The sequence below is a fragment of the Gnatocerus cornutus genome, unplaced genomic scaffold (assembly GCF_029298725.1).
Source record: "Gnatocerus cornutus isolate USDA-ARS CGAHR unplaced genomic scaffold, icGnaCorn1.1 ctg00000064.1, whole genome shotgun sequence".
Lineage (NCBI taxonomy): Eukaryota > Metazoa > Arthropoda > Insecta > Coleoptera > Tenebrionidae > Gnatocerus > Gnatocerus cornutus.
The window spans coordinates 865889-937977 of NW_028275409.1; positions in this window are offsets into that span (position 1 = coordinate 865889).

Sequence of the window (72089 nt, forward strand, 5' to 3'; positions counted from 1 at the left end):
TCGCCGATTTTCGTTGTTTTCTATCTTGAATTCGCCAAGAAGAGCACGAAATCTATAAAATCATGACTTTTTACCTAGATTCAACGGCTGAATTGCAAGAAAACAGCAGAATTCTGCACGAAATCATCAAAATTCTTACAGAAAACCGCATATTTCGATGCAAAACGACGATTTCTCGCCGATTTTCGTTGTTTTCTCGCTTGAATTCGCAAAGAAGAGCACGAAATCTACAAAATCATGACTTTTTTCCAAGATTCAACGGCTGAATTGCAAGAAAACAGCAGAATTCTGCACGAAATCATCAAAATTCTTACAGAAAACCGCATATTTCGATGCAAAACGACGATTTCTCGCCGATTTTCGTTGTTTTCTGGCTTGAATTCGCAAAGAAGAGCACGAAATCTACAAAATCATGACTTTTTACTAAGATTGAACAGCTGAATTGCAAGAAAACCGCAGAATTCTGCACGAAATCATCAAAATTCTTACAGAGAACCGCATTTTTCGATGCAAATCGACGATTTCTCACCGATTTTCGTTGTTTTCTGGCTTGAATTCGCAAAGAAGAGCACGAAATCTACAAAATCATAACTTTTTACCAAGATTCAACGGCTGAATTGCAAGAAAACAGCAGAATTCTGCACAAAATCATCAAAATTCTTACAGAAAACCGCATATTTCGATGCAAAACAACGATTTCTCGCCGATTTTCGTTGTTTTCTGGCTTGAATTTGCAAAGAAAAGCCCGAAATCTACAAAATCATGACTTTTTACCAAGATTCAACGGCTGAATTGCAAGAAAACAGCAGAATTCTGCACGAAATCATCAAAATTCTTACAGAAAACCGCATATTTCGATGCAAAACGACGATTTCTCGCCGATTTTCGTTGTTTTCTGGCTTGAATTCGCAAAGAAGAGTACGAAATCTACAAAATCATGACTTTTTACCAAGATTCAACCGCTGAATTGCAAGAAAACAGCAGAATTCTGCACGAAATCATCAAAATTCTTAGAGAAAACTGCATATTTCGATGCAAAACAACGATTTCTCGCCGATTTTCGTTGTTTTCTATCTTGAATTCGCCAAGAAGAGCACGAAATCTATAAAATCGTGACTTTTTACCTAGATTCAACGGCTGAATTGCAAGAAAACAGCAGAATTCTGCACGAAATCATCAAAATTCTTACAGAAAACCGCATATTTCGATGCAAAACGACGATTTCTCGCCGATTTTCGTTGTTTTCTCGCTTGAATTCGCAAAGAAGAGCACGAAATCTACAAAATCATGACTTTTTACCAAGATTCAACGGCTGAATTGCAAGTAAACAGCAGAATTCTGCACGAAATCGTCAAAATTCTTAGAGAAAACCGCATATTTCGATGCAAAACGACGATTTCTCGCCGATTTTCGTTGTTTTCTGGCTTGAATTCGCACAGAAGAGCACGAAATCTACAAAATCATCACTTTTTACCAAGATTCAACCGCTGAATTGCAAGAAAACAGCAGAATTCTGCACGAAATCATCAAAATTCTTAGAGAAAACCGCATATTTCGATGCAAAACGACGATTTCTTGCCGATTTTCGTTGTTTTCTGGCTTGAATTCGCAAAGAAGAGCACGAAATCTACAAAATCATCACTTTTTACCAAGATTCAACGGCTGAATTGCAAGAAAACAGCAGAATTCTGCACGAAATCATCAAAATTCTTAGAGAAAACCGCATATTTCGATGCAAAACGACGATTTCTCGCCGATTTTCGTTGTTTTTTGGCTTGAATTCGCAAAGAAGAGCACGAAATCTACAAAATCATGACTTTTTACCAAGATTCAACGGCTGAATTGCAAGAAAACAGCAGAATTCTGCACGAAATCATCAAAATTCTTACAGAAAACCTCATATTTCGATGCAAAACGACGATTTCTCGCCGATTTTCGTTGTTTTCTGCCTTGAATTCGCAAAGAAGAGCACGAAATCTACAAAATCATCACTTTTTACCAAGATTCTACGGCTGAATTGCAAGAAAACAGCAGAATTCTGCACGAAATCATCAAAATTCTTACAGAAAACCGCATTTTTCGATGCAAATCGACGATTTCTCACCGATTTTCGTTGTTTTCTGGCTTGAATTCGCAAAGAAGAGCACGAAATCTACAAAATCATGACTTTTTACCAAGATTCAACGGCTGAATTGCAAGAAAACAGCAGAATTCTGCACGAAATCATCAAAATTCTTACAGAAAACCGCATATTTCGATGCAAAACAACGATTTCTCGCCGATTTTCGTTGTTTTCTGGCTTGAATTCGCAAAGAAGAGCACGAAATGTACAAAATCATCACTTTTTACCAAGATTCTACGGCTGAATTGCGAGAAAACAGCAGAATTCTGCACGAAATCATCAAAATTCTTACAGAAAACCGCATATTTAGATGCAAAACGACGATTTCTCGCCGATTTTCGTTGTTTTCTGGCATGAATTTGCAAAGAAGAGCACGAAATCTACAAAATCATGACTTTTTACCAAGATTCAACGGCTGAATTGCAAGAAAACAGCAGAATTCTGCACGAAATCATCAAAATTCTTAGAGAAAACCGCATATTTCGATGCAAAACGACGATTTCTCGCTGATTTTCGTAGTTTTCTATCTTGAATTCGCAAAGAAGAGCACGAAATCTACAAAATCATGACTTTTTACCAAGATTCAACGGCTGAATTGCAAGTAAACAGCAGAATTCTGCACGAAATCGTCAAAATTCTCATCAAAATTCTTAGAGAAAACCGCATATTTCGATGCAAAACGACGATTTCTCGCTGATTTTCGTTGTTTTCTATCTTGAATTCGCAAAGAAGAGCACGAAATCTACAAAATCATGACTTTTTACCAAGATTCAACGGCTGAATTGCAAGTAAACAGCAGAATTCTGCACGAAATCGTCAAAATTCTTAGAGAAAACCGCATATTTCGATGCAAAACGACGATTTCTCGCCGATTTTCGTTGTTTTCTGGCTTGAATTTGCAAAGAAGAGCACGAAATCTACAAAATCATCACTTTTTACCAAGATTCAACGGCTGAATTGCAAGAAAACAGCAGAATTCTGCACGAAATCATCAAAATTCTTAGAGAAAACCGCATATTTCGATGCAAAACGACAATTTCTCGCTGATTTTCGTTGTTTTCTATCTTGAATTCGCAAAGAAGAGCACGGAATCTACAAAATCATGATTTTTACCAAGATTCAACGGCTGAATTGCAAGAAAACAGCAGAATTCTGCACGAAATCATCAAAATTCTTACAGAAAACCGCATATTTCGATGCAAAACGACGATTTCTCGCCGATTTTCGTTGTTTTCTGGCTTGAATTTGCAAAGAAGAGCACGAAATCTACAAAATCATGACTTTTTACCAAGATTCAACGGCTGAATTGCAAGAAAACAGCAGAATTCTGCACGAAATGATCAAAATTCTTACAGAAAACCGCATATTTCGATGCAAAACGACGATTTCTCGCCGATTTTCGTTGTTTTCTGGCTTGAATTCGCAAAGAAGAGCACGAAATCTACAAAATCATCACTTTTTACCAAGATTCAACGGCTGAATTGCAAGAAAACAGCAGAATTCTGCACGAAATCATCAAAATTCTTACAGAAAACCGCATATTTCGATGCAAAACGATTATTTCTCGCCGATTTTCGTTGTTTTCTGGCTTGAATTCGCAAAGAAGAGCACGAAATCTACAAAATCATGACATTTTACCAAGCTTCAACGGCTGAATTGCAAGATAACAGCAGAATTCTGCACGAAATCATCAAAATTCTTACAGAAAACCGCATATTTCGATGCAAAACGACGATTTCTCGCCGATTTTCGTTGTTTTCTGGCTTGAATTCGCAAAGAAGAGCACGAAATCTACAAAATCATGACTTTTTACCAAGATTCAACAGCTGAATTGCAAGAAAACAGCAGAATTCTGCACGAAATCATCAAAATTCTTAGAGAAAACTGCATATTTCGATGCAAAACAACGATTTCTCGACGATTTTCGTTGTTTTCTATCTTGAATTCGCCAAGAAGAACACGAAATCTACAAAATCATCACTTTTTACCAAGATTCTACGGCTGAATTGCAAGAAAACAGCAGAATTCTGCTCGAAATCATCAAAATTCTTACAGAAAACCGCATATTTCGATGCAAAACAACGATTTCTCGCCGATTTTCGTTGTTTTCTGGCTTGAATTCGCAAAGAAGAGCACGAAATGTACAAAATCATCACTTTTTACCAAGATTCTACGGCTGAATTGCAAGAAAACAGCAGAATTCTGCACGAAATCATCAAAATTCTTACAGAAAACCGCATATTTAGATGCAAAACGACGATTTCTCGCCGATTTTCGTTGTTTTCTGGCTTGAATTCGCAAAGAAGAGCACGAAATCTACAAAATCATGACTTTTTACCAAGATTCAACGGCTGAATTGCAAGAAAACAGCAGAATTCTGCACGAAATCATCAAAATTCTTAGAGAAAACTGCATATTTCGATGCAAAACAACGATTTCTCGCCGATTTTCGTTGTTTTCTATCTTGAATTCGCCAAGAAGAGCACGAAATCTACAAAATCATGACTTTTTACCAAGATTCAACGGCTGAATTGCAAGAAAACAGCAAAATTCTGCACGCAATCATCAAAATTCTTACAGAAAACCGCATATTTCGATGCAAAACAACGATTTCTTGCCGATTTTCGTTGTTTTCTGGCTTGAATTCGCAAAGAAGAGCACGAAATCTACAAAATCATCACTTTTTACCAAGATTCTACGGCTGAATTGCAAGAAAACAGCAGAATTCTGCTCGAAATCATCAAAATTCTTACAGAAAACCGCATATTTCGATGCAAAACGACGATTTTTCGCCGATTTTCGTTGTTTTCTGGCTTGAATTCGCAAAGAAGAGCACGAAATCTACAAAATCATCACTTTTTACCAAGATTCTACGGCTGAATTGCAAGAAAACAGCAGAATTCTGCACGAAATCATCAAAATTCTTACAGAAAACCGCATATTTCGATGCAAAACAACGATTTCTCGCCGATTTTCGTTGTTTTCTGGTTTGAATTCGCAAAGAAGAGCACGAAATCTACAAAATCATCACTTTTTACCAAGATTCTACGGCTGAATTGCAAGCAAAAACAGAATTCTGCACGAAATCATCAAAATTCTTACAGAAAACCGCATATTTCGATGCAAAACGATTATTTCTCGCCGATTTTCGTTGTTTTCTGGCTTGAATTCGCAAAGAAGAGCACGAAATCTACAAAATCATGACTTTTTACCAAGCTTCAACGGCTGAATTGCAAGATAACAGCAGAATTCTGCACGAAATCATCAAAATTCTTACAGAAAACCGCATATTTCGATGCAAAACGACGATTTCTCGCCGATTTTCGTTGTTTTCTGGCTTGAATTCGCAAAGAAGAGCACGAAATCTACAAAATCATGACTTTTTACCAAGATTCAACAGCTGAATTGCAAGAAAACAGCAGAATTCTGCACGAAATCATCAAAATTCTTAGAGAAAACTGCATATTTCGATGCAAAACAACGATTTCTCGACGATTTTCGTTGTTTTCTATCTTGAATTCGCCAAGAAGAACACGAAATCTACAAAATCATGACTTTTTACCAAGATTCAACGGCTGAATTGCAAGAAAACAGCAGAATTCTGCACGAAATCGTCAAAATTCTTAGAGAAAACCGCATATTTCGATGCAAAACGACGATTTCTCGCCGATTTTCGTTGTTTTCTGGCTTGAATTCGCAAAGAAGAGCACGAAATCTACAAAATCATGACTTTTTACCAAGATTCAACGGCTGAATTGCAAGAAAACAGCAAAATTCTGCAAGCAATCATCAAAATTCTTACAGAAAACCGCATATTTCGATGCAAAACAACGATTTCTTGCCGATTTTCGTTGTTTTCTGGCTTGAATTCGCAAAGAAGAGCACGAAATCTACAAAATCATCACTTTTTACCAAGATTCTACGGCTGAATTGCAAGAAAACAGCAGAATTCTGCTCGAAATCATCAAAATTCTTACAGAAAACCGCATATTTCGATGCAAAACGACGATTTCTCGCCGATTTTCGTTGTTTTCTGGCTTGAATTCGCAAAGAAGAGCACGAAATCTACAAAATCATCACTTTTTACCAAGATTCTACGGCTGAATTGCAAGAAAACAGCAGAATTCTGCACGAAATCATCAAAATTCTTACAGAAAACCGCATATTTCGATGCAAAACAACGATTTCTCGCCGATTTTCGTTGTTTTCTGGTTTGAATTCGCAAAGAAGAGCACGAAATCTACAAAATCATCACTTTTTACCAAGATTCTACGGCTGAATTGCAAGCAAACAGCAGAATTCTGCACGAAATCATCAAAATTCTTACAGAAAACCGCATATTTCGATGCAAAACGACGATTTCTCGCCGATTTTCGTTGTTTTCTGGCTTGAATTCGCAAAGAAGAGCACGAAATCTACAAAATCATGACTTTTTACCAAGATTCAACGGCTGAATTGCAAGAAAACAGCAGAATTCTGCACGAAATCATCAAAATTCTTAGAGAAAACTGCATATTTCGATGCAAAACAACGATTTCTCGCCGATTTTCGTTGTTTTCTATCTTGAATTCGCCAAGAAGAGCACGAAATCTACAAAATCATGACTTTTTACCAAGATTCAACGGCTGAATTGCAAGAAAACAGCAGAATTCTGCACGAAATCGTCAAAATTCTTAGAGAAAACCGCATATTTCGATGCAAAACGACGATTTCTCGCCGATTTTCGTTGTTTTCTGGCTTGAATTCGCAAAGAAGAGCACGAAATCTACAAAATCATCACTTTTTACCAAGATTCAACGGCTGAATTGCAAGAAAACAGCAGAATTCTGCACGAAATCATCAAAATTCTTACAGAAAACCGCATATTTCGATGCAAAACGATTATTTCTCGCCGATTTTCGTTGTTTTCTGGCTTGAATTCGCAAAGAAGAGCCCGAAATCTACAAAATCATGACTTTTTACCAAGCTTCAACGGCTGAATTGCAAGATAACAGCAGAATTCTGCACGAAATCATCAAAATTCTTACAGAAAACCGCATGTTTCGATGCAAAACGACGATTTCTCGCCAATTTTCGTTGTTTTCTGGCTTGAATTCCCAAAGAAGAGCACGAAATCTACAAAATCATGACTTTTTACCAAGATTCAACGGCTGAATTGCAAGAAAACAGCAGAATTCTGCACGAAATCATCAAAATTCTTACAGAAAACCGCATATTTCGATGCAAAACGATTATTTCTCGCCGATTTTCGTTGTTTTCTGGCTTGAATTCGCAAAGAAGAGCACGAAATCTACAAAATCATGACTTTTTACCAAGATTCAACAGCTGAATTGCAAGATAACAGCAGAATTCTGCACGAAATCATCAAAATTCTTACAGAAAACCGCATATTTCGATGCAAAACGACGATTTCTCGCCGATTTTCGTTGTTTTCTGGCTTGAATTCGCAAAGAGGAGCACGAAATCTACAAAATCATGACTCTTTACCAAGATTCAACGGCTGAATGCAAGAAAACAGCAGAATTCTGCACGAAATCATCAAAATTCTTACAGAAAACCGCATATTTCGATGCAAAACAACGATTTCTCGCCGATTTTCGTTGTTTTCTGGCTTGAATTCGCAAAGAAGAGCACGAAATCTACAAAATCATCACTTTTTACCAAGATTCTACGGCTGAATTGCAAGAAGACAGCAGAATTCTGCACGAAATCATCAAAATTCTTAGAGAAAACCGCATATTTCGATGCAAAACGACGATTTCTCGCCGATTTTCGTTGTTTTCTGGCTTGAATTCGCAAAGAAGAGCACGAAATCTACAAAATCATGACTTTTTACCAAGATTCAACGGCTGAATTGCAAGAAAACAGCAGAATTTTGCACGAAATCATAAAAATTCTTACAGAAAACCGCATTTTTCGATGCAAAACGACGATTTCTCGCCGATTTTCGTTGTTTTCTGGCTTGAATTCGCAAAGAAGAGCACGAAATCTACAAAATCATCACTTTTTACCAAGATTCTACGGCTGAATTGCAAGAAAACAGCAGAATTCTGCACGAAATCATCAAAATTCTTACAGAAAACCGCATATTTCGATGCAAAACAACGATTTCTCGCCGATTTTCGTTGTTTTCTGGTTTGAATTCGCAAAGAAGAGCACGAAATCTACAAAATCATCACTTTTTACCAAGATTCTACGGCTGAATTGCAAGCAAACAGCAGAATTCTGCACGAAATCATCAAAATTCTTACAGAAAACCGCATATTTCGATGCAAAACGACGATTTCTCGCCGATTTTCGTTGTTTTCTGGCTTGAATTCGCAAAGAAGAGCACGAAATCTACAAAATCATGACTTTTTACCAAGATTCAACGGCTGAATTGCAAGAAAACAGCAGAATTCTGCACGAAATCATCAAAATTCTTAGAGAAAACTGCATATTTCGATGCAAAACAACGATTTCTCGCCGATTTTCGTTGTTTTCTATCTTGAATTCGCCAAGAAGAGCACGAAATCTACAAAATCATGACTTTTTACCAAGATTCAACGGCTGAATTGCAAGAAAACAGCAGAATTCTGCACGAAATCGTCAAAATTCTTAGAGAAAACCGCATATTTCGATGCAAAACGACGATTTCTCGCCGATTTTCGTTGTTTTCTGGCTTGAATTCGCAAAGAAGAGCACGAAATCTACAAAATCATCACTTTTTACCAAGATTCAACGGCTGAATTGCAAGAAAACAGCAGAATTCTGCACGAAATCATCAAAATTCTTACAGAAAACCGCATATTTCGATGCAAAACGATTATTTCTCGCCGATTTTCGTTGTTTTCTGGCTTGAATTCGCAAAGAAGAGCCCGAAATCTACAAAATCATGACTTTTTACCAAGCTTCAACGGCTGAATTGCAAGATAACAGCAGAATTCTGCACGAAATCATCAAAATTCTTACAGAAAACCGCATATTTCGATGCAAAACGACGATTTCTCGCCAATTTTCGTTGTTTTCTGGCTTGAATTCCCAAAGAAGAGCACGAAATCTACAAAATCATGACTTTTTACCAAGATTCAACGGCTGAATTGCAAGAAAACAGCAGAATTCTGCACGAAATCATCAAAATTCTTACAGAAAACCGCATATTTCGATGCAAAACGATTATTTCTCGCCGATTTTCGTTGTTTTCTGGCTTGAATTCGCAAAGAAGAGCACGAAATCTACAAAATCATGACTTTTTACCAAGATTCAACAGCTGAATTGCAAGATAACAGCAGAATTCTGCACGAAATCATCAAAATTCTTACAGAAAACCGCATATTTCGATGCAAAACGACGATTTCTCGCCGATTTTCGTTGTTTTCTGGCTTGAATTCGCAAAGAGGAGCACGAAATCTACAAAATCATGACTCTTTACCAAGATTCAACGGCTGAATGCAAGAAAACAGCAGAATTCTGCACGAAATCATCAAAATTCTTACAGAAAACCGCATATTTCGATGCAAAACAACGATTTCTCGCCGATTTTCGTTGTTTTCTGGCTTGAATTCGCAAAGAAGAGCACGAAATCTACAAAATCATCACTTTTTACCAAGATTCTACGGCTGAATTGCAAGAAGACAGCAGAATTCTGCACGAAATCATCAAAATTCTTACAGAAAACCGCATATTTCGATGCAAAACGACGATTTCTCGCCGATTTTCGTTGTTTTCTGGCTTGAATTCGCAAAGAAGAGCACGAAATCTACAAAATCATAACTTTTTACCAAGATTCAACGGCTGAATTGCAAGAAAACAGCAGAATTTTGCACGAAATCATAAAAATTCTTACAGAAAACCGCATTTTTCGATGCAAAACGACGATTTCTCGCCGATTTTCGTTGTTTTCTGGCTTGAATTCGCAAAGAAGAGCACGAAATCTACAAAATCATGACTTTTTACCAAGATTCAACGGCTGAATTGCAAGAAAACAGCAAAATTCTGCCCGAAATCATCAAAATTCTTACAGAAAACCGCATATTTCGATGCAAAACAACGATTTCTTGCCGATTTTCGTTGTTTTCTGGCTAGAATTCGCAAAGAAGAGCACGAAATCTACAAAATCATCACATTTTACCAAGATTCTACGGCTGAATTGCAAGAAAACAGCAGAATTCTGCACGAAATCATCAAAATTCTTACAGAAAACCGCATATTTCGATGCAAAACGACGATTTCTCGCCGATTTTCGTTGTTTTCTGGCTTGAATTCGCAAAGAAGAGCACGAAATCTACAAAATCATGACATTTTACCATGATTCAACGGCTGAATTGCAAGAAAACAGCAGAATTCTGCACGAAATCATCAAAATTCTTACAGAAAACCGCATATTTCGATGCAAAACGACGATTTCTCGCCGATTTTCGTTGTTTTCAGGCTTTAATTCGCAAAGAAGAGCACGAAATCTACAAAATCATGACTTTTTACCAAGATTCAACGGCTGAATTGCAAGAAAACAGCAAAATTCTGCACGAAATCGTCAAAATTCTTAGAGAAAACCGCATATTTCGATGCAAAACGACGATTTCTCGCCGATTTTCGTTGTTTTCTGGCTTGAATTCGCAAAGAAGAGCACGAAATCTACAAAATCATGACTTTTTACCAAGCTTCAACGGCTGAATTGCAAGATAACAGCAGAATTCTGCACGAAATCATCAAAATTCTTACAGAAAACCGCATATTTCGATGCAAAACGACGATTTCTCGCCGATTTTCGTTGTTTTCTGGCTTGAATTCGCAAAGAAGAGCACGAAATCTACAAAATCATGACTTTTTATCAAGATTCAACAGCTGAATTGCAAGAAAACAGCAGAATTCTGCACGAAATCATCAAAATTCTTAGAGAAAACTGCATATTTCGATGCAAAACAACGATTTCTCGACGATTTTCGTTGTTTTCTATCTTGAATTCGCCAAGAAGAACACGAAATCTACAAAATCATGACTTCTTACCAAGATTCAACGGCTGAATTGCAAGAAAACAGCAGAATTCTGCACGAAATCGTCAAAATTCTTAGAGAAAACCGCATATTTCGATGCAAAACGACGATTTCTCGCCGATTTTCGTTGTTTTCTGGCTTGAATTCGCAAAGAAGAGCACGAAATCTACAAAATCATCACTTTTTACCAAGATTCTACAGCTGAATTGCAAGAAAACAGCAGAATTCTGCACGAAATCATCAAAATTCTTAGAGAAAACTGCATATTTCGATGCAAAACAACGATTTCTCGACGATTTTCGTTGTTTTCTATCTTGAATTCGCCAAGAAGAACACGAAATCTACAAAATCATGACTTTTTACCAAGATTCAACGGCTGAATTGCAAGAAAACAGCAGAATTCTGCTCGAAATCATCAAAATTCTTACAGAAAACCGCATATTTCGATGCAAAACGACGATTTCTCGCCGATTTTCGTTGTTTTCTGGCTTGAATTCGCAAAGAAGAGCACGAAATCTACAAAATCATCACTTTTTACCAAGATTCTACGGCTGAATTGCAAGAAAACAGCAGAATTCTGCACGAAATCATCAAAATTCTTACAGAAAACCGCATATTTCGATGCAAAACAACGATTTCTCGCCGATTTTCGTTGTTTTCTGGTTTGAATTCGCAAAGAAGAGCACGAAATCTACAAAATCATCACTTTTTACCAAGATTCTACAGCTGAATTGCAAGCAAACAGCAGAATTCTGCACGAAATCATCAAAATTCTTACAGAAAACCGCATATTTCGATGCAAAACGACGATTTCTCGCCGATTTTCGTTGTTTTCTGGCTTGAATTCGCAAAGAAGAGCACGAAATCTACAAAATCATGACTTTTTACCAAGATTCAACGGCTGAATTGCAAGAAAACAGCAGAATTCTGCACGAAATCATCAAAATTCTTAGAGAAAACTGCATATTTCGATGCAAAACAACGATTTCTCGCCGATTTTCGTTGTTTTCTATCTTGAATTCGCCAAGAAGAGCACGAAATCTACAAAATCATGACTTTTTACCAAGATTCAACGGCTGAATTGCAAGAAAACAGCAGAATTCTGCACGAAATCGTCAAAATTCTTAGAGAAAACCGCATATTTCGATGCAAAACGACGATTTCTCGCCGATTTTCGTTGTTTTCTGGCTTGAATTCGCAAAGAAGAGCACGAAATCTACAAAATCATCACTTTTTACCAAGATTCAACGGCTGAATTGCAAGAAAACAGCAGAATTCTGCACGAAATCATCAAAATTCTTACAGAAAACCGCATATTTCGATGCAAAACGATTATTTCTCGCCGATTTTCGTTGTTTTCTGGCTTGAATTCGCAAAGAAGAGCCCGAAATCTACAAAATCATGACTTTTTACCAAGCTTCAACGGCTGAATTGCAAGATAACAGCAGAATTCTGCACGAAATCATCAAAATTCTTACAGAAAACCGCATATTTCGATGCAAAACGACGATTTCTCGCCGATTTTCGTTGTTTTCTGGCTTGAAGTCCCAAAGAAGAGCACGAAATCTACAAAATCATGACTTTTTACCAAGATTCAACGGCTGAATTGCAAGAAAACAGCAGAATTCTGCACGAAATCATCAAAATTCTTACAGAAAACCGCATATTTCGATGCAAAACGATTATTTCTCGCCGATTTTCGTTGTTTTCTGGCTTGAATTCGCAAAGAAGAGCCCGAAATCTACAAAATCATGACTTTTTACCAAGCTTCAACGGCTGAATTGCAAGATAACAGCAGAATTCTGCACGAAATCATCAAAATTCTTACAGAAAACCGCATATTTCGATGCAAAACGACGATTTCTCGCCGATTTTCGTTGTTTTCTGGCTTGAATTTCCAAAGAAGAGCACGAAATCTACAAAATCATGACTTTTTACCAAGATTCAACGGCTGAATTGCAAGAAAACAGCAGAATTCTGCACGAAATCATCAAAATTCTTACAGAAAACCGCATATTTTGATGCAAAACGATTATTTCTCGCCGATTTTCGTTGTTTTCTGGCTTGAATTCGCAAAGAAGAGCACGAAATCTACAAAATCATGACTTTTTACCAAGATTCTACAGCTGAATTGCAAGAAAACAGCAGAATTCTGCACGAAATCATCAAAATTCTTAGAGAAAACTGCATATTTCGATGCAAAACAACGATTTCTCGACGATTTTCGTTGTTTTCTATCTTGAATTCGCCAAGAAGAACACGAAATCTACAAAATCATGACTTTTTACCAAGATTCAACGGCTGAATTGCAAGAAAACAGCAGAATTCTGCTCGAAATCATCAAAATTCTTACAGAAAACCGCATATTTCGATGCAAAACGACGATTTCTCGCCGATTTTCGTTGTTTTCTGGCTTGAATTCGCAAAGAAGAGCACGAAATCTACAAAATCATCACTTTTTACCAAGATTCTACGGCTGAATTGCAAGAAAACAGCAGAATTCTGCACGAAATCATCAAAATTCTTACAGAAAACCGCATATTTCGATGCAAAACAACGATTTCTCGCCGATTTTCGTTGTTTTCTGGTTTGAATTCGCAAAGAAGAGCACGAAATCTACAAAATCATCACTTTTTACCAAGATTCTACGGCTGAATTGCAAGCAAACAGCAGAATTCTGCACGAAATCATCAAAATTCTTACAGAAAACCGCATATTTCGATGCAAAACGACGATTTCTCGCCGATTTTCGTTGTTTTCTGGCTTGAATTCGCAAAGAAGAGCACGAAATCTACAAAATCATGACTTTTTACCAAGATTCAACGGCTGAATTGCAAGAAAACAGCAGAATTCTGCACGAAATCATCAAAATTCTTAGAGAAAACTGCATATTTCGATGCAAAACAACGATTTCTCGCCGATTTTCGTTGTTTTCTATCTTGAATTCGCCAAGAAGAGCACGAAATCTACAAAATCATGACTTTTTACCAAGATTCAACGGCTGAATTGCAAGAAAACAGCAGAATTCTGCACGAAATCGTCAAAATTCTTAGAGAAAACCGCATATTTCGATGCAAAACGACGATTTCTCGCCGATTTTCGTTGTTTTCTGGCTTGAATTCGCAAAGAAGAGCACGAAATCTACAAAATCATCACTTTTTACCAAGATTCAACGGCTGAATTGCAAGAAAACAGCAGAATTCTGCACGAAATCATCAAAATTCTTACAGAAAACCGCATATTTCGATGCAAAACGATTATTTCTCGCCGATTTTCGTTGTTTTCTGGCTTGAATTCGCAAAGAAGAGCCCGAAATCTACAAAATCATGACTTTTTACCAAGCTTCAACGGCTGAATTGCAAGATAACAGCAGAATTCTGCACGAAATCATCAAAATTCTTACAGAAAACCGCATATTTCGATGCAAAACGACGATTTCTCGCCGATTTTCGTTGTTTTCTGGTTTGAATTCCCAAAGAAGAGCACGAAATCTACAAAATCATGACTTTTTACCAAGATTCAACGGCTGAATTGCAAGAAAACAGCAGAATTCTGCACGAAATCATCAAAATTCTTACAGAAAACCGCATATTTCGATGCAAAACGATTATTTCTCGCCGATTTTCGTTGTTTTCTGGCTTGAATTCGCAAAGAAGAGCCCGAAATCTACAAAATCATGACTTTTTACCAAGCTTCAACGGCTGAATTGCAAGATAACAGCAGAATTCTGCACGAAATCATCAAAATTCTTACAGAAAACCGCATATTTCGATGCAAAACGACGATTTCTCGCCGATTTTCGTTGTTTTCTGGCTTGAATTCCCAAAGAAGAGCACGAAATCTACAAAATCATGACTTTTTACCAAGATTCAACGGCTGAATTGCAAGAAAACAGCAGAATTCTGCACGAAATCATCAAAATTCTTACAGAAAACCGCATATTTTGATGCAAAACGATTATTTCTCGCCGATTTTCGTTGTTTTCTGGCTTGAATTCGCAAAGAAGAGCACGAAATCTACAAAATCATGACTTTTTACCAAGATTCAACGGCTGAATTGCAAGAAAACAGCAGAATTTTGCACGAAATCATAAAAATTCTTACAGAAAACCGCATTTTTCGATGCAAAACGACGATTTCTCGCCGATTTTCTTTGTTTTCTGGCTTGAATTCGCAAAGAAGAGCACGAAATCTACAAAATCACGACTTTTTACCAAGATTCAACGGCTGAATTGCAAGAAAACAGCAAAATTCTGCACGAAATCATCAAAATTCTTACAGAAAACCGCATACTTCGATGCAAAACAACGATTTCTTGCCGATTTTCGTTGTTTTCTGGCTTGAATTCGCAAAGAAGAGCACGAAATCTACAAAATCATCACTTTTTACCAAGATTCTACGGCTGAATTGCAAGAAAACAGCAGAATTCTGCACGAAATCATCAAAATTCTTACAGAAAACCGCATTTTTCGATGCAAAACGACGATTTCTCGCCGATTTTCGTTGTTTTCTGGCTTGAATTCGCAAAGAAGAGCACGAAATCTACAAAATCATCACTTTTTACCAAGATTCTACAGCTGAATTGCAAGAAAACAGCAGAATTCTGCACGAAATCATCAAAATTCTTACAGAAAACCGCATATTTCGATGCAAAACAACGATTTCTCGCCGATTTTCGTTGTTTTCTGGCTTGAATTCGCAAAGAAGAGCACGAAATCTACAAAATCATTACTTTTTACCAAGATTCTACGGCTGAATTGCAAGAAAACAGCAGAATTCTGCACGAAATCATCAAAATTCTTACAGAAAACCGCATATTTCGATGCAAAACGACGATTTCTCGCCGATTTTCGTTGTTTTCTGGCTTGAATTCGCAAAGAAGAGCACGAAATCTACAAAATCATGACATTTTACCAAGATTCAACGGCTGAATTGCAAGAAAACAGCAGAATTCTGCACGAAATCATCAAAATTCTTACAGAAAACCGCATATTTCGATGCAAAACGACGATTTCTCGCCGATTTTCGTTGTTTTCAGGCTTTAATTCGCAAAGAAGAGCACGAAATCTACAAAATCATGACTTTTTACCAAGATTCAACGGCTGAATTGCAAGAAAACAGCAAAATTCTGCACGAAATCGTCAAAATTCTTAGAGAAAACCGCATATTTCGATGCAAAACGACGATTTCTCGCCGATTTTCGTTGTTTTCTGGCTTGAGTTCGCAAAGAAGAGCACGAAATCTACAAAATCATGACTTTTTACCAAGCTTCAACGGCTGAGTTGCAAGATAACAGCAGAATTCTGCACGAAATCATCAAAATTCTTACAGAAAACCGCATATTTCGATGCAAAACAACGATTTCTCGCCGATTTTCGTTGTTTTCTGGCTTGAATTCGCAAAGAAGAGCACGAAATCTACAAAATCATTACTTTTTACCAAGATTCTACGGCTGAATTGCAAGAAAACAGCAGAATTCTGCACGAAATCATCAAAATTCTTACAGAAAACCGCATATTTCGATGCAAAACGACGATTTCTCGCCGATTTTCGTTGTTTTCTGGCTTGAATTCGCAAAGAAGAGCACAAAATCTACAAAATCATGACTTTTTACCAAGATTCAACGGCTGAATTGCAAGAAAACAGCAAAATTCTGCACGAAATCGTCAAAATTCTTAGAGAAAACCGCATATTTCGATGCAAAACGTCGATTTCTCGCCGATTTTCGTTGTTTTCTGGCTTGAATTCGCAAAGAAGAGCACGAAATCTACAAAATCATGACTTTTTACCAAGATTCAACAGCTGAATTGCAAGAAAACAGCAGAATTCTGCACGAAATCATCAAAATTCTTAGAGAAAACTGCATATTTCGATGCAAAACAACGATTTCTCGACGATTTTCGTTGTTTTCTATCTTGAATTCGCCAAGAAGAACACGAAATCTACAAAATCATGACTTTTTACCAAGATTCAACGGCTGAATTGCAAGAAAACAGCAGAATTCTGCACGAAATCGTCAAAATTCTTAGAGAAAACCGCATATTTCGATGCAAAACGACGATTTCTCGCCGATTTTCGTTGTTTTCTGGCTTGAATTCGCAAAGAAGAGCACGAAATCTACAAAATCATGACTTTTTACCAAGATTCAACGGCTGAATTGCAAGAAAACAGCAGAATTCTGCACGAAATCATCAAAATTCTTACAGAAAACCGCATATTTCGATGCAAAACGATTATTTCTCGCCGATTTTCGTTGTTTTCTAGCTTGAATTCGCAAAGAAGAGCACGAAATCTACAAAATCATGACTTTTTACCAAGATTCAACGGCTGAATTGCAAGATTACAGCAGAATTCTGCACGAAATCATCAAAATTCTTACAGAAAACCGCATATTTCGATGCAAAACGACGATTTCTCGCCGATTTTCGTTGTTTTCTGGCTTGAAGTCGCAAAGAGGAGCACGAAATCTACAAAATCATGACTCTTTACCAAGATTCAACGGCTGAATTGCAAGAAAACAGCAGAATTCTGCACGAAATCATCAAAATTCTTACAGAAAACCGCATATTTCGATGCAAAACGACGATTTCTCGCCGATTTTCGTTGTTTTCTGGCTTGAATTCGCAAAGAAGAGCACGAAATCTACAAAATCATCACTTTTTACCAAGATTCTACAGCTGAATTGCAAGAAAACAGCAGAATTCTGCACGAAATCATCAAAATTCTTAGAGAAAACTGCATATTTCGATGCAAAACAACGATTTCTCCACGATTTTCGTTGTTTTCTATCTTGAATTCGCCAAGAAGAACACGAAATCTACAAAATCATGACTTTTTACCAAGATTCAACGGCTGAATTGCAAGAAAACAGCAGAATTCTGCACGAAATCGTCAAAATTCTTACAGAAAACCGCATATTTCGATGCAACCGCATATTTCGATGCAAAACGACGATTTCTCGCCGATTTTCGTTGTTTTCTGGCTTGAATTCGCAAAGAGGAGCACGAAATCTACAAAATCATGACTCTTTACCAAGATTCAACGGCTGAATTGCAAGAAAACAGCAGAATTCTGCACGAAATCATCAAAATTCTTACAGAAAACCGCATATTTCGATGCAAAACGACGATTTCTCGCCGATTTTCGTTGTTTTCTGGCTTGAATTCGCAAAGAAGAGCACGAAATCTACAAAATCATCACTTTTTACCAAGATTCTACAGCTGAACTGCAAGAAAACAGCAGAATTCTGCACGAAATCATCAAAATTCTTAGAGAAAACTGCATATTTCGATGCAAAACAACGATTTCTCGACGATTTTCGTTGTTTTCTATCTTGAATTCGCCAAGAAGAACACGAAATCTACAAAATCATGACTTTTTACCAAGATTCAACGGCTGAATTGCAAGAAAACAGCAGAATTCTGCACGAAATCGTCAAAATTCTTACAGAAAACCGCATATTTCGATGCAAAACAACGATTTCTCGCCGATTTTCGTTGTTTTCTGGCTTGAATTCGCAAAGAAGAGCACGAAATCTACAAAATCATTACTTTTTACCAAGATTCTACGGCTGAATTGCAAGAAAACAGCAGAATTCTGCACGAAATCATCAAAATTCTTACAGAAAACCGCATATTTCGATGCAAAACGACGATTTCTCGCCGATTTTCGTTGTTTTCTGGCTTGAATTCGCAAAGAAGAGCACGAAATCTACAAAATCATGACATTTTACCAAGATTCAACGGCTGAATTGCAAGAAAACAGCAGAATTCTGCACGAAATCATCAAAATTCTAACAGAAAACCGCATATTTCGATGCAAAACGACGATTTCTCGCCGATTTTCGTTGTTTTCAGGCTTTAATTCGCAAAGAAGAGCACGAAATCTACAAAATCATGACTTTTTACCAAGATTCAACGGCTGAATTGCAAGAAAACAGCAAAATTCTGCACGAAATCGTCAAAATTCTTAGAGAAAACCGCATATTTCGATGCAAAACGACGATTTCTCGCCGATTTTCGTTGTTTTCTGGCTTGAATTCGCAAAGAAGAGCACGAAATCTACAAAATCATGACTTTTTACCAAGATTCAACAGCTGAATTGCAAGAAAACAGCAGAATTCTGCACGAAATCATCAAAATTCTTAGAGAAAACTGCATATTTCGATGCAAAACAACGATTTCTCGACGATTTTCGTTGTTTTCTATCTTGAATTCGCCAAGAAGAACACGAAATCTACAAAATCATGACTTTTTACCAAGATTGAACGGCTGAATTGCAAGAAAACAGCAGAATTCTGCACGAAATCGTCAAAATTTTTAGAGAAAACCGCATATTTCGATGCAAAACGACGATTTCTCGCCGATTTTCGTTGTTTTCTGGCTTGAATTCGCAAAGAAGAGCACGAAATCTACAAAATCATGACTTTTTACCAAGATTCAACGGCTGAATTGCAAGAAAACAGCAGAATTCTGCACGAAATCATCAAAATTCTTACAGAAAACCGCATATTTCGATGCAAAACGATTATTTCTCGCCGATTTTCGTTGTTTTCTGGCTTGAATTCGCAAAGAAGAGCACGAAATCTACAAAATCATGACTTTTTACCAAGATTCAACGGCTGAATTGCAAGATAACAGCAGAATTCTGCACGAAATCATCAAAATTCTTACAGAAAACCGCATATTTCGATGCAAAACGACGATTTCTCGCCGATTTTCGTTGTTTTCTGGCTTGAATTCGCAAAGAGGAGCACGAAATCTACAAAATCATGACTCTTTTCCAAGATTCAACGGCTGAATTGCAAGAAAACAGCAGAATTCTGCACGAAATCATCAAAATTCTTACAGAAAACCGCATATTTCGATGCAAAACGACGATTTCTCGCCGATTTTCGTTGTTTTCTGGCTTGAATTCGCAAAGAAGAGCACGAAATCTACAAAATCATCACTTTTTACCAAGATTCTACAGCTGAATTGCAAGAAAACAGCAGAATTCTGCACGAAATCATCAAAATTCTTAGAGAAAACTGCATATTTCGATGCAAAACAACGATTTCTCGACGATTTTCGTTGTTTTCTATCTTGAATTCGCCAAGAAGAACACGAAATCTACAAAATCATGACTTTTTACCAAGATTCAACGGCTGAATTGCAAGAAAACAGCAGAATTCTGCACGAAATCGTCAAAATTCTTAGAGAAAACCGCATATTTCGATGCAAAACGACGATTTCTCGCCGATTTTCGTTGTTTTCTGGCTTGAATTCGCAAAGAAGAGCACGAAATCTACAAAATCATCACTTTTTACCAAGATTCTACAGCTGAATTGCAAGAAAACAGCAGAATTCTGCACGAAATCATCAAAATTCTTACAGAAAACCGCATATTTCGATGCAAAACAACGATTTCTCGCCGATTTTCGTTGTTTTCTGGCTTGAATTCGCAAAGAAGAGCACGAAATCTACAAAATCATTACTTTTTATGATTTTGATTTTGTAGATTTCGTGCTCTTCTTTGCGAATTCAAGCCAGAAAACAACGAAAATCGGCGAGAAATCGTTGTTTTGCATCGAAATATGCGGTTTTCTGTAAGAATTTTGATGATTTCGTGCAGAATTCTGCTGTTTTCTTGCAATTCAGCTGTAGAATCTTGGTAAAAAGTGATGATTTTGTAGATTTCGTGCTCTTCTTTGCGAATTCAAGCCAGAAAACAACGAAAATCGGCGAGAAATCGTCGTTTTGCATCGAAATATGCGGTTTTCTGTAAGAATTTTGATGATTTCGTGCAGAATTCTGCTGTTTTCTTGCAATTCAGCCGTTGAATCTTGGTAAAAAGTGATGATTTTGTAGATTTCGTGCTCTTCTTTGCGAATTCAAGCCAGAAAACAACGAAAATCGGCGAGAAATCGTCGTTTTGCATCGAAATATGCGGTTTTCTCTAAGAATTTTGTCGATTTCGTGCAGAATTCTGCTGTTTTCTTGCAATTCAGCCGTTGAATCTTGGTAAAAAGTCATGATTTTGTAGATTTCGTGTTCTTCTTGGCGAATTCAAGATAGAAAACAACGAAAATCGTCGAGAAATCGTTGTTTTGCATCGAAATATGCAGTTTTCTCTAAGAATTTTGATGATTTCGTGCAGAATTCTGCTGTTTTCTTGCAATTCAGCTGTAGAATCTTGGTAAAAAGTGATGATTTTGTAGATTTCGTGCTCTTTTTTGCGAATTCAAGCCAGAAAACAACGAAAATCGGCGAGAAATCGTCGTTTTGCATCGAAATATGCGGTTTTCTGTAAGAATTTTGATGATTTCGTGCAGAATTCTGCTGTTTTCTTGCAATTCAGCCGTTGAATCTTGGTAAAGAGTCATGATTTTGTAGATTTCGTGCTTCTCTTTGCGAATTCAAGCCAGAAAACAACGAAAATCGGCGAGAAATCGTCGTTTTGCATCGAAATATGCGGTTTTCTGTAAGAATTTTGATGATTTCGTGCAGAATTCTGCTGTTATCTTGCAATTCAGCCGTTGAATCTTGGTAAAAAGTCATGATTTTGTAGATTTCGTGCTCTTCTTTGCGAATTCAAGCCAGAAAACAACGAAAATCGGCGAGAAATAATCGTTTTGCATCGAAATATGCGGTTTTCTGTGAGAATTTTGATGATTTCGTGCAGAATTCTGCTGTTTTCTTGCAATTCAGCCGTTGAATCTTGGTAAAAAGTCATGATTTTGTAGATTTCGTGTTCTTCTTGGCGAATTCAAGATAGAAAACAACGAAAATCGTCGAGAAATCGTTGTTTTGCATCGAAATATGCAGTTTTCTCTAAGAATTTTGATGATTTCGTGCAGAATTCTGCTGTTTTCTTGCAATTCAGCTGTTGAATCTTGGTAAAAAGTCATGATTTTGTAGATTTCGTGCTCTTCTTTGCGAATTCAAGCCAGAAAACAACGAAAATCGGCGAGAAATCGTCGTTTTGCATCGAAATATGCGGTTTTCTGTAAGAATTTTGATGATTTCGTGCAGAATTCTGCTGTTATCTTGCAATTCAGCCGTTGAAGCTTGGTAAAAAGTCATGATTTTGTAGATTTCGTGCTCTTCTTTGCGAATTCAAGCCAGAAAACAACGAAAATCGGCGAGAAATCGTCGTTTTGCATCGAAATATGCGGTTTTCTCTAAGAATTTTGACGATTTCGTGCAGAAATTTGCTGTTTTCTTGCAATTCAGCCGTTGAATCTTGGTAAAAAGTCATGATTTTGTAGATTTCGTGCTCTTCTTTGCGAATTAAAGCCTGAAAACAACGAAAATCGGCGAGAAATCGTCGTTTTGCATCGAAATATGCAGTTTTCTCTAAGAGTTTTGATGATTTCGTGCAGAATTCTGCTGTTTTCTTGTAATTCAGCTGTAGAATCTTGGTAAAAAGTGATGATTTTGTAGATTTCGTGCTCTTCTTTGCGAATTCAAGCCAGAAAACAACGAAAATCGGCGAGAAATCGTCGTTTTGCATCGAAATATGCGGTTTTCTGTAAGAATTTTGATGATTTCGTGCAGAATTCTGCTGTTTTCTTGCAATTCAGCCGTTGAATCTTGGTAAAGAGTCATGATTTTGTAGATTTCGTGCTCCTCTTTGCGAATTCAAGCCAGAAAACAACGAAAATCGGCGAGAAATCGTCGTTTTGCATCGAAATATGTGGTTTTCTGTAAGAATTTTGATGATTTCGTGCAGAATTCTGCTGTTATCTTGCAATTCAGCCGTTGAATCTTGGTAAAAAGTCATGATTTTGTAGATTTCGTGCTCTTCTTTGCGAATTCAAGCCAGAAAACAACGAAAATCGGCGAGAAATAATCGTTTTGCATCGAAATATGCGGTTTTCTGTAAGAATTTTGATGATTTCGTGCAGAATTCTGCTGTTTTCTTGCAATTCAGCCGTTGAATCTTGGTAAAAAGTCATGATTTTGTAGATCTCGTGCTCTTCTTTGCAAATTCAAGCCAGAAAACAACGAAAATCGGCGAGAAATCGTCGTTTTGCATCGAAATATGCGGTTTTCTCTAAGAATTTTGACGATTTCGTGCAGAATTCTGCTGTTTTCTTGCAATTCAGCCGTTGAATCTTGGTAAAAAGTCATGATTTTGTAGATTTCGTGTTCTTCTTGGCGAATTCAAGATAGAAAACAACGAAAATCGTCGAGAAATCGTTGTTTTGCATCGAAATATGCAGTTTTCTCTAAGAATTTTGATGATTTCGTGCAGAATTCTGCGGTTTTCTTGCAATTCAGCCGTTGAATCTTAGTAAAAAGTCATGATTTTGTAGATTTCGTGCTCTTCTTTGCGAAATCAAGCCAGAAAACAACGAAAATCGGCGAGAAATCGTCGTTTTGCATCGAAATATACGGTTTTCTGTAAGAATTTTGATGATTTTGTGCAGAATTCTGCTGTTTTCTTGCAATTCAGCCGTTGAATCTTGGTAAAAAGTCATGATTTTGTAGATTTCGTGCTCTTCTTTGCGAATTCAAGCCAGAAAACAACGAAAATCAGTGAGAAATCGTCGATTTGCATCGAAAAATGCGGTTTTCTGTAAGAATTTTGATGATTTCGTGCAGAATTCTGCGGTTTTCTTGCAATTCAGCCGATGAATCTTAGTAAAAAGTCATGATTTTGTAGATTTCGTGCTCTTCTCTGCGAATTCAAGCCAGAAAACAACGAAAATCGGCGAGAAATCGTCGTTTTGCATCGAAATATGCGGTTTTCTGTAAGAATTTTGATGATTTCGTGCAGAATTCTGCTGTTTTCTTGCAATTCAGCCGTTGAATCTTGGTAAAATGTCATGATTTTGTAGATTTCGTGCTCTTCTTTGCGAATTAAAATCGGCGAGAAATCGTTGTTATGCATCGAAATATGCGGTTTTCTGTAAGAATTTTGATGATTTCGTGCAGAATTCTGCTGTTTTCTTGCAATTCAGCGGTTGAATCTTGGTAAAAAGTCATGATTTTGTAGATTTCGTGCTCTTCTTTGCGAATTCAAGCCAGAAAACAACGAAAATCGGTGAGAAATCGTCGATTTGCATCGAAAAATGCGGTTTTCTGTAAGAATTTTGATGATTTCGTGCAGAATTCTGCGGTTTTCTTGCAATTCAGCCGTTGAATCTTAGTAAAAAGTCATGATTTTGTAGATTTCGTGCTCTTCTTTGCGAAATCAAGCCAGAAAACAACGAAAATCGGCGAGAAATCGTCGTTTTGCATCGAAATATACGGTTTTCTGTAAGAATTTTGATGATTTTGTGCAGAATTCTGCTGTTTTCTTGCAATTCAGCCGTTGAATCTTGGTAAAAAGTCATGATTTTGTAGATTTCGTGCTCTTCTTTGCGAATTCAAGCCAGAAAACAACGAAAATCAGTGAGAAATCGTCGATTTGCATCGAAAAATGCGGTTTTCTGTAAGAATTTTGATGATTTCGTGCAGAATTCTGCGGTTTTCTTGCAATTCAGCCGATGAATCTTAGTAAAAAGTCATGATTTTGTAGATTTCGTGCTCTTCTCTGCGAATTCAAGCCAGAAAACAACGAAAATCGGCGAGAAATCGTCGTTTTGCATCGAAATATGCGGTTTTCTGTAAGAATTTTGATGATTTCGTGCAGAATTCTGCTGTTTTCTTGCAATTCAGCCGTTGAATCTTGGTAAAATGTCATGATTTTGTAGATTTCGTGCTCTTCTTTGCGAATTCAAGCCAGAAAACAACGAAAATCGGTGAGAAATCGTCGATTTGCATCGAAAAATGCGGTTTTCTGTAAGAATTTTGATGATTTCGTGCAGAATTCTGCGGTTTTCTTGCAATTCAGCCGTTGAATCTTGGTAAAAAGTCATGATTTTGTAGATTTCGCGCTCTTCTTTGCGAATTCAAGCCAGAAAACAACGAAAATCGGCGAGGAATCGTCGTTTTGCATCGAAATATGCGGTTTTCTGTAAGAATTTTGATGATTTCGTGCAGAATTCTGCTGTTTTCTTGCAATTCAGCCGTTGAATCTTGGTAAAAAGTCATGATTTTGTAGATTTCGTGCTCTTCTTTGCGAATTCAAGCCAGAAAACAACGAAAATCAGTGAGAAATCGTCGATTTGCATCGAAAAATGCGGTTTTCTGTAAGAATTTTGATGATTTCGTGCAGAATTCTGCTGTTTTCTTGCAATTCAGCTGTTGAATCTTGGTAAAAAGTCATGATTTTGTAGATTTCGCGCTCTTCTTTGCGAATTCAAGCCAGAAAACAACGAAAATCGGCGAGGAATCGTCGTTTTGCATCGAAATATGCGGTTTTCTGTAAGAATTTTGATGATTTCGTGCAGAATTCTGCTGTTTTCTTGCAATTCAGCCGTTGAATCTTGGTAAAAAGTCATGATTTTGTAGATTTCGTGCTCTTCTTTGCGAATTAAAGCCTGAAAACAACGAAAATCGGCGAGAAATCGTCGTTTTGCATCGAAATATGCGGTTTTCTGTAAGAATTTTGATGATTTCGTGCAGAATTCTGCTGTTTTCTTGCAATTCAGCCGTTGAATCTTGGTAAAATGTCATGATTTTGTAGATTTCGTGCTCTTCTTTGCGAATTCAAGCCAGAAAACAACGAAAATCGGCGAGAAATCGTCGTTTTGCATCGAAATATGCGGTTTTCTGTAAGAATTTGGATGATTTCGTGCAGAATTCTGCTGTTTACTTGCAATTCAGCCGTAGAATCTTGGTAAAAAGTAATGATTTTGTAGATTTCGTGCTCTTCTTTGCGAATTCAAGCCAGAAAACAACGAAAATCGGCGAGAAATCGTTGTTTTGCATCGAAACATGCGGTTTTCTGTAAGAATTTTGATGATTTCGTGCAGAATTCTGCTGTTTTCTTGCAATTCAGCTGTAGAATCTTGGTAAAAAGTGATGATTTTGTAGATTTCGTGCTCTTCTTTGCGAATTCAAGCCAGAAAACAACGAAAATCGGCGAGAAATCGTCGTTTTGCATCGAAATATGCGGTTTTCTGTAAGAATTTTGATGATTTCGCGCAGAATTCTGCTGTTTTCTTGCAATTCAGCCGTAGAATCTTGGTAAAAAGTGATGATTTTGTAGATTTCGTGCTCTTCTTTGCGAATTCAAGCCAGAAAACAACGAAAATCGGCAAGAAATCGTTGTTTTGCATCGAAATATGCGGTTTTCTGTAAGAATTTTGATGATTTCGTGCAGAATTTTGCTGTTTTCTTGCAATTCAGCCGTTGAATCTTGGTAAAAAGTTATGATTTTGTAGATTTCGTGCTCTTCTTTGCGAATTCAAGCCAGAAAACAACGAAAATCGGCGAGAAATCGTCGTTTTGCATCGAAATATGCGGTTTTCTGTAAGAATTTTGATGATTTCGTGCAGAATTCTGCTGTTTGCTTGCAATTCAGCCGTAGAATCTTGGTAAAAAGTGATGATTTTGTAGATTTCGTGCTCTTCTTTGCGAATTCAAACCAGAAAACAACGAAAATCGGCGAGAAATCGTTGTTTTGCATCGAAATATGCGGTTTTCTGTAAGAATTTTGATGATTTCGTGCAGAATTCTGCAGTTTTCTTGCAATTCAGCCGTTGAATCTTGGTAAAAAGTCATGATTTTGTAGATTTCGTGCTCTTCTTTGCGAATTCAAGCCAGAAAACAACGAAAATCGGCGAGAAATAATCGTTTTGCATCGAAATATGCGGTTTTCTGTAAGAATTTTGATGATTTCGTGCAGAATTCTGCTGTTTTCTTGCAATTCAGCCGTTGAATCTTGGTAAAAAGTCATGATTTTGTAGATTTCGTGCTCTTCTTTGGGAATTCAAGCCAGAAAACAACGAAAATCGGGGAGAAATCGTCGTTTTGCATCGAAATATGCGGTTTTTTGTAAGAATTTTGATGATTTCGTGCAGAATTCTGCTGTTTTCTTGCAATTCAGCCGTTGAATCTTGGTAAAAAGTCATGATTTTGTAGATTTCGTGCTCTTCTTTGGGAATTCAAGCCAGAAAACAACGAAAATCGGGGAGAAATCGTCGTTTTGCATCGAAATATGCGGTTTTCTGTAAGAATTTTGATGATTTCGTGCAGAATTCTGCTGTTATCTTGCAATTCAGCCGTTGAAGCTTGGTAAAAAGTCATGATTTTGTAGATTTCGGGCTCTTCTTTGCGAATTCAAGCCAGAAAACAACAAAAATCGGCGAGAAATAATCGTTTTGCATCGAAATATGCGGTTTTCTGTAAGAATTTTGATGATTTCGTGCAGAATTCTGCTGTTTTCTTGCAATTCAGCCGTTGAATCTTGGTAAAAAGTGATGATTTTGTAGATTTCGTGCTCTTCTTTGCGAATTCAAGCCAGAAAACAACGAAAATCGGCGAGAAATCGTCGTTTTGCATCGAAATATGCGGTTTTCTGTAAGAATTTTGACGATTTCGTGCAGAATTCTGCTGTTTTCTTGCAATTCAGCCGTTGAATCTTGGTAAAAAGTCATGATTTTGTAGATTTCGTGCTCTTCTTGGCGAATTCAAGATAGAAAACAACGAAAATCGGCAAGAAATCGTTGTTTTGCATCGAAATATGCGGTTTTCTGTAAGAATTTTGATGATTTCGTGCAGAATTTTGCTGTTTTCTTGCAATTCAGCCGTTGAATCTTGGTAAAAAGTCATGATTTTGTAGATTTCGTGCTCTTCTTTGCGAATTCAAGCCAGAAAACAACGAAAATCGGCGAGAAATCGTCGTTTTGCATCGAAAAATGCGGTTTTCTGTAAGAATTTTTATGATTTCGTGCAAAATTCTGCTGTTTTCTTGCAATTCAGCCGTTGAATCTTGGTAAAAAGTCATGATTTTGTAGATTTCGTGCTCTTCTTTGCGAATTCAAGCCAGAAAACAACGAAAATCGGCGAGAAATCGTCGTTTTGCATCGAAATATGCGGTTTTCTGTAAGAATTTTGATGATTTCGTGCAGAATTCTGCTGTTTTCTTGCAATTCAGCCGTAGAATCTTGGTAAAAAGTGATGATTTTGTAGATTTCGTGCTCTTCTTTGCAAATTCAAGCCAGAAAACAACGAAAATCGGCGAGAAATCGTTGTTTTGCATCGAAATATGCGGTTTTCTGTAAGAATTTTGATGATTTCGTGCAGAATTCTGCTGTTTTCTTGCATTCAGCCGTTGAATCTTGGTAAAGAGTCATGATTTTGTAGATTTCGTGCTCCTCTTTGCGAATTCAAGCCAGAAAACAACGAAAATCGGCGAGAAATCGTCGTTTTGCATCGAAATATGCGGTTTTCTGTAAGAATTTTGATGATTTCGTGCAGAATTCTGCTGTTATCTTGCAATTCAGCCGTTGAATCTTGGTAAAAAGTCATGATTTTGTAGATTTCGTGCTCTTCTTTGCGAATTCAAGCCAGAAAACAACGAAAATCGGCGAGAAATAATCGTTTTGCATCGAAATATGCGGTTTTCTGTAAGAATTTTGATGATTTCGTGCAGAATTCTGCTGTTTTCTTGCAATTCAGCCGTTGAATCTTGGTAAAAAGTCATGATTTTGTAGATTTCGTGCTCTTCTTTGCGAATTCAAGCCAGAAAACAACGAAAATCGGCGAGAAATCGTCGTTTTGCATCGAAAAATGCGGTTTTCTGTAAGAATTTTTATGATTTCGTGCAAAATTCTGCTGTTTTCTTGCAATTCAGCCGTTGAATCTTGGTAAAAAGTCATGATTTTGTAGATTTCGTGCTCTTCTTTGCGAATTCAAGCCAGAAAACAACGAAAATCGGCGAGAAATCGTCGTTTTGCATCGAAATATGCGGTTTTCTGTAAGAATTTTGATGATTTCGTGCAGAATTCTGCTGTTATCTTGCAATTCAGCCGTTGAATCTTGGTAAAAAGTCATGATTTTGTAGATTTCGTGCTCTTCTTTGCGAATTCAAGCCAGAAAACAACGAAAATCGGCGAGAAATAATCGTTTTGCATCGAAATATGCGGTTTTCTGTAAGAATTTTGATGATTTCGTGCAGAATTCTGCTGTTTTCTTGCAATTCAGCCGTTGAATCTTGGTAAAAAGTCATGATTTTGTAGATTTCGTGCTCTTCTTTGGGAATTCAAGCCAGAAAACAACGAAAATCGGGGAGAAATCGTCGTTTTGCATCGAAATATGCGGTTTTCTGTAAGAATTTTGATGATTTCGTGCAGAATTCTGCTGTTATCTTGCAATTCAGCCGTTGAAGCTTGGTAAAAAGTCATGATTTTGTAGATTTCGGGCTCTTCTTTGCGAATTCAAGCCAGAAAACAACGAAAATCGGCGAGAAATAATCGTTTTGCATCGAAATATGCGGTTTTCTGTAAGAATTTTGATGATTTCGTGCAGAATTCTGCTGTTTTCTTGCAATTCAGCCGTAGAATCTTGGTAAAAAGTGATGATTTTGTAGATTTCGTGCTCTTCTTTGCAAATTCAAGCCAGAAAACAACGAAAATCGGCGAGAAATCGTCGTTTTGCATCGAAATATGCGGTTTTCTGTAAGAATTTTGGTGATTTCGTGCAGAATTCTGCTGTTATCTTGCAATTCAGCCGTTGAAGCTTGGTAAAAAGTCATGATTTTGTAGATTTCGGGCTCTTCTTTGCGAATTCAAGCCAGAAAACAACGAAAATCGGCGAGAAATAATCGTTTTGCATCGAAATATGCGGTTTTCTGAAAGAATTTTGATGATTTCGTGCAGAATTCTGCTGTTTTCTTGCAATTCAGCCGTTGAATCTTGGTAAAAAGTCATGATTTTGTAGATTTCGTGCTCTTCTTTGGGAATTCAAGCCAGAAAACAACGAAAATCGGGGAGAAATCGTCGTTTTGCATCGAAATATGCGGTTTTCTGTAAGAATTTTGATGATTTCGTGCAGAATTCTGCTGTTATCTTGCAATTCAGCCGTTGAAGCTTGGTAAAAAGTCATGATTTTGTAGATTTCGGGCTCTTCTTTGCGAATTCAAGCCAGAAAACAACGAAAATCGGCGAGAAATAATCGTTTTGCATCGAAATATGCGGTTTTCTGTAAGAATTTTGATGATTTCGTGCAGAATTCTGCTGTTTTCTTGCAATTCAGCCGTAGAATCTTGGTAAAAAGTGATGATTTTGTAGATTTCGTGCTCTTCTTTGCAAATTCAAGCCAGAAAACAACGAAAATCGGCGAGAAATCGTCGTTTTGCATCGAAATATGCGGTTTTCTGTAAGAATTTTGATGATTTCGTGCAGAATTCTGCTGTTATCTTGCAATTCAGCCGTTGAAGCTTGGTAAAAAGTCATGATTTTGTAGATTTCGGGCTCTTCTTTGCGAATTCAAGCCAGAAAACAACGAAAATCGGCGAGAAATAATCGTTTTGCATCGAAATATGCGGTTTTCTGTAAGAATTTTGATGATTTCGTGCAGAATTCTGCTGTTTTCTTGCAATTCAGCCGTTGAATCTTGGTAAAAAGTGATGATTTTGTAGATTTCGTGCTCTTCTTTGCGAATTCAAGCCAGAAAACAACAAAAATCGGCGAGAAATCGTCGTTTTGCATCGAAATATGCGGTTTTCTCTAAGAATTTTGACGATTTCGTGCAGAATTCTGCTGTTTTCTTGCAATTCAGCCGTTGAATCTTGGTAAAAAGTCATGATTTTGTAGATTTCGTGCTCTTCTTGGCGAATTCAAGATAGAAAACAACGAAAATCGGCGAGAAATCGTTGTTTTGCATCGAAATATGCAGTTTTCTCTAAGAATTTTGATGATTTCGTGCAGAATTCTGCTGTTTTCTTGCAATTCAGCCGTTGAATCTTGGTAAAAAGTCATGATTTTGTAGATTTCGTGCTCATCTTTGCGAATTCAAGCCAGAAAACAACGAAAATCGGCGAGAAATCGTCGTTTTGCATCGAAATATGCGGTTTTCTGTAAGAATTTTGATGATTTCGTGCAGAATTCTGCTGTTTGCTTGCAATTCAGCCGTAGAATCTTGGTAAAAAGTGATGATTTTGTAGATTTCGTGCTCTTTTTTGCGAATTCAAACCAGAAAACAACGAAAATCGGCGAGAAATCGTTGTTTTGCATCGAAATATGCGGTTTTCTGTAAGAATTTTGATGATTTCGTGCAGAATTCTGCTGTTTTCTTGCAATTCAGCCGTAGAATCTTGGTAAAAAGTGATGATTTTGTAGATTTCGTGCTCTTCTTTGCGAATTCAAGCCAGAAAACAACGAAAATCGACGAGAAATCGTCGTTTTGCATCGAAATATGCGGTTTTCTGTAAGAATTTTGATGATTTCGAGCAGAATTCTGCTGTTTTCTTGCAATTCAGCCGTAGAATCTTGGTAAAAAGTGATGATTTTGTAGATTTCGTGCTCTTCTTTGCGAATTCAAGCCAGAAAACAACGAAAATCGGCAAGAAATCGTTGTTTTGCATCGAAATATGCGGTTTTCTGTAAGAATTTTGATGATTGCGTGCAGAATTTTGCTGTTTTCTTGCAATTCAGCCGTTGAATCTTGGTAAAAAGTCATGATTTTGTAGATTTCGTGCTCTTCTTTGCGAATTCAAGCCAGAAAACAACGAAAATCGGCGAGAAATCGTCGTTTTGCATCGAAATATGCGGGTTTCTCTAAGAATTTTGACGATTTCGTGCAGAATTCTGCTGTTTTCTTGCAATTCAGCCGTTGAATCTTGGTAAAAAGTTATGATTTTGTAGATTTCGTGTTCTTCTTGGCGAATTCAAGATAGAAAACAACGAAAATCGTCGAGAAATCGTTGTTTTGCATCGAAATATGCAGTTTTCTCTAAGAATTTTGATGATTTCGTGCAGAATTCTGCTGTTTTCTTGCAATTCAGCTGTTGAATCTTGGTAAAAAGTCATGATTTTGTAGATTTCGTGCTCTTCTTTGCGAATTCAAGCCAGAAAACAACGAAAATCGGCGAGAAATCGTCGTTTTGCATCGAAATATGCGGTTTTCTGTAAGAATTTTGATGATTTCGTGCAGAATTCTGCTGTTATCTTGCAATTCAGCCGTTGAAGCTTGGTAAAAAGTCATGATTTTGTAGATTTCGTGCTCTTCTTTGCGAATTCAAGATAGAAAACAACGAAAATCAGCGAGAAATCGTCGTTTTGCCTCGAGATATGCGGTTTTCTCTAAGAATTTTGATGATTTCGTGCAGAATTCTGCTGTTTTCTTGCAATTCAGCCGTTGAATCTTGGTAAAAAGTGATGATTTTGTAGATTTCGTGCTCTTCTTTGCGAATTCAAGCCAGAAAACAACGAAAATCGGCGAGAAATCGTCGTTTTGCATCGAAATATGCGGTTTTCTTTAAGAATTTTGATGATTTCGTGCAGAATTCTACTGTTTTCTTGCAATTCAGCCGTTGAATCTTGGTAAAAAGTGATGATTTTGTAGATTTCGTGCTTTTCTTTGCGAATTCAAGCCAGAAAACAACGAAAATCGGCGAGAAATCGTCGTTTTGCATCGAAATATGCGGTTTTCTCTAAGAATTTTGACGATTTCGTGCAGAATTCTGCTGTTTACTTGCAATTCAGCCGTTGAATCTTGGTAAAAAGTCATGATTTTGTAGATTTCGTGCTCTTCTTTGCGAATTCAAGATAGAAAACAACGAAAATCAGCGAGAAATCGTCGTTTTGCATCGAAATATGCGGTTTTCTCTAAGAATTTTGATGAGAATTTTGACGATTTCGTGCAGAATTCTGCTGTTTACTTGCAATTCAGCCGTTGAATCTTGGTAAAAAGTCATGATTTTGTAGATTTCGTGCTCTTCTTTGCGAATTCAAGATAGAAAACAACGAAAATCAGCGAGAAATCGTCGTTTTGCATCGAAATATGCGGTTTTCTCTAAGAATTTTGATGATTTCGTGCAGAATTCTGCTGTTTTCTTGCAATTCAGCCGTTGAATCTTGGTAAAAAGTCATGATTTTGTAGATTTCGTGCTCTTCTTTGCAAATTCATGCCAGAAAACAACGACAATCGGCGAGAAATCGTCGTTTTGCATCTAAATATGCGGTTTTCTGTAAGAATTTTGATGATTTCGTGCAGAATTCTGCTGTTTTCTTGCAATTCAGCCGTAGAATCTTGGTAAAAAGTGATGATTTTGTAGATTTCGTGCTCTTCTTTGCGAATTCAAGCCAGAAAACAACGAAAATCGGCGAGAAATCGTCGTTTTGCATCGAAATATGCGGTTTTCTCTAAGAATTTTGACGATTTCGTGCAGAATTCTGCTGTTTTCTTGCAATTCAGCCGTTGAATCTTGGTAAAAAGTCATGATTTTGTAGATTTCGTGCTCTTCTTGGCGAATTCAAGATAGAAAACAACGAAAATCGGCGAGAAATCGATGTTTTGCATCGAAATATGCAGTTTTCTCTAAGAATTTTGATGATTTCGTGCAGAATTCTGCTGTTTTCTTGCAATTCAGCCGTTGAATCTTGGTAAAAAGTCATGATTTTGTAGATTTCGTGTTCTTCTTGGCGAATTCAAGATAGAAAACAACGAAAATCGTCGAGAAATCGTTGTTTTGCATCGAAATATGCAGTTTTCTCTAAGAATTTTGATGATTTCGTGCAGAATTCTGCTGTTTTCTTGCAATTCAGCTGTTGAATCTTGGTAAAAAGTCATGATTTTGTAGATTTCGTGCTCTTCTTTGCGAATTCAAGCCAGAAAACAACGAAAATCGGCGAGAAATCGTCGATTTGCATCGAAATATGCGGTTTTCTGTAAGAATTTTGATGATTTCGTGCAGAATTCTGCTGTTTTCTTGCAATTCAGCCGTTGAATCTTGGTAAAATGTCATGATTTTGTAGATTTCGTGCTCTTCTTTGCGAATTCAAGCCAGAAAACAACGAAAATCGGCGAGAAATCGTCGTTTTGCATCGAAATATGCGGTTTTCTTTAAGAATTTTGATGATTTCGTGCAGAATTCTACTGTTTTCTTGCAATTCAGCCGTTGAATCTTGGTAAAAAGTGATGATTTTGTAGATTTCGTGCTTTTCTTTGCGAATTCAAGCCAGAAAACAACGAAAATCGGCGAGAAATCGTCGTTTTGCATCGAAATATGCGGTTTTCTCTAAGAATTTTGACGATTTCGTGCAGAATTCTGCTGTTTACTTGCAATTCAGCCGTTGAATCTTGGTAAAAAGTCATGATTTTGTAGATTTCGTGCTCTTCTTTGCGAATTCAAGATAGAAAACAACGAAAATCAGCGAGAAATCGTCGTTTTGCATCGAAATATGCGGTTTTCTCTAAGAATTTTGATGAGAATTTTGACGATTTCGTGCAGAATTCTGCTGTTTACTTGCAATTCAGCCGTTGAATCTTGGTAAAAAGTCATGATTTTGTAGATTTCGTGCTCTTCTTTGCGAATTCAAGATAGAAAACAACGAAAATCAGCGAGAAATCGTCGTTTTGCATCGAAATATGCGGTTTTCTCTAAGAATTTTGATGATTTCGTGCAGAATTCTGCTGTTTTCTTGCAATTCAGCCGTTGAATCTTGGTAAAAAGTCATGATTTTGTAGATTTCGTGCTCTTCTTTGCAAATTCATGCCAGAAAACAACGACAATCGGCGAGAAATCGTCGTTTTGCATCTAAATATGCGGTTTTCTGTAAGAATTTTGATGATTTCGTGCAGAATTCTGCTGTTTTCTTGCAATTCAGCCGTAGAATCTTGGTAAAAAGTGATGATTTTGTAGATTTCGTGCTCTTCTTTGCGAATTCAAGCCAGAAAACAACGAAAATCGGCGAGAAATCGTCGTTTTGCATCGAAATATGCGGTTTTCTCTAAGAATTTTGACGATTTCGTGCAGAATTCTGCTGTTTTCTTGCAATTCAGCCGTTGAATCTTGGTAAAAAGTCATGATTTTGTAGATTTCGTGCTCTTCTTGGCGAATTCAAGATAGAAAACAACGAAAATCGGCGAGAAATCGATGTTTTGCATCGAAATATGCAGTTTTCTCTAAGAATTTTGATGATTTCGTGCAGAATTCTGCTGTTTTCTTGCAATTCAGCCGTTGAATCTTGGTAAAAAGTCATGATTTTGTAGATTTCGTGTTCTTCTTGGCGAATTCAAGATAGAAAACAACGAAAATCGTCGAGAAATCGTTGTTTTGCATCGAAATATGCAGTTTTCTCTAAGAATTTTGATGATTTCGTGCAGAATTCTGCTGTTTTCTTGCAATTCAGCTGTTGAATCTTGGTAAAAAGTCATGATTTTGTAGATTTCGTGCTCTTCTTTGCGAATTCAAGCCAGAAAACAACGAAAATCGGCGAGAAATCGTCGATTTGCATCGAAATATGCGGTTTTCTGTAAGAATTTTGATGATTTCGTGCAGAATTCTGCTGTTTTCTTGCAATTCAGCCGTTGAATCTTGGTAAAATGTCATGATTTTGTAGATTTCGTGCTCTTCTTTGCGAATTCAAGCCAGAAAACAACGAAAATCGGCGAGAAATCGTCGTTTTGCATCGAAATATGCGGTTTTCTGTAAGAATTTTGATGATTTCGTGCAGAATTCTGCTGTTTTCTTGCAATTCAGCCGTAGAATCTTGGTAAAAAGTAATGATTTTGTAGATTTCGTGCTCTTCTTTGCGAATTCAAGCCAGAAAACAACGAAAATCGGCGAGAAATCGTTGTTTTGCATCGAAATATGCGGTTTTCTGTAAGAATTTTGATGATTTCGTGCAGAATTCTGCTGTTTTCTTGCAATTCAGCTGTAGAATCTTGGTAAAAAGTGATGATTTTGTAGATTTCGTGCTCTTCTTTGCGAATTCAAGCCAGAAAACAACGAAAATCGGCGAGAAATCGTCGTTTTGCATCGAAATATGCGGTTTTCTGTAAGAATTTTGATGATTTCGTGCAGAATTCTGCTGTTTTCTTGCAATTCAGCCGTAGAATCTTGGTAAAAAGTGATGATTTTGTAGATTTCGTGCTCTTCTTTGCGAATTCAAGCCAGAAAACAACGAAAATCGGCAAGAAATCGTTGTTTTGCATCGAAATATGCGGTTTTCTGTAAGAATTTTGATGATTTCGTGCAGAATTTTGCTGTTTTCTTGCAATTCAGCCGTTGAATCTTGGTAAAAAGTCATGACTTTGTAGATTTCGTGCTCTTCTTTGCGAATTCAAGCCAGAAAACAACGAAAATCGGCGAGAAATCGTCGTTTTGCATCGAAAAATGCGGTTTTCTGTAAGAATTTTTATGATTTCGTGCAAAATTCTGCTGTTTTCTTGCAATTCAGCCGTTGAATCTTGGTAAAAAGTCATGATTTTGTAGATTTCGTGCTCTTCTTTGCGAATTCAAGCCAGAAAACAACGAAAATCGGCGAGAAATCGTCGTTTTGCATCGAAATATGCGGTTTTCTGTAAGAATTTTGATGATTTCGTGCAGAATTCTGCTGTTTTCTTGCAATTCAGCCGTAGAATCTTGGTAAAAAGTGATGATTTTGTAGATTTCGTGCTCTTCTTTGCAAATTCAAGCCAGAAAACAACGAAAATCGGCGAGAAATCGTTGTTTTGCATCGAAATATGCGGTTTTCTGTAAGAATTTTGATGATTTCGTGCAGAATTCTGCTGTTTTCTTGCATTCAGCCGTTGAATCTTGGTAAAGAGTCATGATTTTGTAGATTTCGTGCTCCTCTTTGCGAATTCAAGCCAGAAAACAACGAAAATCGGCGAGAAATCGTCGTTTTGCATCGAAATATGCGGTTTTCTGTAAGAATTTTGATGATTTCGTGCAGAATTCTGCTGTTATCTTGCAATTCAGCCGTTGAATCTTGGTAAAAAGTCATAATTTTGTAGATTTCGTGCTCTTCTTTGCGAATTCAAGCCAGAAAACAACGAAAATCGGCGAGAAATAATCGTTTTGCATCGAAATATGCGGTTTTCTGTAAGAATTTTGATGATTTCGTGCAGAATTCTGCTGTTTTCTTGCAATTCAGCCGTTGAATCTTGGTAAAAAGTCATGATTTTGTAGATTTCGTGCTCTTCTTTGCGAATTCAAGCCAGAAAACAACGAAAATCGGCGAGAAATCGTCGTTTTGCATCGAAAAATGCGGTTTTCTGTAAGAATTTTTATGATTTCGTGCAAAATTCTGCTGTTTTCTTGCAATTCAGCCGTTGAATCTTGGTAAAAAGTCATGATTTTGTAGATTTCGTGCTCTTCTTTGCGAATTCAAGCCAGAAAACAACGAAAATCGGCGAGAAATCGTCGTTTTGCATCGAAATATGCGGTTTTCTGTAAGAATTTTGATGATTTCGTGCAGAATTCTGCTGTTATCTTGCAATTCAGCCGTTGAATCTTGGTAAAAAGTCATGATTTTGTAGATTTCGTGCTGTTCTTTGCGAATTCAAGCCAGAAAACAACGAAAATCGGCGAGAAATAATCGTTTTGCATCGAAATATGCGGTTTTCTGTAAGAATTTTGATGATTTCGTGCAGAACTCTGCTGTTTTCTTGCAATTCAGCCGTTGAATCTTGGTAAAAAGTCATGATTTTGTAGATTTCGTGCTCTTCTTTGGGAATTCAAGCCAGAAAACAACGAAAATCGGGGAGAAATCGTCGTTTTGCATCGAAATATGCGGTTTTTTGTAAGAATTTTGATGATTTTGTGCAGAATTCTGCTGTTTTCTTGCAATTCAGCCGTTGAATCTTGGTAAAAAGTCATGATTTTGTAGATTTCGTGCTCTTCTTTGGGAATTCAAGCCAGAAAACAACGAAAATCGGGGAGAAATCGTCGTTTTGCATCGAAATATGCGGTTTTCTGTAAGAATTTTGATGATTTCGTGCAGAATTCTGCTGTTATCTTGCAATTCAGCCGTTGAAGCTTGGTAAAAAGTCATGATTTTGTAGATTTCGGGCTCTTCTTTGCGAATTCAAGCCAGAAAACAACGAAAATCGGCGAGAAATAATCGTTTTGCATCGAAATATGCGGTTTTCTGTAAGAATTTTGATGATTTCGTGCAGAATTCTGCTGTTTTCTTGCAATTCAGCCGTAGAATCTTGGTAAAAAGTGATGATTTTGTAGATTTCGTGCTCTTCTTTGCAAATTCAAGCCAGAAAACAACGAAAATCGGCGAGAAATCGTTGTTTTGCATCGAAATATGCGGTTTTCTGTAAGAATTTTGATGATTTCGTGCAGAATTCTGCTGTTTTCTTGCATTCAGCCGTTGAATCTTGGTAAAAAGTCATGATTTTGTAGATTTCGTGCTCTTCTTTGGGAATTCAAGCCAGAAAACAACGAAAATCGGCGAGAAATCGTCGTTTTGCATCGAAATATGCGGTTTTCTGTAAGAATTTTGATGATTTCGTGCAGAATTCTGCTGTTATCTTGCAATTCAGCCGTTGAAGCTTGGTAAAAAGTCATGATTTTGTAGATTTCGGGCTCTTCTTTGCGAATTCAAGCCAGAAAACAACGAAAATCGGCGAGAAATAATCGTTTTGCATCGAAATATGCGGTTTTCTGTAAGAATTTTGATGATTTCGTGCAGAATTCTGCTGTTTTCTTGCAATTCAGCCGTTGAATCTTGGTAAAAAGTGATGATTTTGTAGATTTCGTGCTCTTCTTTGCGAATTCAAGCCAGAAAACAACGAAAATCGGCGAGAAATCGTCGTTTTGCATCGAAATATGCGGTTTTCTCTAAGAATTTTGACGATTTCGTGCAGAATTCTGCTGTTTTCTTGCAATTCAGCCGTTGAATCTTGGTAAAAAGTCATGATTTTGTAGATTTCGTGCTCTTCTTGGCGAATTCAAGATAGAAAACAACGAAAATCGGCGAGAAATCGTTGTTTTGCATCGAAATATGCAGTTTTCTCTAAGAATTTTGATGATTTCGTGCAGAATTCTGATGTTTTCTTGCAATTCAGCCGTTGAATCTTGGTAAAAAGTCATGATTTTGTAGATTTCGTGCTCATCTTTGCGAATTCAAGCCAGAAAACAACGAAAATCGGCGAGAAATCGTTGTTTTGCATCGAAATATGCGGTTTTCTGTAAGAATTTTGATGATTTCGTGCAGAATTCTGCTGTTTTCTTGCAATTCAGCCGTAGAATCTTGGTAAAAAGTGATGATTTTGTAGATTTCGTGCTCTTCTTTGCGAATTCAAGCCAGAAAACAACGAAAATCGGCGAGAAATCGTCGCTTTGCATCGAAATATGCGGTTTTCTGTAAGAATTTTGATGATTTCGAGCAGAATTCTGCTGTTTTCTTGCAATTCAGCCGTAGAATCTTGGTAAAAAGTGATGATTTTGTAGATTTCGTGCTCTTCTTTGCGAATTCAAGCCAGAAAACAACGAAAATCGGCAAGAAATCGTTGTTTTGCATCGAAATATGCGGTTTTCTGTAAGAATTTTGATGATTGCGTGCAGAATTTTGCTGTTTTCTTGCAATTCAGCCGTTGAATCTTGGTAAAAAGTCATGATTTTGTAGATTTCGTGCTCTTCTTTGCGAATTCAAGCCAGAAAACAACGAAAATCGGCGAGAAATCGTCGTTTTGCATCGAAATATGCGGTTTTCTCTAAGAATTTTGACGATTTCGTGCAGAATTCTGCTGTTTTCTTGCAATTCAGCCGTTGAATCTTGGTAAAAAGTTATGATTTTGTAGATTTCGTGTTCTTCTTGGCGAATTCAAGATAGAAAACAACGAAAATCGTCGAGAAATCGTTGTTTTGCATCGAAATATGCAGTTTTCTCTAAGAATTTTGATGATTTCGTGCAGAATTCTGCTGTTTTCTTGCAATTCAGCCGTAGAATCTTGGTAAAAAGTGATGATTTTGTAGATTTCGTGCTCTTCTTTGCGAATTCAAACCAGAAAACAACGAAAATCGGCGAGAAATCGTTGTTTTGCATCGAAATATGCGGTTTTCTGTAAGAATTTTGATGATTTCGTGCAGAATTCTGCTGTTTTCTTGCAATTCAGCCGTAGAATCTTGGTAAAAAGTGATGATTTTGTAGATTTCGTGCTCTTCTTTGCGAATTCAAGCCAGAAAACAACGAAAATCGGCGAGAAATCGTCGTTTTGCATCGAAATATGCGGTTTTCTGTAAGAATTTTGATGATTTCGAGCAGAATTCTGCTGTTTTCTTGCAATTCAGCCGTAGAATCTTGGTAAAAAGTGATGATTTTGTAGATTTCGTGCTCTTCTTTGCGAATTCAAGCCAGAAAACAACGAAAATCGGCAAGAAATCGTTGTTTTGCATCGAAATATGCGGTTTTCTGTAAGAATTTTGATGATTGCGTGCAGAATTTTGCTGTTTTCTTGCAATTCAGCCGTTGAATCTTGGTAAAAAGTCATGATTTTGTAGATTTCGTGCTCTTCTTTGCGAATTCAAGCCAGAAAACAACGAAAATCGGCGAGAAATCGTCGTTTTGCATCGAAATATGCGGTTTTCTCTATGAATTTTGACGATTTTGTGCAGAATTCTGCTGTTTTCTTGCAATTCAGCCGTTGAATCTTGGTAAAAAGTCATGATTTTGTAGATTTCGTGTTCTTCTTGGCGAATTCAAGATAGAAAACAACGAAAATCGTCGAGAAATCGTTGTTTTGCATCGAAATATGCAGTTTTCTCTAAGAATTTTGATGATTTCGTGCAGAATTCTGCTGTTTTCTTGCAATTCAGCTGTTGAATCTTGGTAAAAAGTCATGATTTTGTAGATTTCGTGCTCTTCTTTGCGAATTCAAGCCAGAAAACAACGAAAATCGGCGAGAAATCGTCGTTTTGCATCGAAATATGCGGTTTTCTTTAAGAATTTTGATGATTTCGTGCAGAATTCTGCTGTTATCTTGCAATTCAGCCGTTGAAGCTTGGTAAAAAGTCATGATTTTGTAGATTTCGTGCTCTTCTTTGCGAATTCAAGCCAGAAAACAACGAAAATCGGCGAGAAATAATCGTTTTGCATCGAAATATGCGGTTTTCTGTAAGAATTTTGATGATTTCGTGCAGAATTCTGCTGTTTTCTTGCAATTCAGCCGTTGAATCTTGGTAAAAAGTGATGATTTTGTAGATTTCGTGCTCTTCTTTGCGAATTCAAGCCAGAAAACAACGAAAATCGGCGAGAAATCGTCGTTTTGCATCGAAATATGCGGTTTTCTGTAAGAATTTTGATCATTTCGTGCAGAATTCTGCTGTTTTCTTGCAATTCAGCCGTTGAATCTTGGTAAAAAGTCATGATTTTGTAGATTTCGTGCTTTTCTTTGCGAATTCAAGCCAGAAAACAACGAAAATCGGCGAGAAATCGTCGTTTTGCATCGAAATATGCGGTTTTCTGTAAGAATTTTGATGATTTCGTGCAGAATTCTGCTGTTTTCTTGCAATTCAGCCGTTGAATCTTGGTAAAAATCATGATTTTGTAGATTCCGTGCTCTTCTTTGCGAATTCAAGATAGAAAACAACGAAAATCAGCGAGAAATCGTCGTTTTGCATCGAAATATGCGGTTTTCTCTAAGAATTTTGATGATTTCGTGCAGAATTCTGCTGTTTTCTTGCAATTCAGCCGTTGAATCTTGGTAAAAAGTGATGATTTTGTAGATTTCGTGCTCTTCTTTGCGAATTCAAGCCAGAAAACAACGAAAATCGGCGAGAAATCGTCGTTTTGCATCGAAATATGCGGTTTTCTTTAAGAATTTTGATGATTTCGTGCAGAATTCTACTGTTTTCTTGCAATTCAGCCGTTGAATCTTGGTAAAATGTGATGATTTTGTAGATTTCGTGCTTTTCTTTGCGAATTCAAGCCAGAAAACAACGAAAATCGGCGAGAAATCGTCGTTTTGCATCGAAATATGCGGTTTTCTCTAAGAATTTTGACGATTTCGTGCAGAATTCTGCTGTTTACTTGCAATTCAGCCGTTGAATCTTGGTAATAAGTCATGATTTTGTAGATTTCGTGCTCTTCTTTGCGAATTCAAGATAGAAAACAACGAAAATCAGCGAGAAATCGTCGTTTTGCATCGAAATATGCGGTTTTCTCTAAGAATTTTGATGAGAATTTTGACGATTTCGTGCAGAATTCTGCTGTTTACTTGCAATTCAGCCGTTGAATCTTGGTAAAAAGTCATGATTTTGTAGATTTCGTGCTCTTCTTTGCGAATTCAAGATAGAAAACAACGAAAATCAGCGAGAAATCGTCGTTTTGCATCGAAATATGCGGTTTTCTCTAAGAATTTTGATGATTTCGTGCAGAATTCTGCTGTTTTCTTGCAATTCAGCCGTTGAATCTTGGTAAAAAGTCATGATTTTGTAGATTTCGTGCTCTTCTTTGCAAATTCATGCCAGAAAACAACGAAAATCGGCGAGAAATCGTCGTTTTGCATCTAAATATGCGGTTTTCTGTAAGAATTTTGATGATTTCGTGCAGAATTCTGCTGTTTTCTTGCAATTCAGCCGTAGAATCTTGGTAAAAAGTGATGATTTTGTACATTTCGTGCTCTTCTTTGCGAATTCAAGCCAGAAAACAACGAAAATCGGCGAGAAATCGTTGTTTTGCATCGAAATATGCGGTTTTCTGTAAGAATTTTGACGATTTCGTGCAGAATTCTGCTGTTTTCTTGCAATTCAGCCGTTGAATCTTGGTAAAAAGTCATGATTTTGTAGATTTCGTGCTCTTCTTTGCAAATTCAAGCCAGAAAACAACGAAAATCGGCGAGAAATCGTCGTTTTGCATCGAAATATGTGGTTTTCTGTAAGAATTTTGATGATTTCGTGCAGAATTCTGCTGTTTTCTTGCAATTCAGCCGTAGAATCTTGGTAAAAAGTGATGATTTTGTAGATTTCGTGCTCTTCTTTGCGAATTCAAGCCAGAAAACAACGAAAATCGGCGAGAAATCGTTGTTTTGCATCGAAATATGCGGTTTTCTGTAAGAATTTTGATGATTTCGTGCAGAATTCTGCTGTTCTCTTGCAATTCAGCGGTTGAATCTTGGTAAAAAGTCATGATTTTGTAGATTTCGTGCTCTTCTTTGCGAATTCAAGCCAGAAAACAACTAAAATCGATGAGAAATCGTCGATTTGCATCGAAAAATGCGGTTTTCTGTAAGAATTTTGATGATTTCGTGCAGAATTCTGCGGTTTTCTTGCAATTCAGCCGTTGAATCTTAGTAAAAAGTCATGATTTTGTAGATTTCGTGCTCTTCCTTGCGAAATCAAGCCAGAAAACAACGAAAATCGGCGAAAAATCGTCGTTTTGCATCGAAATATACGGTTTTCTGTAAGAATTTTGATGATTTTGTGCAGAATTCTGCTGTTTTCTTGCAATTCAGCCGTTGAATCTTGGTAAAAAGTCATGATTTTGTAGATTTCGTGCTCTTCTTTGCGAATTCAAGCCAGAAAACAACGAAAGTCGGTGAGAAATCGTCGATTTGCATCGAAAAATGCGGTTTTCTGTAAGAATTTTGATGATTTCGTGCAGAATTCTGCGGTTTTCTTGCAATTCAGCAGTTGAATCTTAGTAAAAAGTCATGATTTTGTAGATTTCGTGCTCTTCTTTGCGAATTCAAGCCAGAAAACAACGAAAATCGGCGAGAAATCGTCGTTTTGCATCGAAATATGCGGTTTTCTCTAAGAATTTTGACGATTTCGTGCAGAATTCTGCTGTTTACTTGCAATTCAGCCGTTGAATCTTGGTAAAAAGTCATGATATTGTAGATTTCGTGCTCTTCTTTGCGAATTCAAAATAGAAAAGAACGAAAATCAGCGAGAAATCGTCGTCTTGCATCGAAATATGCGGTTTTCTCTAAGAATTTTGATGATTTCGTGCAGAATTCTGCTGTTTTCTTGCAATTCAGCCGTTGAATCTTGGTAAAAAGTCATGATTTTGTAGATTTCGTGCTCTTCTTTGCAAATTCATGCCAGAAAACAACGAAAATCGGCGAGAAATCGTCGTTTTGCATCGAAATATGCGGTTTTCTGTAAGAATCTTGATAATTTCGTGCAGAATTCTGCTGTTTTCTTGCAATTCAGCCGTTGAATCTTGGTAAAAAGTCATGATTTTGTAGATTTCGTGCTCTTCTTTGCGAATTCAAGCGAGAAAACAACGAAAATCGGCGAGAAATCGTCGTTTTGCATCGAAATATGCGGTTTTCTGTAAGAATTTTGATGATTTCGTGCAGAATTCTGCTGTTTTCTTGCAATTCAGCCGTTGAATCTAGGTAAAAAGTCATGATTTTATAGATTTCGTGCTCTTCTTGGCGAATTCAAGATAGAAAACAACGAAAATCGGCGAGAAATCGTTGTTTTGCATCGAAATATGCGGTTTTCTGTAAGAATTTTGATGATTTCTTGCAGAATTCTGCTGATTTCTTGCAATTCAGCCGTTGAATCTAGGTAAAAAGTCATGATTTTGTAGATTTCGTGCTCTTCTTGGCGAATTCAAGATAGAAAACAACGAAAATCGGCGAGAAATCGTTGTTTTGCATCGAAATATGCAGTTTTCTCTAAGAATTTTGATGATTTCGGGCAGAATTCTGCTGTTTTCTTGCAATTCAGCCGTTGAATCTTGGTAAAAAGTCATGATTTTGTAGATCTCGTGCTCTTCTTTGCGAATTCAAGCCAGAAAACAACGAAAATCGGCGAGAAATCGTCGCTTTGCATCGAAATATGCGGTTTTCTGTAAGAATATTGATGATTTCGTGCAGAATTCTGCTGTTTTCTTGCAATTCAGCCGTAGAATCTTGTTAAAAAGTGATGATTTTGTAGATTTCGTGCTCTTCTTTGCGAATTCAAGCTAGAAAACAACGAAAATCGGCGAGAAATCGTCGTCTTGCATCGAAATATGCGGTTTTCTCTAAGAATTTTGATGATTTCGTGCAGAATTCTGCTGTTTTCTTGCAATTCAGCCGTTGAATCTTGGTAAAAAGTCATGATTTTGTAGATTTCGTGCTCTTCTTTGCAAATTCATGCCAGAAAACAACGAAAATCGGCGAGAAATCGTCGTTTTGCATCGAAATATGCGGTTTTCTGTAAGAATTTTGATGATTTCGTGCAGAATTCTGCTGTTTTCTTGCAATTCAGCCGTTGAATCTTGGTAAAAAGTCATGATATTGTAGATTTCGTGCTCTTCTTTGCGAATTCAAGATAGAAAACAACGAAAATCAGCGAGAAATCGTCGTCTTGCATCGAAATATGCGGTTTTCTCTAAGAATTTTGATGATTTCGTGCAGAATTCTGCTGTTTTCTTGCAATTCAGCCGTTGAATCTTGGTAAAAAGTGATGATTTTGTAGATTTCGTGCTCCTCTGTGCGAATTCAAGCCAGAAAACAACGAAAATCGCGAAAAATCGTCGTTTTGCATCGAAATATGCGGTTTTCTCTAAGAATTTTGACGATTTCGTGCAGAATTCTGCTGTTTACTTGCAATTCAGCCGTTGAATCTTGGTAAAAAGTCATGATATTGTAGATTTCGTGCTCTTCTTTGCGAATTCAAGATAGAAAACAACGAAAATCAGCGAGAAATCGTCGTCTTGCATCGAAATATGCGGTTTTCTCTAAGAATTTTGATGATTTCGTGCAGAATTCTGCTGTTTTCTTGCAATTCAGCCGTTGAATCTTGGTAAAAAGTCATGATTTTGTAGATTTCGTGCTCTTCTTTGCAAATTCATGCCAGAAAACAACGAAAATCGGCGAGAAATCGTCGTTTTGCATCGAAATATGCGGTTTTCTGTAAGAATTTTGATGATTTCGTGCAGAATTCTGCTGTTTTCTTGCAATTCAGCCGTTGAATCTTGGTAAAAAGTCATGATTTTGTAGATTTCGTGCTCTTCTTTGCGAATTCAAGCGAGAAAACAACGAAAATCGGCGAGAAATCGTCGTTTTGCATCGAAATATGCGGTTTTCTGTAAGAATTTTGATGATTTCGTGCAGAATTCTGCTGTTTTCTTGCAATTCAGCCGTTGAATCTAGGTAAAAAGTCATGATTTTATAGATTTCGTGCTCTCCTTGGCGAATTCAAGATAGAAAACAACGAAAATCGGCGAGAAATCGTTGTTTTGCATCGAAATATGCGGTTTTCTGTAAGAATTTTGATGATTTCGTGCAGAATTCTGCTGTTTTCTTGCAATTCAGCCGTTGAATCTAGGTAAAAAGTCATGATTTTGTAGATTTCGTGCTCTTCTTGGCGAATTCAAGATAGAAAACAACGAAAATCGGCGAGAAATCGTTGTTTTGCATCGAAATATGCAGTTTTCTCTAAGAATTTTGATGATTTGGGGCAGAATTCTGCTGTTTTCTTGCAATTCAGCCGTTGAATCTTGGTAAAAAGTCATGATTTTGTAGATCTCGTGCTCTTCTTTGCGAATTCAAGCCAGAAAACAACGAAAATCGGCGAGAAATCGTCGTTTTGCATCGAAATATGCGGTTTTCTGTAAGAATATTGATGATTTCGTGCAGAATTCTGCTGTTTTCTTGCAATTCAGCCGTAGAATCTTGTTAAAAAGTGATGATTTTGTAGATTTCGTGCTCTTCTTTGCGAATTCAAGCTAGAAAACAACGAAAATCGGCGAGAAATCGTTGTTTTGCATCGAAATATGCGGTTTTCTGTAAGAATTTTGATGTTTTCGTGCAGAATTCTGCTGTTTTCTTGCAATTCAGCCGTTGAATCTTGGTAAAAAGTCATGATTTTGTAGATTTCGTGCTCTTCTTTGCGAATTCAAGCCAGAAAACAACGAAAATCGGCGAGAAATCGTTGTTTTGCATCGAAATATGCGGTTTTCTGTAAGAATTTTGATGATTTTGTGCAGAATTCTGCTGTTTTCTTGCAATTCAGCCGTTGAATCTTGGTAAAAAGTCATGATTTTGTAGATTTCGTGCTCTTCTTTGCGAATTCAAGCCAGAAAACAACGAAAATCGGTGAGAAATCGTCGATTTGCATCGAAAAATGCGGTTTTCTGTAAGAATTTTGATGATTTCGTGCAGAATTCTGCGGTTTTCTTGCAATTCAGCCGTTGAATCTTAGTAAAAAGTCATGATTTTGTAGATTTCGTGCTCTTCTTTGCGAATTCAAGCCAGAAAACAACGAAAATCGGCGAGAAATCGTCGTTTTGCATCGAAATATGCGGTTTTCTGTAAGAATTTTGATGATTTCGTGCAGAATTCTGCTGTTTTCTTGCAATTCAGCCGTAGAATCTTGGTAAAAAGTGATGATTTTGTAGATTTCGTGCTCTTCTTTGCGAATTAAAATCGGCGAGAAATCGTTGTTATGCATCGAAATATGCGGTTTTCTGTAAGAATTTTGATGATTTCGTGCAGAATTCTGCTGTTTTCTTGCAATTCAGCGGTTGAATCTTGGTAAAAAGTCATGATTTTGTAGATTTCGTGCTCTTCTTTGTGAATTCAAGCCAGAAAACAACGAAAATCGGTGAGAAATCGTCGATTTGCATCGAAAAATGCGGTTTTCTGTAAGAATTTTGATGATTTCGTGCAGAATTCTGCGGTTTTCTTGCAATTCAGCAGTTGAATCTTAGTAAAAAGTCATGATTTTGTAGATTTCGTGCTCTTCTTTGCGAAATCAAGCCAGAAAACAACGAAAATCGGCGAGAAATCGTCGTTTTGCATCGAAATATACGGTTTTCTGTAAGAATTTTGATGATTTCGTGGAAAATTCTGCTGTTTTCCTGCAATTCAGCCGCTGAATCTAGGTAAAAAGTCATGATTTTGTAGATTTCGTGCTCATCTTTGCGAATTCAAGATAGAAAACAACGAAAATCAGCGAGAAATCGTCGTTTTGCATCGAAATATGCGGTTTTCTCTAAGAATTTTGATGATTTCGTGCAGAATTCTGCTGTTTTCTTGCAATTCAGCCGTTGAATCTTAGTAAAAAGTCATGATTTTGTGGATTTCGTGCTCTTCTTTGCAAATTCATGCCAGAAAACAACGAAAATCGGCGAGAAAACGTCGTTTTGCATCAAAATATGCGGTTTTCTGTAAGAATTTTGATGATTTCGTGCAGAATTCTGCTGTTTTCTTGCAATTCAGCCGTTGAATCTTGGTAGAAAGTGATGATTTTGTAGATTTCGTGCTCTTCTATGCGAATTCAAGCCAGAAAACAACGAAAATCGGCGAGAAATCGTCGTTTTGCATCGAAATATGCGGTTTTCTCTAAGAATTTTGACGATTTCGTGCAGAATTCTGCTGTTTTCTTGCAATTCAGCCGTTGAATCTTGGTAAAAAGTTATGATTTTGTAGATTTCGTGCTTTTCTTGGCGAATTCAAGATAGAAAACAACGAAAATCGGCGAGAAATCGTTGTTTTGCATCGAAATATGCAGTTTTCTCTAAGAATTTTGATGATTTCGTGCAGAATTCTGCTGTTTTCTTGCAATTCAGCCGTAGAATCTTGGTAAAAAGTGATGATTTTGTAGATTTCGTGCTCTTCTTTGCGAATTCAAGCCAGAAAACAACGAAAATCGGCGAGAAATCGTCGTTTTGCATCGAAATATGCGGTTTTCTGTAAGAATTTTGATGATTTCGTGCAGAATTCTGCTGTTTTCTTGCAATTCAGCCGTAGAATCTTGGTAGAAAGTGATGATTTTGTAGATTTCGTGCTCTTCTTTGCGAATTCAAGCCAGAAAACAACGAAAATCGGCGAGAAATCGTTGTTTTGCAACGAAATATGCGGTTTTCTGTAAGAATTTTGATGATTTCGTGCAGAATTCTGCTGTTTTCTTGCAATTCAGCCGTAGAATCTTGGTAAAAAGTCATGATTTTGTAGATTTCGTGCTCTTCTTGGCGAATTCAAGATAGAAAACAACGAAAATCGGTGAGAAATCGTCGATTTGCATCGAAAAATGCGGTTTTCTGTAAGAATTTTGATGATTTCGTGCAGAATTCTGCTGTTTTCTTGCAATTCAGCCGTAGAATCTTGGTAAAAAGTGATGATTTTGTAGATTTCGTGCTCTTCTTTGCGAATTCAAGGCAGAAAACAACGAAAATCGGCGAGAAATCGTCGTTTTGCATCGAAATATGAGGTTTTCTGTAAGAATTTTGATGATTTCGTGCAGAATTCTGCTGTTTTCTTGCAATTCAGCCGTTGAATCTTGGTAAAAAGTCATGATTTTGTAGATTTCGTGCTCTTCTTTGCGAATTCAAGCAAGAAAACAACGAAAATCGGCGAGAAATCGTCGTTTTGCATCGAAATATGCGGTTTTCTCTAAGAATTTTGATGATTTCGTGCAGAATTCTGCTGTTTTCTTGCAATTCAGCCGTTGAATCTTGGTAAAAAGTGATGATTTTGTAGATTTCGTGCTCTTCTTTGCGAATTCAAGCCAGAAAACAACGAAAATCGGCAAGAAATCGTCGTTTTGCATCGAAATATGCGGTTTTCTCTAAGAATTTTGATGATTTCGTGCAGAATTCTGCTGTTTTCTTGCAATTCAGCCGTTGAATCTTGGTAAAAAGTGATGATTTTGTAGATTTCGTGCTCTTCTGTGCGAATTCAAGCCAGAAAACAACGAAAATCGGCGAGAAATCGTCGTTTTGCATCGAAATATGCGGTTTTCTCTAAGAATTTTGACGATTTCGTGCAGAATTCTGCTGTTTACTTGCAATTCAGCCGTTGAATCTTGGTAAAAAGTCATGATATTGTAGATTTCGTGCTCTTCTTTGCGAATTCAAGATAGAAAACAACGAAAATCAGCGAGAAATCGTCGTTTTGCATCGAAATATGCGGTTTTCTCTAAGAATTTTGATGATTTCGTGCAGAATTCTGCTGTTTTCTTGCAATTCAGCCGTTGAATCTTGGTAAAAAGTTATGATTTTGTAGATTTCGTGCTCTTCTTTGCAAATTCATGCCAGAAAACAACGAAAATCGGCGAGAAATCGTCGTTTTGCATCGAAATATGCGGTTTTCTGTAAGAATTTTGATGATTTCGTGCAGAATTCTGCTGTTTTCTTGCAATTCAGCCGTTGAATCTTGGTAAAAAGTCATGATTTTGTAGATTTCGTGCTCTTCTTTGCGAATTCAAGCGAGAAAACAACGAAAATCGGCGAGAAATCGTCGTTTTGCATCGAAATATGCGGTTTTCTGTAAGAATTTTGATGATTTCGTGCAGAATTCTGCTGTTTTCTTGCAATTCAGCCGTTGAATCTAGGTAAAAAGTCATGATTTTATAGATTTCGTGCTCTTCTTGGCGAATTCAAGATAGAAAACAACGAAAATCGGCGAGAAATCCGCATATTTCGATGCAAAACGACGATTTCTCGCCGATTTTTGTTGTTTTCTGGCTTGAATTCGCAAAGAAGAGCACGAAATCTACAAAATCATGACTTTTTACTAAGATTCAACAGCTGAATTGCAAGAAAACCGCAGAATTCTGCACGAAATCATCAAAATTCTTACAGAAAACCGCATTTTTCGATGCAAATCGACGATTTCTCACCGATTTTCGTTGTTTTCTGGCTTGAATTCGCAAAGAAGAGCACGAAATCTACAAAATCATAACTTTTTACCAAGATTCAACGGCTGAATTGCAAGAAAACAGCAGAATTCTGCACAAAATCATCAAAATTCTTACAGAAAACCGCATATTTCGATGCAAAACAACGATTTCTCGCCGATTTTCGTTGTTTTCTGGCTTGAATTTGCAAAGAAAAGCACGAAATCTACAAAATCATGACTTTTTACCAAGATTCAACGGCTGAATTGCAAGAAAACAGCAGAATTCTGCACGAAATCATCAAAATTCTTACAGAAAACCGCATATTTCGATGCAAAACGACGATTTCTCGCCGATTTTCGTTGTTTTCTGGCTTGAATTCGCAAAGAAGAGTACGAAATCTACAAAATCATGACTTTTTACCAAGATTCAACCGCTGAATTGCAAGAAAACAGCAGAATTCTGCACGAAATCATCAAAATTCTTACAGAAAACCGCATATTTCGATGCAAAACAACGATTTCTCGCCGATTTTCGTTGTTTTCTGGCTTGAATTCGCAAAGAAGAGCACGAAATCTACAAAATCATCACTTTTTAACAAGATTCTACGGCTGAATTGCAAGAAAACAGCAGAATTCTGCACGAAATCATCAATATTCTTACAGAAAACCGCATATTTCGATGCAAAACGACGATTTCTCGCCGATTTTTGTTGTTTTCTGGCTTGAATTCGCAAAGAAGAGCACGAAATCTACAAAATCATGACTTTTTACCAAGATTCAACGGCTGAATTGCAAGAAAACAGCAGAATTCTGCCCGAAATCATCAAAATTCTTAGAGAAAACTGCATATTTCGATGCAAAACAACGATTTCTCGCCGATTTTCGTTGTTTTCTATCTTGAATTCGCCAAGAAGAGCACGAAATCTATAAAATCATGACTTTTTACCTAGATTCAACGGCTGAATTGCAAGAAAACAGCAGAATTCTGCACGAAATCATCAAAATTCTTACAGAAAACCGCATATTTCGATGCAAAACGACGATTTCTCGCCGATTTTCGTTGTTTTCCTCGCTTGAATTCGCAAAGAAGAGCACGAAATCTACAAAATCATGACTTTTTACCAAGATTCAACGGCTGAATTGCAAGAAAACAGCAGAATTCTGCACGAAATCATCAATATTCTTACAGAAAACCGCATATTTCGATGCAAAACGACGATTTCTCGCCGATTTTCGTTGTTTTCTGGCTTGAATTCGCAAAGAAGAGCACGAAATCTACAAAATCATGACTTTTTACCAAGATTCAACGGCTGAATTGCAAGAAATCAGCAGAATTCTGCCCGAAATCATCAAAATTCTTAGAGAAAACTGCATATTTCGATGCAAAACAACGATTTCTCGCCAATTTTCGTTGTTTTCTATCTTGAATTCGCCAAGAAGAGCACGAAATCTATAAAATCATGACTTTTTACCAAGATTCAACCGCTGAATTGCAAGAAAACAGCAGAATTCTGCACGAAATCATCAAAATTCTTACAGAAAACCGCATATTTCGATGCAAAACAACGATTTCTCGCCGATTTTCGTTGTTTTCTGGCTTGAATTCGCAAAGAAGAGCACGAAATCTACAAAATCATCACTTTTTAACAAGATTCTACGGCTGAATTGCAAGAAAACAGCAGAATTCTGCACGAAATCATCAATATTCTTACAGAAAACCGCATATTTCGATGCAAAACGACGATTTCTCGCCGATTTTCGTTGTTTTCTGGCTTGAATTCGCAAAGAAGAGCACGAAATCTACAAAATCATGACTTTTTACCAAGATTCAACGGCTGAATTGCAAGAAAACAGCAGAATTCTGCCCGAAATCATCAAAATTCTTAGAGAAAACTGCATATTTCGATGCAAAACAACGATTTCTCGCCGATTTTCGTTGTTCTCTATCTTGAATTCGCCAAGAAGAGCACGAAATCTATAAAATCATGACTTTTTACCTAGATTCAACGGCTGAATTGCAAGAAAACAGCAGAATTCTGCACGAAATCATCAAAATTCTTACAGAAAACCGCATATTTCGATGCAAAACGACGATTTCTCGCCGATTTTCGTTGTTTTCTCGCTTGAATTCGCAAAGAAGAGCACGAAATCTACAAAATCATGACTTTTTACCAAGATTCAACGGCTGAATTGCAAGAAAACAGCAGAATTCTGCACGAAATCATCAATATTCTTACAGAAAACCGCATATTTCGATGCAAAACGACGATTTCTCGCCGATTTTCGTTGTTTTCTGGCTTGAATTCGCAAAGAAGAGCACGAAATCTACAAAATCATGACTTTTTACCAAGATTCAACGGCTGAATTGCAAGAAAACAGCAGAATTCTGCCCGAAATCATCAAAATTCTTAGAGAAAACTGCATATTTCGATGCAAAACAACGATTTCTCGCCGATTTTCGTTGTTTTCTATCTTGAATTCGCCAAGAAGAGCACGAAATCTATAAAATCATGACTTTTTACCTAGATTCAACGGCTGAATTGCAAGAAAACAGCAGAATTCTGCACGAAATCATCAAAATTCTTACAGAAAACCGCATATTTCGATGCAAAACGACGATTTCTCGCCGATTTTCGTTGTTTTCTCGCTTGAATTCGCAAAGAAGAGCACGAAATCTACAAAATCATGACTTTTTACCAAGATTCAACGGCTGAATTGCAAGAAAACAGCAGAATTCTGCACGAAATCATCAAAATTCTTAGAGAAAACCGCATATTTCGATGCAAAACGACGATTTCTCGCTGATTTTCGTTGTTTTCTATCTTGAATTCGCAAAGAAGAGCACGAAATCTACAATATCATGACTTTTTACCAAGATTCAACGGCTGAATTGCAAGTAAACAGCAGAATTCTGCACGAAATCGTCAAAATTCTTAGAGAAAACCGCATATTTCGATGCAAAACGACGATTTCTTGCCGATTTTCGTTGTTTTCTGGCTTGAATTCGCAAAGAAGAGCACGAAATCTACAAAATCATCACTTTTTACCAAGATTCAACGGCTGAATTGCAAGAAAACAGCAGAATTCTGCACGAAATCATCAAAATTCTTAGAGAAAACCGCATATTTCGATGCAAAACGACGATTTCTCGCCGATTTTCGTTGTTTTCTGGCTTGAATTCGCACAGAAGAGCACGAAATCTACAAAATCATCACTTTTTACCAAGATTCAACGGCTGAATTGCAAGAAAACAGCAGAATTCTGCACGAAATCATCAAAAGTCTTAGAGAAAACCGCATATTTCGATGCAAAACGACGATTTCTTGCCGATTTTCGTTGTTTTCTGGCTTGAATTCGCAAAGAAGAGCACGAAATCTACAAAATCATCACTTTTTACCAAGATTCAACGGCTGAATTGCAAGAAAACAGCAGAATTCTGCACGAAATCATCAAAATTCTTAGAGAAAACCGCATATTTCGATGCAAAACGACGATTTCTCGCCGATTTTCGTTGTTTTCTTGCTTGAATTCGCAAAGAAGAGCACGAAATCTACAAAATCATGACTTTTTACCAAGATTCAACGGCTGAATTGCAAGAAAACAGCAGAATTCTGCACGAAATCATCAAAATTCTTACAGAAAACCTCATATTTCGATGCAAAACGACGATTTCTCGCCGATTTTCGTTGTTTTCTGCCTTGAATTCGCAAAGAAGAGCACGAAATCTACAAAATCATCACTTTTTACCAAGATTCTACGGCTGAATTGCAAGAAAACAGCAGAATTCTGCACGAAATCATCAAAATTCTTACAGAGAACCGCATTTTTCGATGCAAATCGACGATTTCTCACCGATTTTCGTTGTTTTCTGGCTTGAATTCGCAAAGAAGAGCACGAAATCCACAAAATCATGACTTTTTACCAAGATTCAACGGCTGAATTGCAAGAAAACAGCAGAATTCTGCACGAAATCATCAAAATTCTTAGAGAAAACCGCATATTTCGATGCAAAACGACGATTTCTCGCCGATTTTCGTTGTTTTCTTGCTTGAATTCGCAAAGAAGAGCACGAAATCTACAAAATCATGACTTTTTACCAAGATTCAACGGCTGAATTGCAAGAAAACAGCAGAATTCTGCACGAAATCATCAAAATTCTTACAGAAAACCGCATATTTCGATGCAAAACAACGATTTCTCGCCGATTTTCGTTGTTTTCTGGCTTGAATTCGCAAAGAAGAGCACGAAATGTACAAAATCATCACTTTTTACCAAGATTCTACGGCTGAATTGCGAGAAAACAGCAGAATTCTGCACGAAATCATCAAAATTCTTACAGAAAACCGCATATTGAGATGCAAAACGACGATTTCTCGCCGATTTTCGTTGTTTTCTGGCATGAATTTGCAAAGAAGAGCACGAAATCTACAAAATCATGACTTTTTACCAAGATTCAACGGCTGAATTGCAAGAAAACAGCAGAATTCTGCACGAAATCATCAAAATTCTTAGAGAAAACCGCATATTTCGATGCAAAACGACGATTTCTCGCTGATTTTCGTTGTTTTCTATCTTGAATTCGCAAAGAAGAGCACGAAATCTACAAAATCATGACTTTTTACCAAGATTCAACGGCTGAATTGCAAGTAAACAGCAGAATTCTGCACGAAATCGTCAAAATTCTCATCAAAATTCTTAGAGAAAACCGCATATTTCGATGCAAAACGACGATTTCTCGCTGATTTTCGTTGTTTTCTATCTTGAATTCGCAAAGAAGAGCACGAAATCTACAAAATCATGACTTTTTACCAAGATTCAACGGCTGAATTGCAAGAAAACAGCAGAATTCTGCCCGAAATCATCAAAATTCTTACAGAAAACCGCATATTTCGATGCAAAACAACGATTTCTCGCCGATTTTCGTTGTTTTCTGGCTTGAATTCGCAAAGAAGAGCACGAAATGTACAAAATCATCACTTTTTACCAAGATTCTACGGCTGAATTGCGAGAAAACAGCAGAATTCTGCACGAAATCATCAAAATTCTTAGAGAAAACCGCATATTTCGATGCAAAACGACGATTTCTCGCTGATTTTCGTTGTTTTCTATCTTGAATTCGCAAAGAAGAGCACGAAATCTACAAAATCATGACTTTTTACCAAGATTCAACGGCTGAATTGCAAGTAAACAGCAGAATTCTGCACGAAATCGTCAAAATTCTCATCAAAATTCTTAGAGAAAACCGCATATTTCGATGCAAAACGACGATTTCTCGCTGATTTTCGTTGTTTTCTATCTTGAATTCGCAAAGAAGAGCACGAAATCTACAAAATCATGACTTTTTACCAAGATTCAACGGCTGAATTGCAAGAAAACAGCAGAATTCTGCCCGAAATCATCAAAATTCTTAGAGAAAACTGCATATTTCGATGCAAAACAACGATTTCTCGCCGATTTTCGTTGTTTTCTATCTTGAATTCGCCAAGAAGAGCACGAAATCTATAAAATCATGACTTTTTACCTAGATTCAACGGCTGAATTGCAAGAAAACAGCAGAATTCTGCACGAAATCATCAAAATTCTTACAGAAAACCGCATATTTCGATGCAAAACGACGATTTCTCGCCGATTTTCGTTGTTTTCTCGCTTGAATTCGCAAAGAAGAGCACGAAATCTACAAAATCATGACTTTTTACCAAGATTCAACGGCTGAATTGCAAGAAAACAGCACCAAACCTTTTCGTTGTTTTCTATCTTGAATTCGCCAAGAAGAGCACGAAATCTACAAAATCATGACTTTTTACCAAGATTCTACGGCTGAATTGCAAGAAAACAGCAGAATTCTGCACGAAATCATCAAAATTCTTACAGAAAACCGCATATTTCGTTGCAAAACAACGATTTCTCGCCGATTTTCGTTGTTTTCTGGCTTGAATTCGCAAAGAAGAGCACGAAATCTACAAAATCATCACTTTCTACCAAGATTCTACGGCTGAATTGCAAGAAAACAGCAGAATTCTGCACGAAATCATCAAAATTCTTACAGAAAACCGCATATTTCGATGCAAAACGACGATTTCTCGCCGATTTTCGTTGTTTTCTGGCTTGAATTCGCAAAGAAGAGCACGAAATCTACAAAATCATCACTTTTTACCAAGATTCTACGGCTGAATTGCAAGAAAACAGCAGAATTCTGCACGAAATCATCAAAATTCTTAGAGAAAACTGCATATTTCGATGCAAAACAACGATTTCTCGCCGATTTTCGTTGTTTTCTATCTTGAATTCGCCAAGAAAAGCACGAAATCTACAAAATCATGACTTTTTACCAAGATTCAACGGCTGAATTGCAAGAAAACAGCAGAATTCTGCACGAAATCGTCAAAATTCTTAGAGAAAACCGCATATTTCGATGCAAAACGACGATTTCTCGCCGATTTTCGTTGTTTTCTGGCTTGAATTCGCATAGAAGAGCACGAAATCTACAAAATCATCACTTTCTACCAAGATTCTACGGCTGAATTGCAAGAAAACAGCAGAATTCTGCACGAAATCATCAAAATTCTTACAGAAAACCGCATATTTCGATGCAAAACGACGATTCCTCGCCGATTTTCGTTGTTTTCTGGCTTGAATTCGCAAAGAAGAGCACGAAATCTACAAAATCATGACTTTTTACCAAGATTCAACGGCTGAATTGCAAGAAAACAGCAGAATTCTGCACGAAATCATCAAAATTCTTAGAGAAAACTGCATATTTCGATGCAAAACAACGATTTCTCGCCGATTTTCGTTGTTTTCTATCTTGAATTCGCCAAGAAGAGCACAAAATCTACAAAATCATGATTTTTACCTAGATTCAACGGCTGAATTGCAAGTAAACAGCAGAATTCTGCACGAAATCATCAAAATTCTTACAGAAAACCGCATATTTCGATGCATAACGACGATTTCTCGCCGATTTTCGTTGTTTTCTGGCTTGAATTCGCAAAGAAGAGCACGAAATCTACAAAATCATGACTTTTTACCTAGATTCAGCGGCTGAATTGCAGGAAAACAGCAGAATTTTCCACGAAATCATCAAAATTCTTACAGAAAACCGCATATTTCGATGCAAAACGACGATTTTTCGCCGATTTTCGTTGTTTTCTGGCTTGAATTCGCAAAGAAGAGCACGAAATCTACAAAATCATGACTTTTTACCAAGATTCAACGGCTGAATTGCAAGAAAACAGCAGAATTCTGCACGAAATCATCAAAATTCTTACAGAAAACCGCATATTTTGATGCAAAACGACGTTTTCTCGCCGATTTTCGTTGTTTTCTGGCATGAATTTGCAAAGAAGAGCACGAAATCCACAAAATCATGACTTTTTACCAAGATTCAACGGCTGAATTGCAAGAAAACAGCAGAATTCTGCACGAAATCATCAAAATTCTTAGAGAAAACCGCATATTTCGATGCAAAACGACGATTTCTCGCTGATTTTCGTTGTTTTCTATCTTGAATTCGCAAAGATGAGCACAAAATCTACAAAATCATGACTTTTTACCCAGATTCAACGACTGAATTGCAAGAAAACAGCAGAATTCTGCACGAAATCGTCAAAATTCTTAGAGAAAACCGCATATTTCGATGCAAAACGACGATTTCTCGCAAATTTTCGAGGTTTTCTGGCTTGAATTCGCAAAGAAGAGCACGAAATCTACAAAATCATGACTTTTTACCAAGATTCAACGGCTGAATTGCAAGAAAACAGCAGAATTCTGCCCGAAATCATCAAAATTCTTAGAGAAAACTGCATATTTCGATGCAAAACAACGATTTCTCGCCGATTTTCGTTGTTTTCTATCTTGAATTCGCCAAGAAGAGCACGAAATCTACAAAATCATGACTTTTTACCTAGATTCAAGGGCTGAATTGCAAGAAAACAGCAGAATTCTGCACGAAATCATCAAAATTCTTACAGAAAACCGCATATTTCGATGCAAAACAACGATTTCTCGCCGATTTTCGTTGTTTTCTATCTTGAATTCGCCAAGAAGAGCACGAAATCTATAAAATCATGACTTTTTACCTATATTCAACGGCTGAATTGCAAGAAAACAGCAGAATTCTGCACGAAATCATCAAAATTCTTACAGAAAACCGCTTATTTCGATGCAAAACGACGATTTCTCGCCGATTTTCGTTGTTTTCTCGCTTGAATTTGCAAAGAAGAGCACGAAATCTACAAAATCATGACTTTTTTATAAGAATAAACGGCTGAATTGCAAGAAAACAGCAGAATTCTGCACGAAATCATCAAAATTCTTACAGAAAACCGCATATTTCGATGCAAAACAAAATTCTTAGAGAAAACCGCATATTTCGATGCAAAACGACGATTTCTCGCCGATTTTCGTTGTTTTCTGGCTTGAATTCGCAAAGAAGAGCACGAAATCTACAAAATCATGACTTTTTACTAAGATTCAACGGCTGAATTGCAAGAAAACCGCAGAATTCTGCACGAAATCATCAAAATTCTTACAGAAAACCGCATTTTTCGATGCAAATCGACGATTTCTCACCGATTTTCGTTGTTTTCTGGCTTGAATTCGCAAAGAAGAGCACGAAATCTACAAAATCATGACTTTTTACCAAGATTCAACGGCTGAATTGCAAGAAAACAGCAGAATTCTGCACGAAATCATCAAAATTCTTACAGAAAACCGCATATTTCGATGCAAAACGACGATTTCTCGCCGATTTTCGTTGTTTTCTGGCTTGAATTCGCAAAGAAGAGCACGAAATCTACAAAATCATGACTTTTTACTAAGATTCATCGGCTGAATTGCAAGAAAACCGCAGAATTCTGCACGAAATCATCAAAATTCTTACAGAAAACCGCATTTTTCGATGCAAATCGACGATTTCTCACTGATTTTCGTTGTTTTCTGGCTTGAATTCGCAAAGAAGAGCACGAAATCTACAAAATCATGACTTTTTACCAAGATTCAACGGCTGAATTGCAAGAAAACAGCAGAATTCTGCACAAAATCATCAAAATTCTTACAGAAAACCGTATATTTCGATGCAAAACGACGATTTCTCGCCGATTTTCGTTGTTTTCTGGCTTGATTTCGCAAAGAAGAGCACGAAATCTACAAAATCATGACTTTTTACTAAGATTCAACGGCTGAATTGCAAGAAAACCGCAGAATTCTGCACGAAATCATCAAAATTCTTACAGAAAACCGCATTTTTCGATGCAAATCGACGATTTCTCACCGATTTTCGTTGTCTTCTGGCTTGAATTCGCAAAGAAGAGCACGAAATCTACAAAATCATGACTTTTTACCAAGATTCAACCGCTGAATTGCAAGAAAACAGCAGAATTCTGCACGAAATCATCAAAATTCTTACAGAAAACCGCATATTTCGATGCATAACAACGATTTCTCGCCGATTTTAATTCGCAAAGAAGAGCACGAAATCTACAAAATCATCACTTTTTACCAAGATTCTACGGCTGAATTGCAAGAAAACAGCAGAATTCTGCACGAAATCATCAAAATTCTTACAGAAAACCGCATATTTCGATGCAAAACGACGATTTCTCGCCGATTTTCGTTGTTTTCTGGCTTGAATTCGCAAAGAAGAGCACGAAATCTACAAAATCATGACTTTTTACTAAGATTCAACGGCTGAATTGCAAGAAAACCGCAGAATTCTGCACGAAATCATCAAAATTCTTACAGAAAACCGCATTTTTCGATGCAAATCGACGATTTCTCACCGATTTTCGTTGTTTTCTGGCTTGAATTCGCAAAGAAGAGCACGAAAACTACAAAATCATGACTTTTTACCAAGATTCAACGGCTGAATTGCAAGAAAACAGCAGAATTCTGCACAAAATCATCAAAATTCTTACAGAAAACCGCATATTTCGATGCAAAACAACGATTTCTCGCCGACTTTCGTTGTTTTCTGGCTTGAATTCGCAAAGAAGAGCACGAAATCTACAAAATCATGACTTTTTACCAAGATTCAACGGCTGAATTGCAAGAAAACAGCAGAATTCTGCACGAAAACATCAAAATTCTTACAGAAAACCGCATATTTCGATGCAAAACAACGATTTCTCGCCGATTTTCGTTGTTTTCTAGCTTGAATTCGCAAAGAAGAGCACGAAATCTACAAAATCATCACTTTTTAACAAGATTCTACGGCTGAATTGCAAGAAAACAGCAGAATTATTCGCAAAGAAGAGCACGAAATCTACAAAATCATGACTTTTTACCAAGATTCAACGGCTGAATTGCAAGAAAACAGCAGAATTCTGCACGAAATCATCAAAATTCTAAGAGAAAACCGCATATTTCGATGCAAAACGACGATTTTTCGCCGATTTTCGTTGTTTTCTGGCTTGAATTCGCAAAGAAGAGCACGAAATCTACAAAATCATGACTTTTTACCAAGATTCAACGGCTGAATTGCAAGAAAACAGCAGAATTCTGCACGAAATCATCAAAATTCTTACAGAAAACCGCATATATTGATGCAAAACGACGTTTTTCTCGCCGATTTTCGTTGTTTTCTGGCATGAATTTGCAAAGAAGAGCACGAAATCCACAAAATCATGACTTTTTACCAAGATTCAACGGCTGAATTGCAAGAAAACAGCAGAATTCTGCACGAAATCATCAAAATTCTTAGAGAAAACCGCATATTTCGATGCAAAACGACGATTTCTCGCTGATTTTCGTTGTTTTCTATCTTGAATTCGCAAAGATGAGCACAAAATCTACAAAATCATGACTTTTTACCAAGATTCAACGACTGAATTGCAAGAAAACAGCAGAATTCTGCACGAAATCGTCAAAATTCTTAGAGAAAACCGCATATTTCGATGCAAAACGACGATTTCTCGCAAATTTTCGAGGTTTTCTGGCTTGAATTCGCAAAGAAGAGCACGAAATCTACAAAATCATGACTTTTTACCAAGATTCAACGGCTGAATTGCAAGAAAACAGCAGAATTCTGCCCGAAATCATCAAAATTCTTAGAGAAAACTGCATATTTCGATGCAAAACAACGATTTCTCGCCGATTTTCGTTGTTTTCTATCTTGAATTCGCCAAGAAGAGCACGAAATCTACAAAATCATGACTTTTTACCTAGATTCAACGGCTGAATTGCAAGAAAACAGCAGAATTCTGCACGAAATCATCAAAATTCTTACAGAAAACCGCATATTTCGATGCAAAATAACGATTTCTCGCCGATTTTCGTTGTTTTCTATCTTGAATTCGCCAAGAAGAGCACGAAATCTATAAAATCATGACTTTTTACCTATATTCAACGGCTGAATTGCAAGAAAACAGCAGAATTCTGCACGAAATCATCAAAATTCTTACAGAAAACCGCTTATTTCGATGCAAAACGACGATTTCTCGCCGATTTTCGTTGTTTTCTCGCTTGAATTTGCAAAGAAGAGCACGAAATCTACAAAATCATGACTTTTTTATAAGAATAAACGGCTGAATTGCAAGAAAACAGCAGAATTCTGCACGAAATCATCAAAATTCTTACAGAAAACCGCATATTTCGATGCAAAACAAAATTCTTAGAGAAAACCGCATATTTCGATGCAAAACGACGATTTCTCGCCGATTTTCGTTGTTTTCTGGCTTGAATTCGCAAAGAAGAGCACGAAATCTACAAAATCATGACTTTTTACTAAGATTCAACGGCTGAATTGCAAGAAAACCGCAGAATTCTGCACGAAATCATCAAAATTCTTACAGAAAACCGCATTTTTCGATGCAAATCGACGATTTCTCACCGATTTTCGTTGTTTTCCGGCTTGAATTCGCAAAGAAGAGCACGAAATCTACAAAATCATGACTTTTTACCAAGATTCAACGGCTGAATTGCAAGAAAACAGCAGAATTCTGCACGAAATCATCAAAATTCTTACAGAAAACCGCATATTTCGATGCAAAACGACAATTTCTCGCCGATTTTCGTTGTTTTCTGGCTTGAATTCGCAAAGAAGAGCACGAAATCTACAAAATCATGACTTTTTACTAAGATTCATCGGCTGAATTGCAAGAAAACCGCAGAATTCTGCACGAAATCATCAAAATTCTTACAGAAAACCGCATTTTTCGATGCAAATCGACGATTTCTCACTGATTTTCGTTGTTTTCTGGCTTGAATTCGCAAAGAAGAGCACGAAATCTACAAAATCATCACTTTTTACCAAGATTCAACGGCTGAATTGTAAAAAAAACAGCAGAATTCTGCTCGAAATCATCAAAATTCTTACAGAAAACCGCATATTTCGATGCAAAACGACGATTTCTCGCCGATTTTCTTTGTTTTCTGGCTTGAATTCGCAAAGAAGAGCACGAAATCTACAAAATCATGACTTTTTACCAAGATTCAACGGCTGAATTGCAAGAAAACAGCAGAATTCTGCACGAAATCATCAAAATTCTTACAGAAAACCGCATATTTCGATGCAAAACGACGATTTCTCGCCGATTTTCGTTGTTTTCTATCTTGAATTCGCCAAGAAGAGCACGAAATCTACAAAATCATGACTTTTTACCTAGATTCAACGGCTGAATTGCAAGAAAACAGCAGAATTCTGCACGAAATCATCAAAATTCTTACAGAGAACCGCATATTTCGATGCAAAACAACGATTTCTCGCCGATTTTCGTTGTTTTCTATCTTGAATTCGCCAAGAAGAGCACGAAATCTACAAAATCATGACTTTTTACCTAGATTCAGCGGCTGAATTGCAGGAAAACAGCAGAATTTTCCACGAAATCATCAAAATTCTTACAGAAAACCGCATATTTCGATGCAAAACGACGATTTTTCGCCGATTTTCGTTGTTTTCTGGCTTGAATTCGCAAAGAAGAGCACGAAATCTACAAAATCATGACTTTTTACCAAGATTCAACGGCTGAATTGCAAGAAAACAGCAGATTTCTGCACGAAATCATCAAAATTCTTAGAGAAAACCGCATATTTCGATGCAAAACGACGATTTCTCGCTGATTTTCGTTGTTTTCTATCTTGAATTCGCAAAGATGAGCACAAAATCTACAAAATCATGACTTTTTACCAAGATTCAACGACTGAATTGCAAGAAAACAGCAGAATTCTGCACGAAATCGTCAAAATTCTTAGAGAAAACCGCATATTTCGATGCAAAACGACGATTTCTCGCAAATTTTCGAGGTTTTCTGGCTTGAATTCGCAAAGAAGAGCACGAAATCTACAAAATCATGACTTTTTACCAAGATTCAACGGCTGAATTGCAAGAAAACAGCAGAATTCTGCCCGAAATTATCAAAATTCTTAGAGAAAACTGCATATTTCGATGCAAAACAACGATTTCTCGCCGATTTTCGTTGTTTTCTATCTTGAATTCGCCAAGAAGAGCACGAAATCTACAAAATCATGACTTTTTACCTAGATTCAACGGCTGAATTGCAAGAAAACAGCAGAATTCTGCACGAAATCATCAAAATTCTTACAGAAAACCGCATATTTCGATGCAAAACAACGATTTCTCGCCGATTTTCGTTGTTTTCTATCTTGAATTCGCCAAGAAGAGCACGAAATCTATAAAATCAAGACTTTTTACCTATATTCAACGGCTGAATTGCAAGAAAACAGCAGAATTCTGCACGAAATCATCAAAATTCTTACAGAAAACCGCTTATTTCGATGCAAAACGACGATTTCTCGCCGATTTTCGTTGTTTTCTCGCTTGAATTTGCAAAGAAGAGCACGAAATCTACAAAATCATGACTTTTTTATAAGAATAAACGGCTGAATTGCAAGAAAACAGCAGAATTCTGCACGAAATCATCAAAATTCTTACAGAAAACCGCATATTGCGATGCAAAACAAAATTCTTAGAGAAAACCGCATATTTCGATGCAAAACGACGATTTCTCGCCGATTTTCGTTGTTTTCTGGCTTGAATTCGCAAAGAAGAGCACGAAATCTACAAAATCATGACTTTTTACTAAGATTCAACGGCTGAATTGCAAGAAAACCGCAGAATTCTGCACGAAATCATCAAAATTCTTACAGAAAACCGCATTTTTCGATGCAAATCGACGATTTCTCACCGATTTTCGTTGTTTTCTGGCTTGAATTCGCAAAGAAGAGCACGAAATCTACAAAATCATGACATTTTACCAAGATTCAACGGCTGAATTGCAAGAAAACAGCAGAATTCTGCACGAAATCATCAAAATTCTTACAGAAAACCGCATATTTCGATGCAAAACGACGATTTCTCGCCGATTTTCGTTGTTTTCTGGCTTGAATTCGCAGAGAAGAGCACGAAATCTACAAAATCATGACTTTTTACTAAGATTCATCGGCTGAATTGCAAGAAAACCGCAGAATTCTGCACGAAATCATCAAAATTCTTACAGAAAACCGCATTTTTCGATGCAAATCGACGATTTCTCACTGATTTTCGTTGTTTTCTGGCTTGAATTCGCAAAGAAGAGCACGAAATCTACAAAATCATGACTTTTTACCAAGATTCAACGGCTGAATTGCAAGAAAACAGCAGAATTCTGCACAAAATCATCAAAATTCTTACAGAAAACCGTATATTTCGATGCAAAACGACGATTTCTCGCCGATTTTCGTTGTTTTCTGGCTTGATTTCGCAAAGAAGAGCACGAAATCTACAAAATCATGACTTTTTACTAAGATTCAACGGCTGAATTGCAAGAAAACCGCAGAATTCTGCACGAAATCATCAAAATTCTTACAGAAAACCGCATTTTTCGATGCAAATCGACGATTTCTCACCGATTTTCGTTGTTTTCTGGCTTGAATTCGCAAAGAAGAGCACGAAATCTACAAAATCATGACTTTTTACCAAGATTCAACCGCTGAATTGCAAGAAAACAGCAGAATTCTGCACGAAATCATCAAAATTCTTACAGAAAACCGCATATTTCGATGCATAACAACGATTTCTCGCCGATTTTAATTCGCAAAGAAGAGCACGAAATCTACAAAATCATGACATTTTACCAAGATTCAACGGCTGAATTGCAAGAAAACAGCAGAATTCTGCACGAAATCATCAAAATTCTTACAGAAAACCGCATATTTCGATGCAAAACGACGATTTCTCGCCGATTTTCGTTGTTTTCTGGCTTGAATTCGCAGAGAAGAGCACGAAATCTACAAAATCATGACTTTTTACTAAGATTCATCGGCTGAATTGCAAGAAAACCGCAGAATTCTGCACGAAATCATCAAAATTCTTACAGAAAACCGCATTTTTCGATGCAAATCGACGATTTCTCACTGATTTTCGTTGTTTTCTGGCTTGAATTCGCAAAGAAGAGCACGAAATCTACAAAATCATGACTTTTTACCAAGATTCAACGGCTGAATTGCAAGAAAACAGCAGAATTCTGCACAAAATCATCAAAATTTTTACAGAAAACCGTATATTTCGATGCAAAACGACGATTTCTCGCCGATTTTCGTTGTTTTCTGGCTTGATTTCGCAAAGAAGAGCACGAAATCTACAAAATCATGACTTTTTACTAAGATTCAACGGCTGAATTGCAAGAAAACCGCAGAATTCTGCACGAAATCATCAAAATTCTTACAGAAAACCGCATTTTTCGATGCAAATCGACGATTTCTCACCGATTTTCGTTGTTTTCTGGCTTGAATTCGCAAAGAAGAGCACGAAATCTACAAAATCATGACTTTTTACCAAGATTCAACCGCTGAATTGCAAGAAAACAGCAGAATTCTGCACGAAATCATCAAAATTCTTACAGAAAACCGCATATTTCGATGCATAACAACGATTTCTCGCCGATTTTAATTCGCAAAGAAGAGCACGAAATCTACAAAATCATCACTTTTTACCAAGATTCTACGGCTGAATTGCAAGAAAACAGCAGAATTCTGCACGAAATCATCAAAATTCTTACAGAAAACCGCATATTTCGATGCAAAACGACGATTTCTCGCCGATTTTCGTTGTTTTCTGGCTTGAATTCGCAAAGAAGAGCACGAAATCTACAAAATCATGACTTTTTACTTAGATTCAACGGCTGAATTGCAAGAAAACCGCAGAATTCTGCACGAAATCATCAAAATTCTTACAGAAAACCGCATTTTTCGATGCAAATCGACGATTTCTCACCGATTTTCGTTGTTTTCTGGCTTGAATTCGCAAAGAAGAGCACGAAATCTACAAAATCATGACTTTTTACCAAGATTCAACGGCTGAATTGCAAGAAAACAGCAGAATTCTGCACAAAATCATCAAAATTCTTACAGAAAACCGCATATTTCGATGCAAAACAACGATTTCTCGCCGATTTTCGTTGTTTTCTGGCTTGAATTCGCAAAGAAGAGCACGAAATCTACAAAATCATGACTTTTTACTAAGATTCAACGGCTGAATTGCAAGAAAACCGCAGAATTCTGCACGAAATCATCAAAATTCTTACAGAAAACCGCATTTTGCGATGCAAATCGACGATTTCTCTCCGATTTTCGTTGTTTTCTGGCTTGAATTCGCAAAGAAGAGCACGAAATCTACAAAATCATGACTTTTTACCAAGATTCAACGGCTGAATTGCAAGAAAACAGCAGAATTCTGCACGAAATCATCAAAATTCTTACAGAAAACCGCATATTTCGATGCAAAACGACGATTTCTCGCCGATTTTCGTTGTTTTCTGGCTTGAATTCGCAAAGAAGAGCACGAAATCTACAAAATCATGACTTTTTACTAAGATTCATCGGCTGAATTGCAAGAAAACCGCAGAATTCTGCACGAAATCATCAAAATTCTTACAGAAAACCGCATTTTTCGATGCAAATCGACGATTTCTCACTGATTTTCGTTGTTTTCTGGCTTGAATTCGCAAAGAAGAGCACGAAATCTACAAAATCATGACTTTTTACCAAGATTCAACGGCTGAATTGCAAGAAAACAGCAGAATTCTGCACAAAATCATCAAAATTCTTACAGAAAACCGTATATTTCGATGCAAAACGACGATTTCTCGCCGATTTTCGTTGTTTTCTGGCTTGATTTCGCAAAGAAGAGCACGAAATCTACAAAATCATGACTTTTTACTAAGATTCAACGGTTGAATTGCAAGAAAACCGCAGAATTCTGCACGAAATCATCAAAATTCTTACAGAAAACCGCATTTTTCGATGCAAATCGACGATTTCTCACCGATTTTCGTTGTTTTCTGGCTTGAATTCGCAAAGAAGAGCACGAAATCTACAAAATCATGACTTTTTACCAAGATTCAACCGCTGAATTGCAAGAAAACAGCAGAATTCTGCACGAAATCATCAAAATTCTTACAGAAAACCGCATATTTCGATGCATAACAACGATTTCTCGCCGATTTTAATTCGCAAAGAAGAGCACGAAATCTACAAAATCATCACTTTTTACCAAGATTCTACGGCTGAATTGCAAGAAAACAGCAGAATTCTGCACGAAATCATCAAAATTCTTACAGAAAACCGCATATTTCGATGCAAAACGACGATTTCTCGCCGATTTTCGTTGTTTTCTGGCTTGAATTCGCAAAGAAGAGCACGAAATCTACAAAATCATGACTTTTTACTTAGATTCAACGGCTGAATTGCAAGAAAACCGCAGAATTCTGCACGAAATCATCAAAATTCTTACAGAAAACCGCATTTTTCGATGCAAATCGATTATTTCTCACCGATTTTCGTTGTTTTCTGGCTTGAATTCGCAAAGAAGAGCACGTAATCTACAAAATCATGACTTTTTACCAAGATTCAACGGCTGAATTGCAAGAAAACAGCAGAATTCTGCACAAAATCATCAAAATTCTTACAGAAAACCGCATATTTCGATGCAAAACAACGATTTCTCGCCGATTTTCGTTGTTTTCTGGCTTGAATTCGCAAAGAAGAGCACGAAATCTACAAAATCATGACTTTTTACCAAGATTCAACGGCTGAATTGCAAGAAAACAGCAGAATTCTGCACGAAAACATCAAAATTCTTACAGAAAACCGCATATTTCGATGCAAAACAACGATTTCTCGCCGATTTTCGTTGTTTTCTAGCTTGAATTCGCAAAGAAGAGCGCGAAATCTACAAAATCATCACTTTTTAACAAGATTCTACGGCTGAATTGCAAGAAAACAGCAGAATTCTGCACGAAATCATCAATATTCTTACAGAAAACCGCATATTTCGATGCAAAACGACGATTTCTCGCCGATTTTCGTTGTTTTCTGGCTTGAATTCGCAAAGAAGAGCACGAGATCTACAAAATCATGACTTTTTACCAAGATTCAACGGCTGAATTGCAAGAAAACAGCAGAATTCTGCCCCAAATCATCAAAATTCTTAGAGAAAACTGCATATTTCGATGCAAAACAACGATTTCTCGCCGATTTTCGTTGTTTTCTATCTTGAATTCGCCAAGAAGAGCACGAAATCTACAAAATCATGACTTTTTACCTAGATTCAACGGCTGAATTGCAAGAAAACAGCAGAATTCTGCACGAAATCATCAAAATTCTTACAGAAAACCGCATATTTCGATGCAAAACAACGATTTCTCGCCGATTTTCGTTGTTTTCTATCTTGAATTCGCCAAGAAGAGCACGAAATCTATAAAATCATGACTTTTTACCTAGATTCAACGGCTGAATTGCAAGAAAACAGCAGAATTCTGCACGAAATCATCAAAATTCTTACAGAAAACCGCATATTTCGATGCAAAACGACGATTTCTCGCCGATTTTCGTTGTTTTCTCGCTTGAATTCGCAAAGAAGAGCACGAAATCTACAAAATCATGACTTTTTACCAAGATTCAACGGCTGAATTGCAAGAAAACAGCAGAATTCTGCACGAAATCATCAAAATTCTTACAGAAAACCGCATATTTCGATGCAAAACGACGATTTCTCGCCGATTTTCGTTGTTTTCTGGCATGAATTTGCAAAGAAGAGCACGAAATCTACAAAATCATGACTTTTTACCAAGATTCAACGGCTGAATTGCAAGAAAACAGCAGAATTCTGCACGAAATCATCAAAATTCTTAGAGAAAACCGCATATTTCGATGCAAGACGACGATTTCTCGCTGATTTTCGTTGTTTTCTATCTTGAATTCGCAAAGAAGAGCACGAAATCTACAATATCATGACTTTTTACCAAGATTCAACGGCTGAATTGCAAGTAAACAGCAGAATTCTGCACGAAATCGTCAAAATTCTTAGAGAAAACCGCATATTTCGATGCAAAACGACGATTTCTCGCCGATTTTCGTTGTTTTCTGGCTTGAATTCGCACAGAGGAGCACGAAATCTACAAAATCATCACTTTTTACCAAGATTCAACGGCTGAATTGCAAGAAAACAGCAGAATTCTGCACGAAATCATCAAAATTCTTAGAGAAAACCGCATATTTCGATGCAAGACGACGATTTCTCGCTGATTTTCGTTGTTTTCTATCTTGAATTCGCAAAGAAGAGCACGAAATCTACAATATCATGACTTTTTACCAAGATTCAACGGCTGAATTGCAAGAAAACAGCAGAATTCTGCACGAAATCATCAAAATTCTTACAGAAAACCGCATATTTCGATGCAAAACGACGATTTCTCGCCGATTTTCGTTGTTTTCTGGCATGAATTTGCAAAGAAGAGCACGAAATCTACAAAATCATGACTTTTTACCAAGATTCAACGGCTGAATTGCAAGAAAACAGCAGAATTCTGCACGAAATCATCAAAATTCTTAGAGAAAACCGCATATTTCGATGCAAGACGACGATTTCTCGCCGATTTTCGTTGTTTTCTAGCTTGAATTCGCAAAGAAGAGCACGAAATCTACAAAATCATCACTTTTTAACAAGATTCTACGGCTGAATTGCAAGAAAACAGCAGAATTCTGCACGAAATCATCAATATTCTTACAGAAAACCGCATATTTCGATGCAAAACGACGATTTCTCGCCGATTTTCGTTGTTTTCTGGCATGAATTTGCAAAGAAGAGCACGAAATCTACAAAATCATGACTTTTTACCAAGATTCAACGGCTGAATTGCAAGAAAACAGCAGAATTCTGCACGAAATTATCAAAATTCTTAGAGAAAACCGCATATTTCGATGCAAGACGACGATTTCTCGCTGATTTTCGTTGTTTTCTATCTTGAATTCGCAAAGAAGAGCACGAAATCTACAATATCATGACTTTTTACCAAGATTCAACGGCTGAATTGCAAGTAAACAGCAGAATTCTGCACGAAATCGTCAAAATTCTTAGAGAAAACCGCATATTTCGATGCAAAACGACGATTTCTCGCCGATTTTCGTTGTTTTCTGGCTTGAATTCGCAAAGAAGAGCACGAAATCTACAAAATCATGACTTTTTACTAAGATTCAACGGCTGAATTGCAAGAAAACCGCAGAATTCTGCACGAAATCATCAAAATTCTTACAGAAAACCGCATTTTTCGATGCAAATCGACGATTTCTCACCGACTTTCGTTGTTTTCTGGCTTGAATTCGCAAAGAAGAGCACGAAATCTACAAAATCATAACTTTTTACCAAGATTCAACGGCTGAATTGCAAGAAAACAGCAGAATTCTGCACAAAATCATCAAAATTCTTACAGAAAACCGTATATTTCGATGCAAAACGACGATTTTTCGCCGATTTTCGTTGTTTTCTGGCTTGATTTCGCAAAGAAGAGCACGAAATCTACAAAATCATGACTTTTTACTAAGATTCAACGGCTGAATTGCAAGAAAACCGCAAAATTCTGCACGAAATCATCAAAATTCTTACAGAAAACCGCATTTTTCGATGCAAATCGACGATTTCTCATCGATTTTAGTTGTTTTCTGGCTTGAATTCGCAAAGAAGAGCACGAAATCTACAAAATCATGACTTTTTACCAAGATTCAACCGCTGAATTGCAAGAAAACAGCAGAATTCTGCACGAAATCATCAAAATTCTTACAGAAAACCGCATATTTCGATGCAAAACAACGATTTCTCGCCGATTTTCGTTGTTTTCTGGCTTGAATTCGCAAAGAAGAGCACGAAATCTACAAAATCATCACTTTTTACCAAGATTCTACGGCTGAATTGCAAGAAAAACAGCAGAATTCTGCACGAAATCATCAAAATTCTTACAGAAAACCGCATATTTCGATGCAAAACGACGATTTCTCGCCGATTTTCGTTGTTTTCTGGCTTGAATTTGCAAAGAAGAGCACGAAATCTACAAAATCATGACTTTTTACTAAGATTCAACGGCTGAATTGCAAGAAAACCGCAGAATTCTGCACGAAATCATCAAAATTCTTACAGAAAACCGCATTTTTCGATGCAAATCGAAGATTTCTCACCGATTTTCGTTGTTTTCTGGCTTGAATTCGCAAAGAAAAGCACGAAATCTACAAAATCATGACTTTTTACCAAGATTCAACGGCTGAATTGCAAGGAAACAGCAGAATTCTGCACAAAATCATCAAAATTCTTACAGAAAACCGCATATTTCGATGCAAAACGACGATTTCTCCCCGATTTTCGTTGTTTTCTGGCTTGAATTCGCAAAGAAAAGCACGA